This window comes from Corella eumyota, chromosome 7, assembly GCF_963082875.1.
Source record: "Corella eumyota chromosome 7, kaCorEumy4.1, whole genome shotgun sequence".
Lineage (NCBI taxonomy): Eukaryota > Metazoa > Chordata > Ascidiacea > Phlebobranchia > Corellidae > Corella > Corella eumyota.
The window spans coordinates 8696672-8768760 of NC_137496.1; the positions used below are offsets into that span (position 1 = coordinate 8696672).

Genomic DNA, 72089 nt, shown 5'->3' on the forward strand with positions numbered 1-72089 from the left:
ATTAAAATTTAATTTTTAAGTTAACTTTGAAAATTATAAACGGATCCCTTAACTTTCGTTACATTGTGCTTTCGTTAAATAAAGTACGTAAGTACCAAAAATGTCTTAAATATACGTATTGTATGTGGTTTATAAGACGAATTAGTCGTTACAATATAGAAGTTTGTTTAAAACTCGACTTTAATAAGCAGACGGTTTCCCCATTACCTTTTTCCTCGGTTTCCCTATTTTTCTTATTCCTCGGTTTCCCTTTTACCTTATTCCTCCATTTCCCTATTTTTCTTATTCCTCGATTTTCCTATTTTTCTTATTTCTTGGTTTCCATTTTACCTTATTCCTCGATTTTCCCATTACCTTATTCCTCGATTTCTTTATTTTTCTTATTCCTCGGTTTCCCTATTTTCCTTATTCCTCGGTTTTCCCATTATCTTATTCCTCGGTTTCCCTATTTTTCTTATTCCTCAGTTTCCCCATTACCTTATTCCTCGGTTTCCCTATTTTTCTTATTTCTCGGTTTCACTATTTTCATTTTTCCTCGATTTTTTTTTTCTTATTCCTCGGTTTCTCTATTTTCCTTATTTCTTGGTTTTCCCATTACCTTATACTTCGATTTTTCTATCTTCATTATTCCTCGATTTCTTTATTTTCCTTATTCCTCGGTTTCTCTATTTTTCTTATTCCTCGGTTTCTCTTTTTTTCTCATTCCTCGATTTCTCTTTTTTCTCATTCCTCGGTTTTCCCTTTACTTTATACCTCAGTTTCTCTTTTTTCTTATTCCTCGGTTTCCCTATTACTTTCTACCTCGGTTTCTCTATTTTCCTTATTTCTTGGTTTTCCCATTACCTTATACTTCGATTTCTCTATTTTCATTATTCCTCGATTTCTTTATTTTTCTTAACTTGGTTTCTTTAGTTTTCCTATTCCTCGATTTCCTTATTCTTTACCTTGTTTTCTTATTTACTTGTTTTTGTTTTTCTTCTGCTTTTTTAATCTTATATTTAATTTTTAAAACATAAAAAAAAATTATTTCCGCGAAAAAAATTTCCCTCTTTTCCTCACTTTCCCCATTCCTTCTTTTAGTATTGCCATAATTCCTCGATTCCTCATTTTCCTCGATTTCCTCGTTTTAGTGTCAATTCCTCGTTTTCCTCATTTCTTCTTTTAGTGTTACCCTTAAAATTTCTGCACACTTTTTATAACAATAAGCTGTTACACAAAATTAATTTATTGGCTGCAGTGTTTTTAATATACGAAGAAGCCCTTTCTATATAAACACAAAAAAATAAATAGTATTGTAAATACCGATTTAGTTTCCGTAGTTGTAGGCCTACTATTTTGGATTTCTTGTAGCGCATATTTTACCGCTTCAGAAAAAAATACAAACAGCATTAAATCGGTTGATTTAATATTATCTTTAATCGGTCTAAAAATATAATAAATATAAAAATTATGTTTTATACATTCTTTGTATAATTAACGTTGCTTTTAAGTGTTAAACATTTTATTTGAATGTTTAAAAACAAATCTAACCTGGTATAAATTTTTTTAACTAAACCATGCAAATAAAAGTTGACAGTTTCAAATAAATGTTGGTCTTTAAAAAATGTATTCACTTCTTCTAATTTTAGATTGATTATTGTGGGTTTTGGGCTTTTTGTCGGCCACTTTTGCAAAAAAGTATTCATTCTATATAATTAAAATTTTTAAATGCCGGCTTTTTAAAACAAAAATCTTTAATACAAATTAATTAACTTAAAATAATGTTCGTAATTTACACTAATAAAAAAAAAAAAAAATTTTAGCACGTCAATGCTGCTAAAAATTTATCAAAAAATCACCAATTTATTTTACCTACATTTAACTGACGAAGAACGAGAAACTGTTATACGACGTCTAAATTGGCTTTATTTTGATTTTTAAACCATGATGCAAAATAACTATTTATTTCTTTTCGTTAAGATTAAGACAAAATACAAAAACGTTTTTAAATGTAAAAAAAAACATTCATAATACACAATATTTCTGATATGTTGAATTTACTTCTGCATGAAATTAGTAAAATTTAGCACACAGGGTTATGACGTCATTTTCGTCTAAAAACTGATAATCGAAATACGTATTTTCGTCAAATATTGCTCCCGTTGACCCCTTTGTGCCAACTTCTAGTTAGCATCATGCGATTGCAAATTAAATTTATTTAAAGAATGGGGCAATAAAAATGTGGCACAAAGGGGTCATGACGCCATTTACGCTCAAAAACTGATAACCAAATACGTATTTTCGTCAAATGTTGCTCCCGTTGACCCCTTTGTGCCAATTTCTAGTTAGCATCAAGAATGGGGCAATGAAAATGTGGCACAAAGGGGTTATGACGTCATTTCCGCTCAAAAACTGATAACCAAATACGTATTTTTGTTTAGATCAGAGAGGTTCCAGGCTAGCCATTAGATCAGAGAGGTTCCAGGCTAGCCAACCTCTTAGGTCAGTATCAAGGGTCTCACTTTGTCGCGGCGGAACCCAAATAACATCTTTCCGCGACGAAGAGAAGTCCATGGCCGGAGAGGCAGCGGCGGGCATCCACCAGGAAGGCGTGCCTTCTACTTCTACCCCAAGGCCCATTCGGACACCACCTAACAAAAACAATACAATTATTTCGGCCCCAAATACACCCAAACCATATATCCCCCTTCCACCCCTTAAATTTACCCCATGACTTATACTCTTGTTGTTGGTAAAAATTCTACCAAAAACATTTTTTGTGGTTAATGACAAAATACCAACTAATGGAGCTCAGTATTAAACTAAAGTTATACTGCTACTTACGAATAAAAACGAACTTTTAACTTGTTTAACTGTTAAATCTAGCTATTAAAGGGTCTAAAAGCTTTTATTCATTAAAACACGCTATTTTTTTACGCAAATTCCGTAGTAAAATTTCATCGATTTTCGTTGTTACGTAACATTTTCTTGTTTACAAAACAGTTACAAGTGTTACTCAACAGCTAACTATTGTTCGACCTCAGTTTGGAGTTGGCCTTATAGAATCATACACCACAACTAAATTTAACAAAGCGGTTGCTAATATAAAAAAACTCCTATTTTTAAAGACTATTTTGAGACCGTAGCTAATGGATCAATAATAAATGCGAGAGTATAAATATTATTATCAAAATACACATCGACTGGAAACCTCAAACACTACTAGTATTTATTGAAAAGCTTTACAGCATTGCCAAAACGCAAATAATTGATTTGCGAGAAAGTCTACACGGCATGGGAATTTAAATAGTTTGCAAAAATTTAAAAAAAATTGTAAACAGTACAAACGAATGGGTAGAAATGAACAAAGAAAAAATTATTTATTTAAGTTTTTTTTCTGCAAAAAAATAAAACATGTTCAAAATAAACATTTTAACCTGGTAATTCCTGACATAACGGAAACTGCCATTAATCAAGGTCAAAGAAAACGACCAAAATCAAAATCGAGTAAAACCCGGTCGCTAAAAAATGTTTCGTATTTTTAAAAATAAAAAAAGACTACTCGATTTGTAACTATGAATGTTTGTATTCGATTTACTGTTTATATTGTAGATCAACTGTATACGTTTTTATTTGTTTTGCGTTAATTAAAGTATAATCGTTTTTTCAGTGGCCTTGGATATGACGATAATTACCCTGTTGAATATGATGTATAATTTGGTAATTACGTTGTCCTGTGTAGCAAATAGTCACTCTTGTTCTGTGTGGTAATTTATATTGGTAAACTACTAAAAGTGTAATCAACTTATTTTTATATTTTTGACATGATAGCTTTGATATATTTACTGACTGCATAATATACTAATTTATTTAACTTTACAATGGACAAACTTAAAAAGCGAAAACTCTACCAAATATTTTGGATTCGCGCTAAGAGAGATAAAGCAAAACAATTATTAGTACCATTGCTGGAAAATTAAAATAAATCGGACACACTTATAAATGTTAGTATTACCATTAATTCGCCCAGTACCTTTAACATGTTAAAAATGATTCAAATTGAAGTTATTTAAAATTCAATAATACTGCGACTAATGACTTTACCTCGAATGCATTTAAAATTGGATTAAAACACAGGGTTAGTCAGTTTTAAATAAAACAAAATGCCGCGGATCATTTGTTAAAATTACCTAAAAAAATGGTTTTCCAAATCTTACGGGAACTAGTCGAACTTTACTATCTTCACTAAAATAGGTATCAATTCAAGAAAAGTTTGTTTTTTTTTCATTTTGGTTTAACAAAGCATGGAATTCTTATTCATGACAATATGGTAAATGTTAAAATTCATAGTATTGTTTTTGATGCTTCGGCTCGATCATTGGTAAAAGCAACCAGACTTTATTTCGGTTATTACGAATGTGACAAGTGCAAAGATAGGGGTATATGGGCTTGTGTCGTTATTCATTCGCAAAGTAGCACTCAAATTAATAAAATATCAAAAAGACTTACTTATCATAAAACGTCGATACCGAGCTGCTTTGTAAAAAAACCGCGTGCTCTTACCAAAATTGACAAGTGGAAAGCCACAAAACTGCGCTACATTTTACTTTAAACTGGAAAAATTGTATTAAAAAGCATTTTGCCAAAACCTCTTTATATTAAATTTATAAAATTAAGTCGTGCTATTACCATTCTCGTAAATTGCCCTCTGGGGTGTTTTGCCAATGTAGCCCAAAACTTGTTAATTACTTTTGTTTCTGAATGCAGTTCTTTATATGGGAAATAGTTCTTATTTAACATTTGGCTAAATATTTTGAAAACTTGGATAACTGTTTTGCATTTTATTTTAGAAAGAAAGATTGATTCGATCAGGAAAAAGTCCACTTGTTCAGTTAGTAAAACGATTAGAGGAAAATATTGTTTTAATGAATAACAAAACTCCAGCAAAATCAGTTTTTACCACAATGCCAAATAATGTCTACATTATCAACGTCGGAAAATCTAATTTTATGTGCATACAAATTATAGAGCAAAGACATGATAATTAATATGTTGCGTATGTTTTTATTGCCATCTTTTGGTGCATATCAAGTATATTAAAAAGATCGCATGTTAAAATTTAACATTTAGATAATGGACAATACTAAAGTACGGGATGAGGGATGGTGCGGGACCGTATATGTAAACGTTAACGAAAATTCGCGGAATGCGGGACGGAACGGAATTTTTGTACTTTTCTGCGGGATGATTGCTGTTTTTATCTAAAGGGCTAAGGGGTGATGCGGAATTGACTTTAAAGGTCAAGGAATGATGCGAAGTCGACTATATAGCACAAGGGAAGATTAGGGGAGGGTTTAAAAATTACGTTCTTTTCCGCATTCAGCGATTTTTTGTTAACGTTTACATACGGCCTTGGTATTTCCCGCATCCCGTATTTTAGTACTACCCTAGATAATGCCGTCCAGAGCAATTTGTTTTAAATACAGAATAAAATTTATATTTAGGGGTATTCTGCATGATATTTGCATATTGTAAAATTGAAGTTAATTAAATTTATCTTTTTAGAAAAAATTTGTAATTAAAAAATGCAGTTTGTTATTGTTGAATTTAAAATTAAACATAGCGTAGAAGTCGTACATCACAAATGGCTTGTTGATGAAGATGATGTAAGTATTAACTCTTATACTTTGTTATGAACCAATTTAACGGCTAACAAATAGAGCATAAAATGCCAAATTTTTAATTTAGTTGAATCCTAAGTGTTACTGGCCAAGAATGGGAGGAAAAAACAAGGCAAATCGCGCGTTATTGCCAGATCCAGAAACCTGGGGACTTTACGATGTCAGGATATTGGCTCGGGCAGGTACATGTTTGGTTATAGTTATTCAAAAATTTGTTTAAAATTATATATGGTTTCTTTTTAGATGATTTTGCTAGAGCTATTGCAAAGTGTAACAGGGCTATGGAAACTTCCAATGTCGAATCAAGTGACGACACTTTAGAGAGAAAAAGAAAAAAAAACTTTCCGCTATATTGTTGAAGATGATGGCAAGAACTAGTTTAAAATATTTAAAATTAAATTTAAATAAATTTTTCTTTTTTTATACTTTTAGAGGATGAACCAATGTCATCACGTGCGAGTGAAGCTCTACTTGAATTACCCGCGGCATCAAAATCACCGATTATATGTTCAAGTCAACAGGATAGTAAGTTTCCTAATTACGTAAATTTGTATTAGCGCAGCTCTTGTTTTTTAAATTGTGTTTGGGTGACATTGTTTTTGTAAGATTGCCTATTGCTATTTAATGGTTTTATTGCTATATTTTGTTCACTTGTTTTAACGATATTTTTATAAAGTCACATTTTTTTTTTCAGCGCTATCAGAATCTTGTTCAAGCGTGGTCGTCCCTAAAGAAAGGCGTTCTTCTGTCGAGCTATTGGGTAATTTTTAAATAATGTGTTTTACAGCAAACTTTATTATTTTAATGTATATATAAAAAGTTGTAGACGAATTTTTCCTATTGACCTGTTTAGTTCATTTTTTTTACTACATATAGTTTTTGTTGCAGAAAAAGTTATAAAAAATCAAAAAATGATAATAGACATGATAAAGCAGACCTCCTCAATGTCAATTACTAGAGATAAGGAAGTAGAAGCACCTAGCGTTGATTTTTTAGATCAGCCATTAAAAACTATGGATGACTTATTAAATTTTGATATTGAGCTCGGGCAGACAGCTAAGCGCCGTGAAATGGTTTGTTTAGTTATATTAAATCAATTTATGATTAATAATTTAAATTTGTTTATGATTAATAGGGTATTAAACGTCGTTAATTTATCCAATTTTAATGTGTGCATATTTGTTATTTTTAGGTACGATTTTTACTGCCGTTGAAGGGTAGTTCAATCGGCGATACCATTAGGCGCGCGATGCAAGCCAAAGGAACTTATTCGATTTGGTCGAAATACAGTTTCAAAGGTAGAAAAGGAAAACTCCCTTTTGCAAGACCACGATATTCCAGTGTGTCAATAAAAGCTCATCCGAGAATCGAAACAAAATTAATCGAGCATGAGATTAAAGAAACGCTAAAACATGCCCCAAACAGGCCCGGTGGTTCAAACTATAAGGTATGTATTTTTAACTACATAAATTCACATTTAAAACTTATTTACAACTAGTTAAATTTAAAAAACGAGTATTTAAAAACCACGGGACCATGAAGTGTTTATCACGTCATTTCTTTTTATGTGAAGTTTCGACCTCGCAAAAAAATTTAAAAAAAATACGCAACCAACTTAATACAAAAATATTGGGTCAGGTATGTTGTCCGGCTCTAGACAAAACAACAAGCCGTTTACCATAGTAGAGAATTTCTCTATAGGTATTTCTCCATAAGAGAGCCGTAGTGTTATTATGTTTTGTCTAGAACCGGACACATATGTGATCCAAAATATTTTACGTCTGCTAACACATCCGTATGACGTTCCACGTTAATTGAATTCCGAGCGCTAAAAATTCCATTTTTATTTTTGCTTTAAATTCCAAAATCACGAAAACTACCCATCAATCAATTAAAAAGGCGATTCTCGTGTAAATTACAAATTTGCCAATATATTGAAAAATAGCTTCTTAATTAGAAACGATTCCTTAGGTTTCTATCTATTTATTCATTGTGGCTTTTTTATATATATATTGGTCGCTTAGCTCTTATGTTACCAATTGTTACCTTTCTTTTATCTCAACATTTAGTACCATATTTTAAATATTTTTAGAAAACGAAAGATAAATTATCATCAAACACTGTAAGTTCGTCAGAAGCACTAACAGTGCCGTTCCCGTCAGATTGGGAAAATTCTGATTTTAATGATGAGTGAAATAATAAATAAAAAAAATAAAAAATTTGGTGATTATTTTTTGGGTTCACTGAGAAAAATGTTATTAAAAAGTCAGGAAAATACGTTCACGTAACGGATTTAGAAAGAATTATGAAAAGTTTTAAAAACGTAATGTCACGTTATAACAACCTGTAATGCGAAGCGGCTTCTGGCAAAATTGTTATCGAAAGTCGGAAAAATTCGATTTTATAACGACTTAATAACGAATTATAGAATGTTTTAAAAACGTAAAATAACGTTTTGCCGACCTTTTGTGCCTAACGTTGTAATAACGGTATTAGGAGTCGACAAATCAACCGTTATACTAACGATATAAATTGGTTACTGAAAACTTTTATAAAACGTTTTAAAAGCGTTATATTATTAGCTGGGTTCCCATTTTTCTGAGTAAAACGGCCAACGATAGTGAGAAGGTAAATATGGCCGTCTAAGGGCGGAAGTGGTCCTACGATGACAATGTTTAAATCACAAAAACGATTCTGGGTTTCAGGATATTCAACTGGTGAAGCATGAACATGCCTTTGTATCTTGGATTTTTGGAAAAATATTCACTGTCTTGTCCATATTCCAATGTTTTTATTGAGCCAACCAAAACTGAAAGAAGTGATTCAGTTGTCTACTACTCAGCTTTAAAAAACAACGATTCTTTTAAATGTAAGATTACATGGGTTAAAAAGGTATCCTCAAGTAGCCAAGGAAATCGGTATTGTCGGATACAATGGACTTCAGCCTGGTAACATAGCTCATGGTAATTCAAAACGAAAAAAATTTTTACGAGCAAACTCCCAATGAAATTCTTGAGGAGATGCCAAAAGATTAAAGCCAAAGATTAATATGATGCACCAGAAGTGCGATCTTTATCAACTAGATCAAAAAATACAATGATAAACAAAAAAGAATAAAAAAGGAGGAAAACAAAGCACCAATATTTATTCTGGTTAAATTTTAAAAATTATTAACATGCTTGTTACTCATGAATTTGTACGTAGAATAACGAATGGAAAAAATAGGCCACCACTGTACAATTAATTACTGACGAACAAAGTGAGGTTATAAACGGTTTACTTAGCGTGGTAAGATCTATATCAGGCAACCATCATCTAATATTTTTGGGCCCATTATTTTTACATCCAAAACTATTTAAAGACGAGTTTCCAACTGCCGAAATGTATGTCTGTAGTTGAATTTTGCCGCTGCTTAAGCGTGTGGCTTAAAAAGAAGGTTGTCGGCGTGCTAGGGACAAATAAAAATTCCGAGTCTATAAGTTACGTTTTAAAAGCAAAAGCTCAATGAAAAAACAACAAACTTTCTCACTTAGACACCTTGCAGGAAACTACGAAGTGCCTTTGTGCAAATAGGGCTGTTCGAGCCCACTGATAAGTATAATCTATATAATATTTCCATTCCAAATTGGGTTTCAAAAAATGATAGAGACAAGCATATTTTGAACCTTTTTAAAAGCTACCCATAAAGTTTACTTATTATTGCAATATTAATATATCGTTTATAAATAAAACTAAACAAAATACCAAACCAGATAATCATAACAAATGTAGTCGGTAAATGGGGTGAAGTCAAATTAAACAACCAAAATAACTATAACAATAAATTTGGTAACTCTACATTAAAACCTAATTAACCCGAAGATAAACAGCTGTATCAAGGGTTAGCAAAGGAGCACGAGGAAGCATTAAGCTTCACGAGAACACGAATAATGTGTTTATGGACAAACTCTGGAATGTGCTGTCAATCATTTATCGTTTTATATCGCATGACACATCACTTGTTTCCTTAATTTGAGTCATTAGATCGCATATACATAGTTGAATTTATTTTTCTCAATTTTGAGAAGAGATAAAAATTACGTATAAGCTATAGTTATTGTTGTGATTATTCGCGTTTTTGTGTATTTTAACCTAGTACTTCAAATTTATTGCCATTTCGCTAATAAAAAATGTAAACTGTTATTATACAACCCAGTTGTCAATAACATTTTCGAAAACCAACACAATTAAAAATAAATAACAATAAACTTTACAGAAATAAGGCAACATACTTTTCTAGTTTCTTTTCTAATTATGTCGGAATTTTTCCAACTTACACGAGGATACTATTATTTTAAAAGTTAGTTAAGTAGTTTTTGAGATATCGGAATGTGAAGGTAAATAGGAAAGTTCGCTTGCACGTCACGTGACGCACAACGTCATCGTCGTAAGTTCATATGCTGGAAAATAACCTTATTTTGCCCTCTCTTGAGTCGGTTTTTTTAATTGGGTAGGCCGTATTTCAAATTTTTTTACAAATTATGGGTATGCTGTTAATTTTGAAAGTTTACCAGCCAAAAACGCTTACAAACACCTGCAAGAAAGAGGCAGGTCAACTATGTGTTATTGAAGCAGATTTACTGTTTACACAGTCTTAGTTTTGATTAAAATAAAATCATTACGATATTGTCAAATTTTCAAGTTAGCTATATTATATACAGACGATGTATACTTTTATTTTGGTTATATTATAACAATTATTTTGGTTATATTTTTGTAAAGCATAAACTGAAACTAAGAAAAGGAGCAAACACTAATATTTGTTGCCAGGGGTATGTAGCGGTCTCCGTCGGTTTTATTTTTAAGTTAAAGACAGTTAATTGTTTTTCTTAACTAGCTAATTGCTCGTCTGCTGGTTAGGGATTCTTAAATTACCCACGCAGGTGAATTCACTGTATAATTATATTATACGGCAATTTCTTCAAATCTAATTCAAATTTCATTAACAGTAAAGCAAAAAATTAAAATTCCAAAATCCAACTACTTTGTAGAAAGGCATAAGATAACTATTTAAAACAAATTAAGAATAGAATCACATGTCAAAGGGAAACCACAGTTTTTAAAAACAAGTTTAAGATTAAAAGACATATTAAAATAGGAGTTAATATAAGGTTTTGATGAAATCAAGAAACAATAACAAAAATAATTCCCACCAAATGTGAAATAAATAAATTTAATTGTTTTAATGTGAATGAAAGGTTAGCTTATGCACAATAAGCTACATCATCCCAGCTAAAGGAGAACCCGGGGTATTAAAAATAAAAAAATACACACGATATAGGCACAGAGAAAAATACAATCTACTAATTATTTTTTTAAAGTAAGGAAAAATATAGTGTCATATTTTTTATTTGATTTTTAACATTTTTATTTAATTTTTTGGTAGTAAAAACATTACAATAGCAATAACACATACAAATACGAGCGGCATAACATAATACGAAGTAAAGCTTAAGTGGTATTGGCAAGAAATATGTCCCTTATATACCCTCAGATAATTTCGAGCGAATTACCTGATCCCAACATGTTTTGCCCCCCTTTCTGACCGCTTACGCCTCTGGTGTGTGCGATTTTGGGTTTCAAGAAAGGTTTTAGGTTTTAAATTTGGGTTTAATTTTTCATTAATTTTGGTTCGAAAAAGGTTAAGGAGGACCTAGAATAGGTGTGATAAAATAGTCAAACTGTTTAAAAATGAAACAATAATAAGAAAACGGAAAAGATTAGTATGGTGATACGACGGCCTGTCGTCGACATAGTCACAGCAGTGTTGTTGCGGTAAACAAGTAAGTTTGCTTCGGTAACAATATTAAAAGACACGTCATGGGCAATTATTATAAATTGCATTTGTGGACAAATCAGGATTTATGTTTTTTATGAAAGGTTTTTCATTAGAGCTCTCTTCTTTAGGAGAGGTAAGACTCTTGACCTGACTAGAACTAGAAATTTCATATGTATTGTCATTCGCCAAAGACATAATTTCTTCGCTAAGATCTTCTGTTATTTGCATCCTCGGTACTTTGCCGGTGCTTAAATTTTTCACGTCCTTCTCGGTAAGTTTTTCTCCATCATTGGAAGCATTGATCATCTGTTTGCAACCAAAATGACCAGAACATGATGGGTTATTTGATGTTGAGATGTTGGACAAGGGTAAATCAACGCAATGGGGTGTACAGTCCCACTGACGATGTTTGGGGTTTCCCGCGGCTACAAAATTTTTCTTCAAGGTTGTCGAATTTGGTCATCAGGCATAGTTCGTAACATAAAAAAAATGGGAAAAGAATAATTCAAAGTTTCAGAGGTATGGGGTAAACGAAATAAATAGTTAGCAATAACAGAGTTAACAGCATGGGTAGGGTGTAAGTTAGACAAGGTAAAGGTAGATGCCATGGTTGGGTCAAGAGGCTGGTCAGCGGTTAAAACAAATTACCCTTCGATATCGCGTTGCCCCACCGAACATTTTTAGTGCCATTACAACCTAAGTCAACATCATTACCAGAACATTAAAATTAACATTATCACGAAAAGATACAACCCTCTTATCAGACCGATTACGTTTAGAAAATAAAGAGGGTAACATAATCGTTAAATACAATATAATTATACACTACATAAAACATCAAAAATATATACTCATAATATACAAAGATAAAAAGTGTACTTATTGTTCGTTGACGAAGATCTTCTTGTTGGTATGGTCAACACGGGCTTGCTGACTGAAGACAATAAATCCAAACAGTATTGTGTCCAACATTATTGCGATGTTCACAGCTTGAGTCAGGTGCTACAAGTCCTGATTGTCAGAAATCTCACACTTTAATAACAGAAGGCAGTCACCAATTTGTAGCGGTCTCCGTCGACCCAATGGAAAGGTTTTATTTTTAAGTTAAAGACAGTTAATTGTTTTTCTAACTAGCTAATTGCTAGTCTGCTGGTTAGGAATTCTTAAATTAACCACGCAGGTGAATTCACTGTATAATTATAGTATACGGCAATTTCTTCAAATTTCATTGACGGTAAAGCAAAAAATTCCAAAATACAACTACTTTGTAGGAAGGCATAAGATAACTATTTAAAATAAAAATAAAGAATAGAATCACATGTCAAAGGCAAACCATAGTTTTTAAAAACAAGTTTAAGATTAAAAGACATATCAAAATAGGAGTTAATATAAGGTTTTGATGAAATCGAGAACCGACAACAAAAATAATTCCCACCAAATGTGAAATAAATAAATTTAATTGTTTTTAATGTGAACGAAAGGTTAGCTTATGCACAATAAGGTACAAGTACCTACTATTATTGTAGGTTATATTAAAAATTGTTTGGAATTATCAAATAAAAAACACATTAAAAATGTTAAACACAATATTTAGTATTTATAGTTTATTGATGTATAATAAACATACGAGGGTTAACCCATGTAACGTTTAGTGATTAGGACTATTTTTATATGATACCCAACGAAATTATCAGATATATTAAGTTTTAAGCAAAACTTAATGTTCTAACAGGTAAACTTTGCTTTAGTAATACTTGGGCAACCTGTCCGTTTCTTGCAAGTGTTTGTCGGCCAATATCAACCCTTTCTGGCTGGAAAATTTTCGAAATTAATAACACAACCATAATTTGTTAGAATTTTTCAAATACGGCCTACCCAATTAAAAATATTTAAAAAAATATTGCTTTTAGTGCTAAGATTGTTAAATGCTCAGAAAGGGCAAAATAGGAATATTGCTTTATGTCTGATATTTTTTCTATGTCATGCGTCACGTGACCCGCGGCGTAGGGATTTTTTCTATTTACAATATTTACCTTCAAATCCCGATATCCCAAAAAATACTTAACCAATTTTAAAATAATGGTATTCTCGTCCAAGTTCATAATTAAAAAAGTAACTCTCTGACCGAACCATCTTTAAGTAAATTTTGTTTTTAGTTCACCAAATTAAGTTTTTAATAAACCTAATTGTTTTTAATAAACTAACTTATAATAACATAAACCTAATTTATTTCAATAACACTTAAATAATGTCAATTAATTTATTGTTTGGGTTACTTAATTTTTATTTTTTAGCCTAATTGTGGTTTGTACAATTTTCAAAGTTTTAATTTTATTTAAATAAGTTTTTAAAGATAAAGTAAGTTTTTAAAGATTTTCGCTAAAAATGAATTTATTTTTCGGGCTCCGTTTCATTTCTGAGAAAAGCCGCCTCCTCTCTTAACTACTGACGCACAGCTTGTCGGCGAAGTTGCACCGAAAATATGCCTGTTCATCTAATGGTCAAAAACACTCCCACCAGGCTGTTACTAAGGTCAGGACCCTGTAATAAAACATCATTTAAAGAAACACCACGTGTTTCGCAGCACAATCTAACACTATACGAAACTTAGGGCCCGTACAGTGGTGTGGTATATACCACGTTATATCATTTACACAATTTCTATTAGCCAACACAGTGGCATTTTCTTATTTCACATAATCATTAATTTTCTCTCTATATTGCTTAAAAATATCAGGGTTAGCAATAAACTTCTTTAAAGATTGCAGCCTTTTAAGTGCCACTTTCCTATTCTTTGGAAGTTTGATATATTTCTCTTTCCAGTTTCATAGTGTTTGCCGTTCCGCGAAACTGTTGTCCATAATTTTCAGACATTTCGCTCCTTTTTAAAATTTTGTTGCATGAAGCCTATATTTGTTCTTGTTCATGCATAAAGTTAACATTAATTCGTTGCGATCGTTTTTTATATTATGGTCTGACCAGTGGCGGCTCGTGGGCAAAATGACAGGGGGGGCTAATTTTAGAAGGTCACAGCACGACTAGGGGGGTCCAAATTTTTTTGATATTGATGGCCGTAAATCGGCTATTTTAGATACAAAACGATCTTTTTTTATATTACTTAAGAAGATAAAATTTTTATTTTATCTGATAATGAAAACAATTTTAAGGTGTGCCTTTAAAGCTATTAGTAACTGTGGTGTAGGGCATACAACATTTTTAATAACATTTTTTAAATAAACACAATTGTATTTTATTCAATTAACTACTAATGTAGCCTATATCTTGCATAAAATAAAAATGTTTTTTTTTTGTTATTTTTTATTTTTTTCGGCGTCTTCCTTCTAAAAAAAATTTCAAATTCAATAAAAAGCAGTAGAGTACATAATACATTTCTTTCATTAATGGTTAGCAAACTGGATTAAAGTTTAGTTGACCATTTACTAATAACCATTTTTTAGACATAAAAAGCAGTAAAAATACTTTAAGTTAATTAAAACATAAAATCAGCAACATATTTATTTGAGACATTAATGTAATTAGATAGTTTGTGCGAAAAATAATGATATAATTTAAAAAAATTAAAATTACATATCAACAAAAAATCAATATATATAAAACGAACTAATGAAAAAAATTAAAACTTTGATCACCTTTTTCTTTAACTCTTCAGCATTTCTTAAAAGCAACATTACAAATAATTAGTTATATATAATAAGTAAACGAAACAAACTATGAAGGGATATTGAGCTATTTACCTCTCCTGCTCCCTTCTTTCCTCCCTCTCTACTCTCCTCCTCTTTAACTCCACTTTTCTTTTTTAATAAATATTTTTATCAAATTATTTTTAATAAGCTGGTGAAAAATCTTTTAGCTTCGTTAAAGCTAAACTTCTAGATTTTATAATATAAAACCTAAATTCTCATTTAATGATATAATACTAAACTATAAATTCTAAAAAAATAACGCTAAACTTTCAACCCAATAAAAAAACTAAACTTTCTAATTGTAAACTTGTTAATTTAGACCTAAGTTACCTCTCCTCCTCACTTTCTTCTTCTTCTTTCCTTTTCATGTTTTCTTCTCTAAAATTTTTTTATTTAATTGTTAAATTAATGAAATATTTAAATATAATATTTGCAGTTACCCTAATTTTTTCATCTTCTCTCCTCTTTCCTTCCACCCACCCGACCTTCTTCCTCTTTTCCCCCAGCCCTTATCCTCCCATTCCCCCTCCTCTCCTTGCCAAACCCATTTTCCTCTTCCTCCACCACCTTGACCACTATAATTTTTGTAATTTGATTTTAAAAAATGTGTAAAGTAAATAAATTGACTATTCCTTTTTTTAATAAGGTATTTTAACAAGCTATATAAAATATTAAAATTTGTTTCTTACCTCCATTCCCCTCCCCCATATTGGTTGAAAGTAAAATTCATTTATATAATCTTTTTATTTTTTTTTAAAACCTTTTAATTCTTTTCAACCCAAAAATAAATTCTAGTTAATTTATTTTAAATTTTTATAATTGCTTTTATATATATATGCACATAAATTTTTAAATATATCCAATTTGCATGTATCCATTGGTTTTTTTTCCGAACAAATGGTTTTTACACAATCAACCTTTACTGGAGAAACATAATCAACTTTTTCCAGTATAACTCAACACATCAACAGTGGAGGGCAGGCACAATCGATTATTTTCCAGGAAAACTCAACACGTCAACAGTGGAGGGCAGGCATAATCGATTATTTTCCAGGAAAACTCAACACATCAACAGTGGAGGGCAGGCATAATCGATTATTTTCCAGGAAAACTCAACACATCAACAGTGGAGGGCAGGCATAATCGATTATTTTCCAGGAAAACTCAACACATCAACAGTGGAGGGTCGGCATAATCGATTATTTTCCAGGAAAACTCAACACATCAACAGTGGAGGGTCGGCATAATCCTTATCTAAGAAAACATCAACATTACAACACTCATCATCAAAAACACTTTATTTATAATTTAAAAAAGTTCTTCTAATTTTCAACTTGGAAAACAATTCTATGACATTTTTATTAAAATCAGGTGTGGCTGAAATGACATCTTTGTGAATGGATAAGACTGCTAAAGCATTTAACCTATCTTGGCTCAATGGTGTTTCTTGAAAATGTTTTAATTCGTTTTAAAGTACTAAAACACCTCTCAGATTCTGCAGTTGCAATTGGAGTAGTTAAAACTATTCCTATAACCTTGCTAACTTCAGAAAAAGTATTCAAAAGTGAACCTTTTATCGGAAATGAATTCAAACCCACAACTGATTTAATGTTTTCAAAGCTGTTGTTAGTGTACAACACTTTAAGTTCGTTGGCCAGCTTTAAACTATCTATCATGGGGTAACCCAGTACCAACTGTTTAACCAAGTTAACTGGAAATATGTTTTTAAACCTTTTAAACAAACATGGATTAACTAATGAGAACGACTCAAATTGTTTTATGTTGCTAAATCGATTAATAATTTCAACAATTATTATGTCACAGGCTTCTTTTGCATTTGCGCACAGCAATCTTGAAGAAGTAGCAACCCTTTGGCGTTTTGACAACTCTGGACAAAATTCCATACTAGGTTCCACAAGTCTTCCACGAATATCATTAATAACCTTCTGAAATGAATCAATAGCAAAGGCAACAGTCACCCCAGTCGATTCTCTTGACTGCAGAATATTATACAATATATCTGTATGGTGAAAGACATCATTGAAAAACTTCAAAAAGTAAAGAAATGTGGGATCTTTTAAAAGTTGTGTCAATCCAATACATCCTTGTGTTGAAGTTATGTCCCAGTGTGTTTCATTAAGAATCTTTTCAAAAGTTGCTAAAAGATTCTCCTTATTATTTAAAACACTTTGGACAGCTCGAGATTGAAAATTCCATCTTGTTTCACATGGTCTTGGAAGTCGTTTTTCACAAACTGATCGTAACACATCTGAACGTTTCGGAGACATAGAAAAAAAAGGTAGAGAATCCAGACAAGTTGGCAAAAAACAACTTAATGCTTTTAATACCTTGACAGGCATGCTTTAGTATCAGGTTAGTTGGTGAGCATAACAGTGCACAAATTTGGCATGGGGAAAACATTCCTGCATTTTTTTTTGAACACCATTTTTTTTCCCACTCATAACAGATGCACCATCATATGTCTGGGCAATAAGCTTTTCTTTTAGATGAAAAGGTTGAAGTGCATGTTTTAAAAGGGAGGTCATACCATCAGCAGTACGATCATTAGCTTCATAATATGACAGAAACCGTTCAACAGGATAGCCATCCACTACAAATCTAAGAAGTACTGCAAATTGTGATCGATTGGCAATATCAGTTGTCTCATCTGCTTGAACAGCAACAAAATCAGCATTACCTATGTCATTCTCTAATGTATTTCTATATACAGTAAACATGCAATCTAAAAGTTCATTTTGGATTGTCTTGGATGTGTATTTATTTACTGTGGCACTTTCCAAATGCTCTTTTAAAACGTTATCCGATTTTGCTATTTGCTGCAATAAATCCAAAAATATGCCTCGGTTAAAGGAACCTTCTGATTCATCATGTCCTCGCATACCTATTTCATGTACTCCACAAAATTTTAAACAGTCAACAATGAGGTCGAGAATGTGTCTATTCTTTTTAACAATTTCATTGTGCCTCTCAACAGATAAGCTGTGTCCTACACTGATCTGTGACTGAATATCTACTGTTCCTAGTAGGCTATATGAAAGTGCATTGGTAATGTGCATTTTTGAACTCTCATGTCGCTTTATTTTTTCTGAAATATGTTTTATATCTTTAAAACCTTCCTTTGACCAAGTAACTTCTTTTTCTTCACCTTTTCGAAACAAAAGGCAGTAAAAGCAAAATAAACTTTTTTTTTCCTCGCTTACAGTAAGCCATTCCTTTCTCGAAAACCACTGAACATTAAACTTTCGGTTTTGCTTAGGGCCTGTACTTTTTATTTCAATAGATTTTGGCTGATGAGGTCCAAGGCGCTTCAAGTCTAACTTTGCCTCAAAACTCAAAGGAAAACTTTTCAGAATACAATCAACCTGGTTCATGGTTTATGGTATCCACAAAAATAGTCGAAATATTACTAAGAAATCACAAACTTGTTCTTATCAGTCTTATACCAAATTACAACTAAGCAAAATACTTGCTATTTTCTGTTTAAATAATGCTTGCTAAAATGATAAAAAAAATAATAGCCAACAAACTATTTTAGTACACAGTTTGGTTTTTTCAAGTTTTCCACAATTAGATATTTTTTTATATATGGCAAAACTCTAATCTGCTAATCATGGCGTTCGCCGTTTGGGCTGACTGGCTGGATATGGCGTGGGCAGGCAGAATAAACTCTGCACTTTACTTCGACTGCCAATCAATAAATAAATAACATTTGGCTAAAAACACTACCAAAATTCAATTAAAATTAACAAATTTATACATTTTTTTACTAAAAACACGTATGCGGAATTAGCCTAAAATGACTGTTTCCGCAAGACATGTGTACGCCCTTTCTAAAACTTGTGCGACGACCTTACATACAAAAATCCAATTGATTATTTTTATTTGTTAACTTAAAAATATTATTTAGGGACTTATTACCTCCAGAGAAAATCATAAAATACCCAAATTATGTTTTAATTATTTTATATTTTAATTACTAAGTAAATTGAACGTCAAATTTAAAAAAATCACAAAGCTAAAATTGTCAAATTATTTGGCAACTTTATGGTTGGCTTAGCCCCACTTTTTGATTCAAGTTCTCAACTTTTTTTTAAATTTCGGAATCCTGAAGGCAAAAACAGCGTTAAAATATTTTTTATTTGACAGCCCGTGGGGCTAATTTTGGTTTAGCCCTCACATGTTTACGCTACGTTTTTCGAAAATTTTGGCGTATTTCGTGGCCAAAATAGGCGCTAATTTTTAATATTTTTAATAATTTTAGCAAAAAACATTGCCGAAAAAACAAATATTATTCAAAATAAAATAAATTATAATTAAAAAAAAACATGTTAAAAAAGTGGGGGTTTTAGCCCCATTAGCTACATAGACGAGCCGCCACTGGGTCTGACCCAAATAATGTACATCCTATAAAGTACAGACTGACCCTTTTTGCCGTAACGCCAATCAAAAACCCTGAATGCATCGTGAACGTTGTTCCCCAAAAGTAACTCCGCTGATTTTGTTTTAAGTTCAGAAAACTTCAGGTCACGCAAATGTGGATACATGTTTGCAACTTTTTTAATTGGAATGCTGTCACTAACATTAGCGATGTGATCAAGCACCAAAAGCTTTTTTACATTAACAAGTCAACTCTGGCTCCCATGGCTGGTTACCGAATTTTGCCGTATAAAGTTTATGTGTTCTTTTGTCTCCTTTAGGCCCAATTTTTGTAAGACTTGCAATGGGCGTTTAAGCGAGCTCCTTCTCAAGAGAATTTAGCTCGCTTAAAGCGCACTCAGGGAACCCAGTCGTAATGGCTGGGACGCGAGCTAAACTAAACTGTGAATTTGAAAGTTTGGCGCTTCTAATTCGTATATTTTATAAAATTAATTAACTTTATTGGCCCCGCTAGTGGGATAGCTAGCGAAGTGTTAAACCTGTTGGAAATTAATCATTTTATGATCAATCCTTGGTACGAGTTTATCAAGGTCAAGACATTGCAAATGTAAGGTTTATGTGTTCGGACCGGCCAAGCAATCTTAAAGCAATTACAGACGACAAAACAATAAACTGCGCGATTTTATTAATCAACGACCACGTCGTCATTCACAGCATTTTTAAATACTAACCAAAGTAAACAAACACACAATATGGAAAGTAATAGAAAAATCTCCTGCTCAGTGGAGCTTTGAAATGGTGTACAGCATGGACACTATGATTAAAATGAATGTTTTGCAATTGATGGATGGTAGAGGAATGACCAAATTTTAAAGATATTGCTGAGGCAATTAAATCAAACTTTCAGTCTTTTTCCCACACTAGGTAGGAAATGTAATTGTCATAGGTTTATTTATATTAAAAAAGTAAAAACATATTTCAAATTCGACAACACCTTGAACATAATTTTTTTATTGTACTTAGCAACGATTGTCAAAAAAAATAAAAAATTTAAAAAGACAATACTACAACAAAAAGGAGCTAATTTTTATAATATTTTCTTTAAGAAGTTTAAATATCAATTGCTTTTAATTGCAAATGGACACCCTGTTTATGTTTTATTTTGGAGGTCCATCCACCTTCTATATACCAGGCCCCTCTACATCTGATATGCCAGTCCCATCCACCAGCAGAGTTTAGCATAGAAGTCATGAAAGTAGTAATAACTTAGCAATAAAGAATTTTTTTAATTTAAGTTTTTATCCTATTTCTTTAAATATAATTCTTGGAGCAGAGTGAAATGAACAGCATTTTTGAAACTTTAGAACTAAAATAACAGTGAACAGCACTTCTTAATTTTTTTTTTAACTTTACAAAAGCGCCAGCAGATCAAGAACTAAAATTTTTGCCTAAAATTATAAAACAAGAATCTGCAAAGGATGGAGAAATATTTAAACTTTTTTTGGAAACTTTGGTGGACCAATACGAAAAAAGTGTCAGTTTTATGTTTTTTACCAATGCACTGTTTTTTAATTAATTATTTTTTTAAATTATATTATTCAAATGTAATTTCTAAAAAGTTAAAAGTATTCTAAACAAATAATGTTTTATATTTGTTTTAGTGTGTTGAATTGGATTGTGCTGTCATGTTTGTTGTTGTCCCACTCCTGATGCATCACAGCCTGTTACATGGGTGTCTTTTTGGAGTAATTTCATTGGTATGTCCATAAAGTCGTCCCCCAGTTCAACTCTTTTGGTACTGTTGTTGCATAGCAACGGTTCGTCTATAGCTGTTGCCCAGTGAGTTGTCGTTGTTTAATGCCTCCGGGCAAAGCTTTTTCTGTATAATGCGCTGTCTATATCCCAGGCTACATCAAGGGACACTCTGGGTTTTATTGCCCCGTCTGCCGTTATTGGCCATAGTTGAATGTTCCAGTTTTAACTCTGAACATATCATATCCCGACATGTCTGTCAACACATTACTGGTCCCTCCTGTTATGCCATTCCTGATATATCCCCCAGGTGTATAGAATATCCATCTGTTTCCTGTGTGGCTGCTATTGTTTATTCCTATTTCCATTTGTTGGGTTTGTACTGCGCTGCTTAGTATGGCTTTTTGTATGTTGGTTGGTACTGTTTGCCCATTATCGCTAGTATGGGCGCTCCACAATGGGGACCTTACATCTGCTGTGTCTCTTGAATAGCATTATTCCCTTTTTCTTCTTCTGTGTATGGCCATTGTTTTGTTGTACATTGTTGGGGCTCTGACTATTCTTGTAGTTTGACCCGGATGCGCTGCTCTCCCGCCACTTTTGCCGTTGGCTTTCCTTCGGCAGAGTCTGGTTCGTGATTTCGCTTCATTTCCCTGAAAAATTTTTCGTTTGAAGCAACAACTGCTTTAATCCGTCTATATCCAGTCCCACCGACTGTGTGTCGCGTTCAAAGGCAGCCTTCTTGTATTTGTTGACTTGTCTTTTGGCCCCCCAAGATAATTTCGCTCTCTTAGAAAGCTCTTCTCCCTCTTTTGCAATTGACGGAGCAAGTAGGCGTTTTGCCCGAAAGAAAGTATTAACAGCAGCGCTAACAACGCCAGGGATATGATTTGTATTATAAATAAGTTCTGCGGCGTCGTCGTCGCGATAAGTACAAGCTCTCTATAGTACATAAAAGGGTTTTTACATGTACGCTTCAAAGCGGGCAATATGCTAGTACCATTTTAATGACGTCTTATTTATTTTCCTGCGTTTTTTTCGATTTTAGGACTTTACATGTCCTGGCTGGCTGTTTTTTTGGCTTTATTTTGTAGTGTAAACCACTCTTTTTGTTTTATTTCAAGTAAAATGATAAAGTTTAGAACACAAATAAAACAACGTTCATCTACAACATCAAATCCCATTAAACTTGCCACCTCGTAATCTTCACGGAAGCACATATACTGTGCGTCCGTGGCTGGGTACTTTGGGCAACCTCCAGTTATTAAGATCACAAATAACATTTTCCAAAAAGTTCAAATTAGTCGGTTTAGAACTCCCAAAAGCAACAGACATTGAAAAAACCTTAACTTGGTTATCTGATGTTGTAGAACAAAGTACAGGCCAAAAGCATTTTGGGAACTCTTACAAAGGGGCAGTCCATCAATATTAAATGATAAGTAAATTGGATTTGGAATGTTACTAGAATTATTAAAACACATTTGTATTTGATTTACTAATCCAAAATGAAAAAATTCCATTCCAGACTTCTCTTGAATTAAAATGGATTTTGGTGTTGAGAGTAAAGTTCTACATGTAAGAGGAAGGTTTGGAAATCCACAATTTTTATGTATTTTTAAAAGATGATCCACCGCGTTGTGTTTTACTTGATATCCAATTACCCAGTTTTTTTAAATCAATTTTAAAATTAATTGAATCAAGACCATCCAAAGCCTTTAACTCCACACCATATTCATTAAGACTATGTTCTACAGCGTTAAACGTACTGGAACCAGAATATGTCTTTTCATGAACACTTTCTACTGTAACAGTGGCAATATCCATTTGTTTTTTGCCTTTTGATTGATGACGTCATAATTGCTCCCTTTTCTCCTAACTTTATAGCGTGTCTATTTGATAACAGTTGTCATTGACTTGACTTCTACTAATCTTGACTTTATTAACTTAGATATTGTGTTATATTTACAGCTCTAGTGTCATTTTTTAGTTACTTAAAACCGTAGTTTCGGTCAGTAAATTGAAATCATAATTATAACCCTTGCAAAGTTGTAGATTTATTTTCATCACAAAATTGTAATAAGGATCCAAGACCTAACTGTTTTAAAAGTATGCCATTTTATAACGATTATGTTCGAAATACTTTGTTTGATTTTTGCTCCAAAACAAGCAAGGATATAGCACTAAAATATTGTTATTCCAAAGCTAATATTCATTTGGCTGTATTGGACCATAATTTTCTTAAAGAGCCATTTACTAATTATTGGGTTGATAAAGCATTAAAGGTAAAACTTGTAAATTAAAATTCTGTAGAAAAATCCATTTAAACAAAATAATACTTTTTGTACAAGGTAACATCTATCGAAATCGTATAAAAAAATACAGGGAAAAGTTCCTAAAGAAATGGTTTTAATTAAGAGAATGAAGGATGACTGCCTTAAATTTTGGGGAAATAATAAAAAGCCAGTGAACAACGAGACATGCTCAAACTTTCAGTCATTATTCTCTCCTTTACAATTAAATACACCAGCAATCTGTTAACTAAAGGATTAGCACAAAGTGAATGGGAGAATCATTACCAGTAAAATGATTTTTACACAAAACATCCCAATCGTAGTTTGTTTCCAAATTTTGCGTTTACGTGTGTTAAATCTATTTATTGCATGCAATACGCCATTTTAATAAAAGTTTTTTGTTTTTAGAAAATAGATTACCTCCTTTTGACGAATTTCATCCGGGTACACAGCAATATTGCGACATTATTTTATTTAATAGCTAAATTTATTTATTGTGGCCAAAATAATTTTACAGGATTTTTTAGGTGGTGTCCGAATGGGTCTTGGGTTGGAAGTGGAAGGCACGCCTTTCTGGTGAATGGCCCTAACAATTTGTCAAATAAATTTAGCTCCACTAAAATGACTAAAAAATATATGAATATATATATAATTTAAAAATATTTTAACCGTTTTAGATTTTCTGACAAAGATTTGTCAGTGCGAAACCAAATATGACATTCCTTTAAACTTCTATTCTGTCGTTCTACTCCATTATTGGTGTTAATTATAACATCAAGCTTTCCTTTCCTGAACAACCAAGCCCAACGTTACAAATAAACATATATTTGTCATTAACAAAATCCATGTTGATTTGTTATTACAACTTTAACATTTTTCCTTTGTAGGTTCCCAGATATTGTAAAAGTAGTTTTTGAGTTTGTTTTTTCCTTTCCAAATTTCGTTGCAGTGCAGGTCATGAGGGGCATTGCTAAACATTTCCTCTGTATCAGCTGAACCAATGGATCGCAATAAATTTAACACAAGTTGCCGTTTTTCTTTATCTCCAACACCATTCTCACCTTTTTTTACCAATCTCCGCCATGCCTGTTCACGGTGAAAATCACATACGAACCCGGCAGCCTGTTTAAAAATATATATGGGTCAAATCACGAAAAAGTAAAATTGTTGTAAAAATATAACCTTTTATAAATTATTCTTATTTTTTTCACTATGAAGATTAAATTTGTTTATTTATAATGATTAGAAGCAATATTTTAAGCATTTTGACACAAAAACATAAAAAGGGCAATTTTGAATGTTTCTTAAATCGGAAAATATAATTTTTTTTTTTAAATAAAATTTTATGTCTTGTAGTGTCACAAAATTATCCAATTTTTAAGTTATCTTGCGTTTTAATGGCTTTAAATCCTTAATTTTTTGTGGATTGTAATAAAAATTTAATTGGTGGTTTCAATTTTCGAGTTGTTATCAGCTTAGTTTAAACACCAATCCCTTAACACCTCGTATTTGTTTCAGTATAACGTGACTAAAGGCGTAACTTGCTAATTACCCTTATCTTAATTTAATCTTTATCTTAAAACTGTAGTTAAGGTTTTTACTTACTTTTTGTGTTTTGTCATTTGTGTTTAATGTGTTAGTTTGAAAGTTAATCTCTCATATTGTTTGTTTTTCTATATGCAGAGTTATAGTGTATTTTTCAGTTTATCAAACCAATCCTTTGGTAAATATAAAATCAATTGAATTGATTTTTGTAACATGGATATATGTGCTTTGGCACTTTGCATTAAATATATTTGTAATGTTTTTTTAGACTTTGCGATAAAAAGTGCGTTTATTTTATGTTGTGTAGGGTCACAGTTATGCAGTGTCACAGCTGTTTGATTTATTTAAATTAGTTATGATAATGGTGGCTTTTGGTATAAAAAAGTATAATAGAAGTTGAATAGTTATAATTTACCCATGGGTATAATATTAAGTAAAAATGGCATTAACAGCAGCTCAGAGAAATAAATTAAAAGAAGAAAATTCTGAAAAACATAGACTTTAATAAAAAGAAAGAGCTGAGAAAGTATGGGCTTAACAGAAAGCATTAGGTTGGCTTCAGCTTGTGGCTGGCTATTTTAGAGAGTTGAGGAAGCTAATCTGGCCAGATTATGTTGTCCCGAGTGTGGTGATCGGTGTGCCCAAAAAATAGAAATGTGCGGGGGTATCGACCAGCGAAATTAAACCCTGGTAAAAATTGTCTAGATTTCCTAAACTCTTAAGTTATTTAACTTAGTTGTGAATTATCGACCAGCGAAATTATCCCCGACACCTTAAACCCTGGTAAAAATTGTTTGGATTTCTTAAACTCTTAAGTTATTTAACTTAGTTGTTAATTCGGTGGCCGGTCAATTCAACCTGTTGTCCATGGGTTAAGTTATCCACGGGTTGAGTTGTCCGGTGTTAAGTTTTGTCGTCGGGTTGAATTGACATGAAACCGTTAATTTATCGATCTTGTCTCCCAAAAGATCGTTGATTAAGTCCTGGTTTAAGGTCTCCTTAGTGGGTGCGATTCGATTCAGATGTTTCATCGATGGCATCGCGCTATCAGCCGTCTGTGCAAGTTCCTTCAAGGTCTTGTGGGTCTGGCAACGTGGGACATGTGAGATTTGTTGTGGCAACTTCTCCATAAACATCAACCTAACTAAACGTTAAGAAGTTTTGTCTTTTTAAAAGTTAATACACTTAAACATTTGCTTAAGTAATGTGGACGGTTTTTGTCACCAAATTCCATATCATGAAGCAGGGCGTGTAACATTAAGGGTGGTATTCACCAACCTGGATTAAACTCGGATTACGATTAAAATTGGTATTCACCAACCCCGATTAACTTAATCTGGATTAAGTTTAATTCGTTTTCGAGCAAATGGTTAATCCTGGTATTAGGTAGGATTAAATCAGGATTAACCGACGAAAATAGCTCTTTTGTCAAAATTTTACTGTTTACAAATAATTGCGCCACCTATAAACCGCGTGAGTCTTAACCAATGATATATAATAAACACTAGATGGCCGACTCCTGAAAATATAATGTAAACAAGTGAAGCCAACCATGGAGATTGGAGATTAAGCCCAAAAAACCATTACGGTGTATAGCAAAATAGGCACTTGTAAAATTGTTTTTTTTCTGCAATTATTAGTCGATTTTATTTATTAATATAACATATAAATGATTATTATTAAATTGGCATTGATTCATGATTCAGTAATCCTTTTGAATTTGCTTAGGCTTGAAATTTGTAGGCTGGCATATCTCGGCAAAGGCAGTTTAAACTCTCACAAAGTCACGTTAACCTTTTTATTATAATTGATAGCCTGGTGCCTTTCCGTTCTTGGTTAAATTTTTTAAATTATTTATAAAGCGTTTAAAAAGACTTAAAAGTGTGCCTTATATAACGCATGATAACATGTTTAAAAAACATAACAATATATTAACAAGAAACAAACAGTTTTTTTTTATTTAATAACATATATTAGGGTAAGTGAAAGCAATTGAAAATAGCATGAAAAAAAAGATATTGAATGGTAAGCATGTCTGCACTAAATTATTATTTTTGGCTTACTTATTGCTAAATACTAATTTCTAACTCGATACAGCCATGCTTTTTTTATATTCTTAAGTTTTTTTTAGACGTTTTTAAATAAAATCATTTTAGTTGATTGTTGACGAAAACCTTCCTTACTTTTTTGCAGAACACTTTTTGTATATACCTGGCCATACGTCAGCAGTCTAATGTTTAGGTATGTTTTAATAACCTTTTTTATTAACTGTGCTGAGTGCAAATCTGATCCAGGTTCATGTGCTGCCTCATGTTCCATTCCGAAATTAAATAAATCCCTTTTTTGAATTAATAATTGCTTGATGGGTTGCATGGCTTAAAGTTTGCAGAACTTGAAATTTATTTGTTATAGTCGGATTTGATGCACTTATACCACAAACATAAACTCGAAATGCTAAACTTGAAATACCTCATCAGAAGGCATTATTAGACCTCCACGGTCTTTTATTTCAATGAGGCTATTTGAACAGCATTGTGAAACAGAATATGAATGCTCATTTTTATCAGGTTTTGGGGAAGTTAGAGCACTGGCACAAAGCGGGCATGAAATTTGGCAAAGAATTTTTTTTACTACAAACCCAGATATGTATCCTAAAATAGCATTTTTGTATGGTGTTAGTGTATATGATTGAAGGTTTTCTATCAAGTTAATAATTGCAGTATTGTTGGGTGGTAAAATTTCTTTTTTTTGGTTTTTATTCTATTTTAGTGAAAAAATGGAACCTGTTTCCTCTGAAAATGCCAAACAATTGCCATGCTTAGAACCTACAATGGCATTTCTCAATAAAATTTTTTTAATGCTAGATTTTAATTGCAGGGCATCTGGATTGTTGTTATATCCATTTTTTCCTCTTATGCATGCAAAGAGCAATTCAAGATGATCTTGTGACATTTTGTAGGTTAGTAAGTATTTAAATTTATTAGCCTCTCTGTTTAACATAGTATCTGCAATTTTTTCTATGCTGTCAGATGCTATTAATAATCCAATAAGAAATGTTTTTCTTCTACTTTTTATTATTAATTTTCCTTGGTCATCTTTTAGGGCAGAAAGATAATGTGGCCGAAGAAAGAAAAGATCGCCAGTGCTCCTGATTTTGTAGTGTTAAAGGTCTCTTGAAGCCTTTTCCAAAAGGGTTTCTAGAATTTAACATGTCAAACAATTGGTCAACGATTCTCAAAAATTTAATTGTACCTTCAGCGTTTTTATAAAATGGATGGTTGCACTTTTGCAAAAATAAAATAGCATCGGCAACAGAAGCACTAAGGGTCTGTGCCGCAATTTTAACATTCATTTTGTGTCGGTGAAATTTAATGTGACCATTAGCAATTTTGTTGGCGAATTTTAAACCTTCTTTCTGTTGAATATCGTGAAGCCTTACTATATGATTCCAGTCAATCACTTTATTATTTTCATCATAGATTGTTCCAAAATGTGCAAAAGCATTTCTAGCTAATTTTAACATGTGACATACATCAGGAATAAAATATACTGGCTTTTTATTTGATGGGTGCAAAAAACTACCATTTAACTGTGCTGCATTTTACACTAACTACATTTAAGGAAAAAACAAGTTACACTAACTACATTTAAGGAAAAACTGTGTGCAATGATAAGAGCTTCAGATATTAAATTAGCTAAATTAGCTGAAGAAATTTTGTCACATAAAACATAGCCTACTGGATACTTCCAGTGACCTCTAAGCCCAACTAACATGAAAACTAGAGCTTCAGTTGCAATTTTTTGATTATCAACAATAATATTTTTTCCGTAGTCTACAAAACCCTCATATTTCTCTGTTGTTTTGTTATAAAACGTACGTGACATTATGTGCATCCCGTCACAGATCAATGCACAGTCTTTAAAGACATTATTATTGATTGAACTCTTTTGCAAATGTTCAAAAACATCAATAAAAAATCCAGGCTCACAATTTACACTTGATGTCCAATTTTTTAATGAACTTGGGGAAGGAAGAGAAAAAAGTGTACGAAGATATGTATATGCTCTTGGGGAATAAAAATGGAGTGTAAGGGCAAACTTTTTTATTTCTTCAGAATACCGTTTTCCTTTTGCTGAGCGCTGATTATTTTTAATTTCCGAATCAAAAAAAATTTTGTTGAACGTAATATCACTTGAAAATTTTTTAGATATCATATCTTGTAGCTGTGCATCAATGTATTTTTTACTTTTTAAAAGTTTTAAGCAAGATTGTAGTTTTTTTACTCCAACTGAATTTCTTCGAATTTTTTGATTTAAAACTTTAATTTTTTTTTTCATTTTAGTTTTTGTTGGTGAAATCGTGGTAGTCGGTGTACAACTTAATCTATAATATGTGTGATCATGCAAAATTTGAGCTTGAATATAATTTAGGCTTAGATTTTTTTTTCTTATTGTGTGTGGTTTTCGAGATGTGGACTGTTTTTCTTGCAAGTGTTTTGGAAAATTAAATAAAGAAGGAATAGCATTTTTCTTCAAAATTGTTTTTTTGTTTTTTAAAATGATATCGTTTTTTTCAAAATGGTCGCTGCAAAGAAATTGTCTTTGTTTTGGCATTTTCGCCCGCTTTGTTGCTTTAACCCATTTTTCAAAAAGCTCTTTATTAATAGGGAATTTGTGAAAAGAAACTTTGCACCCCTTTTTTGTTCGGTTAGTGCAATTATGAGCTGCACAAGTTACCATTTTTGTATTTTAATGTAAAATAAACCTAAGATATAATACAACTTGATAATATAAAGTTAAAATAACAACAGTTCGAAAAATTTGCAACACTACTCAATATTTATTTTTATTTAATTTTACAACAATACATAAAACATTTACCAGAAATACCACATTTAAAAACATAGGCTTTTTAAAAATTGAAAATATTAGAAAACTTAATTATGATAAATTACACTTTTAAATGCAAGTACAGTTTAATTAAACAAAGTTTTTTTTAAACTGAATATATTAAAATCGTTTTCTCCATGGTGTGGTGAGTTGCTTAAGCTGACAGACAGGGCTTTGTTTCACTGCAACAGTTAGGGCCTTTTTCTGCAAAAAATCCATAAATCAAATCTTTTTTGACTTAAATATTTAGCTTATTACTAATAAATATCCACAACAAACGTTTCTAAAGTTTATTCACCTATTAAAGTGATAATAGTTGGCTGCTTTATTGGCTTTTTTCGAGATGTAGAAGTTGAGCTTCAAAAAACACATGCCTAACCATTAAAAACAGTCTAATTTTTTAACAACAACATGTTGTAATAATTTTTACGCGTGTGTAAATAAAAAATATTTAAAAATTTTGAATCTTGAATAAAAAAATCGACATTTAACTAGAAAAAATGTGTGTTCTCCTATACCCGACAATAGCTTTTTGGGCTTAATCTCCGTTCTCCATGGTAGGCTTCACTTTATTTTGGCAAGTTGGCCATCTAGTGTTTATTATATATCATTGGTCTTAACAATAGAACTCCCGTATTACAGCCTTTCTATCTGTCTGTCTGTTGGCTTCGTATAATAGGTACGTGTTAAATATAACTCAGAAAGTTATTAAGTTACACAGAAATTTGATAAAATATACAAACACATAAGTTTATGTAATATACTTATACGAAACCAAAAAAAGAACTTTCTGTGAGTTTACTGACCATCAGAATTATATGGGGGCGTTAGAAAATTAAAGATTTTAAGGAAAGCTATGCGAAAAAAAATCTGAAAATCGGAAAGTGAAAATTTTGTTTTTGCCTGTAATTAAGTAAAGGGTACAAATTTAGTTATTATTAGTTTTAAATAACAGTACTATTTGTTTTAGGTGAAATATAATATTTGGAACTTCAAATTCATTTTAAATATTGGGAAAACTTGTAATTCATATGGAATATCCCAAGAACAACTCGTTTGGTATGAAAATAATTTAAACAACAAAAATAATATATTAACACAAATTTAAAAAAAAAACACCAAAAACTAAAAACATAGTCTATAGCCAACCAAACAAACTTAATTTAAATTTTGATTGACAAGTTAGACAAAGTTGGTCATTTTTAGCTTTTTTTAATGTTTCTCTATGTATTTTTATTTTATTTTCATGTTCTTCAATTTTATTGTCAATTTCAATTAGGAGTTTTCTTTTTAAATTATGGAGTTCATTTTGTTTGGTGTTTGTTTTTCTGTCTGTGATGGTGCAGACTTCAGTTGCATTTACAAAACCTGAATCTAAGAAAATATTGCGAATGGCTGTTACATTTTGTTCTTTAAACAATAAAAACAATGTTTTATTTAAAAAAAATATATATAACAAAATATGTACCAGTGCTAATTGGAGAAGCTTTTTCTAAAATATTAAAATCATTTTCCTCTTGTTCTTTTGTTAGATCCAATACATTGTCATCGTCGTATTGGTTTGGAAGTGGATCTATTAGGGGAGCTTATTAAATCTATAAAAACAACTGTGGAAATTTTAGGACCAAAAGGTAAGTTAAGACTATATATAATTTTGTTGTTAAAAATGATGAGTATTTTACCTATGACTTTTTGTAGTGTTGAAACATTATTTAAAACTGGTGAAAATTAAAAAAAAAAAAATCCTCGATCAGGTCTAATCTAGGATTAACTAATCCTGACTTAATCCGATCTTCAAAGCGGTATTCACGAACGTGGATTAACTTTAAATTAACTAATCCAGCTTTAATCCTGGATTAAGCCAATTTAGCTGAATCATTAGGAATATTTAAGCAAAAATTTCATATTTATTCGCTTGAGTAATTGCACAATCAGCTGATTATCGTACGATTATTTTACGATTGTCGTGCGATAACTGAGAGAAATTATAACAATACCCTGAAATGTCGAACAGTAGTCACAATGGTAACTGTTTCGTGATAATGCCGATTATTTTGTTACGAAATTTTTTAGGCGCCAAACTTATATAAAAAAACGCCAAGCTTTTCAGCGCGAAATCCGGCATCTATTTTACCAAGTCTAAAAAGTCAGTCATTAGTCGCAGGTATATTGTTAGCGTTTTAAACTATAGCTTAATTCAGCATGAGATGTATAACAAAATGTGATTCTTTTAGGTTTATTTCTGCATTTAGCTATTTTAAACCCCAAATATCTAAAATTAAGACTTTATCTTAATTAGTTTGTATCCAGCAAATCAAAAAGTTCTTTTCAGAGCTACTTTATTTTCAGGGCTATCTTGAGTTATTTTTAGTATATATATTTTAATTTCTTTTTAAAGGCAGGTAATTTGTTAAAAACATTTTGTCTTGATTTTTTACATTGTAGTTAATTAATTAGTCCTATACAGGGCTACTTTTTTAGTATATACCTTAAGTCATTAATTTCTAAATTTGTTTAGAAATATAACAATTTTTCAAGAATATTTTTCAGAACGTACAATCATAGTGATCAACATTTACCAGTTTATACTGTTAGAAAAGGAGCAAAATGTACACCAATGTTGCCAACCAGAATTCTAGGCCAAGGAGCATGTTACGCTGTTATAAATTTTGTTAATTTTATAAAGACCCTCAATGCAATAATATATATTGTTTTAAGTTTGTTCCAACGTTTGCTACAGCTGCTGAAGAAGTTATTCGCTTTGAAACTTTCACGATGACGAAGTTTATAGAGCGAAAAAAGGATGATCATAAATGTGTGGCTTGTTAATTATTATTTTAGGACCTCAACTAGTAGTTATATGTTGAAATATTTAACCACACTCATTAAAGTTTTAACCACTTAAATTGTGTTTTAGTGAGTGATATGGTTTATTGGGATGAAGAAAATATTCCTTTTAAGCGAATAGAAACTATTCGGAGGAAGTGTCAACATTCGAAAGATCGAAATAAAGCGAGAAACCTTCGTACCCAACATGGTTATTTAGTTCCCCAGGTTTGTGGGTTAGAGTTTAATACAACTGTCCTTTATTTAAAATTGCTACCAATGGTGCTTATTAATAAGGTTAAGGCAGGCAGAATTTTGTAATGCTTAAATATAAAGGTTGGGCAAAATCGGGTGCCAGTTTATAGTTGTAAGAGTCAATCAGACAAACTGTAGTAATAGAGTATATTTCTTACTGAATTGATTGGTAGTTTTAATTTTTAGTTAGCAGATCACTTTGAAAAAAAAAGCAACTTATGCCTTCAGGGAACAAAAAAGTTTAACTGTACTGCTAGGCTTACCATATCAAAAATAGTCAGATTTCCAGAATATCAGGTTTTATTAATAATTAAGATAAATTAACTATTTAAAATAATTCTGATGACAATTTAAGCGTTTAAGATAGGGTTTATGATTTAATGTTTTTAAAATATGTATACACTATACATTTGCCATTTTATTTATTTATTAACACTTTTTAAGATCAAATCAAGCTTTAATGAAACTGATTCTAAAAATAAAAGTTACAGAATTACTTTGGCATGGTAGTTTACAAAATTAAGTTTCCACAAGACGAGGATCATAGTGGACATGTTATTGGAAAGTTTATTATTTTGTCTTAATCAATGTATTGTGTAAAACTTTTAAATTAAATATTTAAATTATATATGTATATTTATATATTATTATATTACTTAGTTTTTCCAAATTTAAATAGCACACCCATTTATAACGTCACTCATTCCCTTGCATTATAACTTCTAATTTTTTTACAGGACGCAGGATATATGCAAATGGTGGACAAACAAATTATTGCTAAAATTGGAAAATTGGTTGATGACGGTGTAAGCAATGTTAGAGAATTACAAAGAGCGGTTAATTTATATGTGAAGCATGACCTATTTAAAAATAAAGAAGTTCCCATTTCTACGAATTGCCGATTTTTCCCGACCACAAGAGATTTAGCAAATCATTTTTATAAAGCATTTGTACAAAGAAAGCTCTCAAAATTTGATCAAACAAATGTAAAACTTTTAATTGATGAATGGAAAAAGTCATATGGTACTGATGACAATGTTTTGTATGTTGAACTGGATAAAATCCCTATTATCAAAAGTAGGCAGTCACTACTATTTGTTCACCAATTTTCATGGCAAAAACGACTGCTTGAACGATATGGTCAAGAGATGTGTCTTTTAGATGCTACTTACAAAACTTCAAAGTATGCTCTTTTCTTATTTTTTCTTTGTGTTAAGACTAACTGATTCTAAAAAACTATCAGGTTGTTGGATCATTCATTATACAAAATTAAACAGCTGAAGATATTCAAGAGGCTCTTAAAGTTTTGCAAAAATAGTGTCCCAAGTGGAATCCTTTTTTTTATGACAGATAAGTGCGATGCTGAAATAAATGCAATTGAAGCTACATTTAAAGGTGTATATTTTATAAATAATTAAAATGTTAGATACCAAGAATATTTTGTAAGTTTAAAAAAAAAATTATTTAGTTGTTAGTTTATTTATTTCTTTCATCTATATTTTTAAACAGGCTGCCGGGTTCTTATATGTGATTTTCACCGTGAACAGGCATGGGAGAGATGGGTAAAAAAACGTGAAAATGGTGTTGGAGATAAAGAAAAACGGCAACTTGTGTTAAATTTATTGCGATCCATTGCTTCAGCTGATACAGAGGAAATGTTTAGCAATGCCCTTCATGACCTGCACTGCAGTAAAATTTGGAAAGAAAACAACAACTTCAAAAACTACTTTAATAATATCTGGAAACCTACAAAGAAAGTATGTTTAAGTTGTAATAACAAATTAACATGGATATTGTTAATGACAAATATTAAACTTATGTGTATTTGTAGCGTTGGGCTTGGTTGTTCAGGAAAGGAAAGCTTCATGTTATAATTAACACCAATAATGGAGTAGAACGACAGACAAGAACTTTAAAGGAGTGTCATATTCCGTTCCGCGCTGAAAAATCTTTGTCCAGTGTTATAACAGTATTACAAAAAATACCGTTTAAAATTGTGTTTAATTATAAAATTATTTTTATAATCAATTGCATTGCAAATTTTGTTTAACATTTTAACAGTTTAACAGTTTGTTTAACATTTTAACAGTCAAATTTTGTTTAACATTTTAACAGTTGGGTTCAGAGATTAAGGTAAAATTAAAAATGCTAAACTTCAATTATGGAGAGCTTTCATTATCGGAATGCCTTTAATTATCGGATTATTCATCGTCCAGAAAAAGAAAACATGCCAAATATGGTTTCAAGAGTAAATGATAAGTGCATGCCCAGCTAGGTCATCCTGGAATAACGCGTCTCTATTACTTTATAAAGTTACGAAACAGTGTTTTCTTAAAAAATTTGTACAAAATGAAAATGATCTGTGCATAAGTTGAGCTGTTGGATTAAGTTTTCTGGTGGCCGTGAGTCAACGGTTTGGTTTCTACTCCGGATCTTGCCCCTTGTCCTCTTCCTGCTTTGAAAAATGTTAAATTCTACAAATCTGTCAGTTCACAATTGCTAAAGTTTTAGTTAACAATAAGAATAATAGTCAACAATAAGAATCCAGTCAACAATAAGAATAACAAAGATAGCGACCTTACCAAAGTAGATCCCATTGAGCCAGCTGATAAGTTAGAAGTACGCAGATATTTCTAACAGTCTAGAACAACTGATTATCTAAGACAATCTTATTACGTGTGTTACTAAGCTGTTCATTTCTGTTTGTGTTTATTACTGTAACCTTGTTTTTTTAAGTCATGGTGTAGGGGTTAATTAATTCAGGCTATTGTTTATGTAGTTATATTGGTTAGGTTAATTGTTTATTCGGGGCCACCACAGATTCTACCATAGCCTTCATTACTAAAGTCCTATGATGAATCTGACTATTTGAATTTAGTTATTAATACTTAAAGTTTGTTGGTTCAATCTGGCATTATAATAGATAGTAAACTTAGCGTTTTGTCTGAGTTATAAAAATACGACGCAAGTAATATAATTGTTTCTCATATTATATTTAACGTACTACGAAAGATATAACACGGGCATATACTTGATAGCTACATAACAAACTGAGTTGAAAGGCCAATTCATTAGACTACATTTTTACTAAAGTTAAGTTACAATATTACAACTAACATAATAACGACAACTGTGGTTGTTCGTCTACCAAAAAGGTAGACGAACGCGTCTGACTTAAGGTCTGTTTGCAAGAGTTGCGGTTCTTTTAATAGTAAAAACAATGGACTTTTATACCCAAAAATAAAAATAATTATGTTAACGAAGAAGGGCAATAAAATAGGTACGAGTTTATAAGTATAATCAATGTTTAGGTTTGTTACTTTTGTTGGTCGTTGACATCGTGTTGCAGGCATCATGTAAACTGGTTAGAGGCGTTTTACTGCGGCAAATGACGACGTGGTCGTTGATTAATAAAATCGCGCAGTTTATTGTTTTGTTGTTGGACCGTCTGTAATTGCTTTAAGGTTGCTTGACCGGTCCAAACGCATAAACCTTACATGAATAAAGCAGCTGCTGTATTGCTATGTCTTGACCTTGATAAACCCGAATAAACTCGTACCAAGGATTGATCATGAAATGATTAATCCACAATGGTGAATGTGGTCAAATTATTAAAGTCTTTTAAAAGTATTTGCAAACTCTGATTTTGTTGTTTGACAACACTGTTAATTGGCTTTTTTAATTATTGTTTCTTCGTAATTCACTTTGTTTTACTGAAAATTTTCTGTTTAATGGTAGGCTACTACATGTTTTAATATCACGTACTTAAAAGTTGCACTCAATGCTACATAAGTTTGTCCTAAAAACATAAATTAATTAAAATAGAAAAGTAGATTAACAAGAAAAATTGACTTTAAATTTATTGACATACAAAAATTAAACTAAACTAATAAAATTACCTGCACGATTAATTTTAGCCATGTCAACTACTGCGTTTTTGGTTCGATCAAAAGACAATCTTCACCAACTTCTTTGTAGTATGGTTGTTTTAATCTTCGATTTTTCCCAACCTTAGGGGAATCAAATGTGATTCCGATATATTGGGGATGGCCATATTTCTTTTCACCCTCAATAATGCACTTAACAGTTCCAATAGAACCGTTGCAGATACCATCAGCTACGTCTATGTTCACCAGGATCGACATCCCACGGCAACTTGAATAACCTCATTAAAAATTATAGTTTTTTGATAAGCTGCAGCAGGATAATTAAAATTAACAGGTTTAATATAAGTTTTTCCGCTTAGACTTTTTTTAAATGTGTACAGCTTTCAAATTGTACAGATTGTCCAGTTTTTCAATAATTTTAGAATTGTGCATATTAACTTCACGATTAGTGCCAAAAATGTGCAAGATATTATTACCAAAATTAGAATCCTTGTTAAAAAACTCATCATCCGATTTATTAATGATTGTATCAAATTTGACTCGAAGTCTATTAAGCATTGTCGCAAACTGTTGGTAACCTTTCTGCCTAACAATTTCATCAAGATGGTGAACTTTGAAATATAGCCAGTGTTCAGGAAGGAGGGAGCTAAGATCAACATCATACAGAGCACGAGCTTTGACAGGAGGAAGCTGATGAAAGTCACCTACTGCAATCACACCAACATTTCCAAAAGAAAATTTTTTTAAATTTGGTCGGAGAATTTGGTTGAGACGTTCACTTATAACACCTAACATTTTCTTGCTGACCATAGAAATTTCATCGATGATTAAAAGTTTGAGATTTTGATATTGTGATCGAAATGTGTTTGCAGTTTCTTCAGTAAGACTATTCAAGTGATTTAGCCTCATTCCTGGACTGATGCGAAAAGCAAGGTGAATAGTTTGACCTCCTATGGCAAAAGCAGAAACACCTGTTGAAGTACTATCTGGAGTGTCAACAGCTCGTTGAAAAACACAATGCATTTTAAAATATAAACAGTGAATAATATGGCTTTTTCCAGTTCCAGCACCACCCGTCAGAAAAAGTTTTAAAGGATTATGAGAATCGCACATAGTTAAATATACCATGTTGATTTTTGTTCAAAGTTCATCATATTCATACCTTCAACATATGCTATTGATGGTTGAGCACTCACACATTCGGAAAATTGGGAAGTTGGGAGATTTTTTACAACAGCCAGTTCAGCCGGCAACTCTTCTTCTTCACTATCAACAACAGCAGATTTTTTAAGACCCTTTAATTCCAGTCGCTCAGACTCAGTTTGGGGAGCTAAATTTGCCCAAGCATCTTCCAAATCTTCTGGATCCATCGATTCTGCCGCAGTTTCCCATGCTTCTTCAATGTGGCTTGTGAAGTCTGCCATGTTAGTAATTACGACATCCTTCACATTCAAAACAGAATCACTTGTAAAAATTTCTCCATTCTTCGAAAGTGCTAAAAAAATTCTTCGAAAGTGCTATACCCATCACGCAAGATTTTGTCTGAATGACGATGAGGAAAGTACAATCGCAAGATTCTTGCAAAATATAGATCTCCATCTCGTTCTTTATTGAGCTTACAGTGTTTAATCACTGCAGATTCTTACTTTAAAAGTAGACAAAAGATAATTTTAAAAACATAATTATTTTATATAATTTTTAACTGGAATAGTTATAACATATTGCATTATAAAATAACATGTAACTTACCTTTTCTTAATACGATCCATGTCATTTTTTAATAAAAACACAGAATACTCTGATTCATCTCCATCATCTGCTCAATCTTTGAAATCATCATAGATTACGTTATACTTAGAACAAAATTCTGCCAAACAGAGACTCTGGAATTATTGCAAATCAGGTCGTTTAAGATAACGATCCATTAAACTCGTCATCCACATATTTTCCACGCCATCTTCCGCTTGCAATTGTAACACCGACAATGGTAAAGAAATTCTTAAAAAATAAAAGTAAAGTTTAAACCCAAAGCCCATTTACTTTAATAACCTATAAATAACAATAACATTATTTTTATAGGCCTAAACTAACCTGGTACTGTCAGCATCTACAGGTATAAAAACAACATCTCTAGTACACGATTTCAATGGTTAACCCCCAACACGATAGATCGCTTTTATCACAGACACTTCCTGATGACTAAGATAAGCATTAGAAAGTGACTTTAGTTCTTTCATCGCATCCAAATTTCCTTCACGCGCCCCCTTCTGTGCTTGTTTAATGAACATACCAACCTTCCTCTCTTCTTTAGTGATATAGGATAGAATGTACATAACACAACTGTAAAATTTAAATTAATTATGATTTCTACAACGAATATTGTTTAGACCAAATTTCACTTTATAGCACTTAAAATATTAAAAAACTGTGTTTATTATAATACCTGTATGGATCTAAAACATATTGGATGTCCATATTTGCATTCCATGCCCGAAGTAAATTTGGGTTGTAGGGACTTATCCACATCTCTTTTGAATTGCGTTTTAAAACAACTTGGTTTCGTGTACCTAAAATATTAACAGCATCTTCAAATTCATCTTGGGATATACAAGCAAACTTAAAAACTTCAGATGCAGAAAAAATATTGATAGATTCCAAAATGAGAAGTAATACTTTTTTAGCATTTTCTAATTTGTTTGCTGTGTTTTTGGGTTGAGATATAAAGGTACGATTAGATATTTTACAAAGGAAATTAAAACGAAAAGTTTTGTTTTTCTTTCTACAGGATTGACTGTGTCTCTTGCTATGAGTCTGTGTAGAAGTGACATCTCAGCTTAGCATCGACCTCTGGATCAGGAATCTCACAAGTTATATGTTAATTAATGAACGCACTGATGGTTCCAGGATCATCACGTTTAAACACAGGAGCATCCTTGATTTAGGAGTAAAAGTAGTTAACAAAGGCGTAAAAGTAGTTAACAAAGGCGCCTTATTTTTTCCCATCAGTTAAAGCAATACTCACCCCTTGACCATCAGTTGAAACAATACTTACCACTTGACAATTAGTTGAAGCAATACTTACCACTTCACGATTAGTTATACTAATACTTACCTCTCCACCATCACTTGAAGCAATACTTAACTCACCATCTTTAAAAAGAAGTTTAACGATGATTTTACCCCCGTCCCCACTGTTGCTCACTTTCATACCTACTTGCTCCTCATCTGTAATTTGAATTTAAACACTATAAATAAGATAATATGTAAAGAAATAACAATTAAAAATGTAGCTTTAACTAGCTTGACAGATCATTTTATGTTTTACTATCTATAAACTTTAAAGTACGTAAAAAATTTATTAGGTCAAGTTAAAATTCCAAATAAAATTTACAAGCAAAATATTTTACACCTAAGTTACTTCAAATTTTAAACCTGAAGCTTCGTCTTCATTTAACTTTTCTTGTTCAACCTTGGGATTCCATTTCAATAATTGTGCTTTATCAATTACTATATCCGTAAAAAATTATTGAAAGTCAATTTAAAATTTATTAAGTTGCTTTTAAGCAGTTTTTTTAAGAAGAAACTGACAGTGTCTGCCTGTCATGACTTTCTTGACTGCTTAAAAGAAATTCAATAAGTTTAAGCAACAAAATCTCATACACGCTCAGTTGCTCACGATTTTATTTGTCTTGCGTTTAGGTAATTTTTACCTAATCTCTATGCTTGTTTAGTATATAAACATAAGTTTTACTTAAATATCCTTTTGTTAAAACATGTTCATCTAAAGATATTACAGAACTTTAAAAAGCGAAAAAACTAAGTTAAAACAAAGTTTGTACCATTGTTACGTCATATTTAACTAAAGTGTCGTCATTTTACGTTTAAATAATGATTATTAAACTTAAATTACAGACGCTTTATAGCGACTTAAGATATCACGTATGCTGTGTTTATTAAGCCTAATATTAGTTGGGATTCTTGTAAAGAATGTTAGAATAAACCTCTTATTTTAAATAAATATTAAGCTATACATACACATTATCAAATAAATTAGCTCACACTATAAATTAGCTTACACAAAATACGAATGTTTTGCATGTTGACGTAACGATATAAATGATGACCCTTGTACTCGAGTTTCCGTTTCAGCTTGAGACCCGAATAAAGGTGTCATCATTTAGGAATCGCGGCAAAACTTTGGCGTTTTTTTTGACGTCACTTCGAACGCAAACGACTGGACCATGAACACCTTTTATCATTCCTTTCGGCAACGAAATCACTTTCATGAAAGGAATGACTGGAGATATTAGATGTCTTTCCAAGTCATTTAACGCTGGCAAATCTGATGAAGGGAAAGCAAAATTGTTGACATAAGCTTGAAGAGAAATGGAATCCTTTAGAAGATGCCGCTTGCACGTTGAACAGATCCATTTGCAGCCATCATGTTCCAATTCGGTAATATAGGCGTTGGCTTGGTGTCTTATAACATCAAGTTGAACCACGGAATCCCTCCAGAACACACGATGACAAATATTACATGGATATTTACACATCTTTATTGTTTTAACGCGAAACAAATCAATTGCAGCATCGATGTTCTTGTTTTGCTCGAATTTAGCCTTTTCGTATTATCTTTTTCTTCTTTTTTTGGGTTCATCCGGTCTTAACTTGTTATATTCTGAAACTTTGTTGATCGTGTATAAAGGAATTTTTTTGTACTTTAAACTGGTCTTCTGTTTTGTGTAGGCGGGATTCGTTTTATACTTTTCCTGGGTCATCTTCTTCGTGTACTCCGGATTCGTTCTGTACATTTCCTTGATCATCTTCTTGATATCTTCGGTATTTCTGTTATAACGTAATTTTATTTTGCTGATGGTGTACTGTGGGTTTTTCAAATATGCATCACGGCTCGTCTGTTTCTTTTTCTCGATCTCTTTGTAAATAAAACGACTTGTTGTCTTCATAATATTTCTTTTTGCTTTTAGCCCTAATGAAAGCTTCTTCTGAACTAGCTTAACTAGCTGCTTTTAAAGCTCTCCTTTTTCGTTTTTGATCAATCATAATTTGATTGTGAGATTTTCGCTTTGGCATTTTAATAGTAATTGATAATAATAATAATATATTTGATATAAAACTGTGCTAAAAAATAAATTAAATTTAGTATTCTCTATATATAACAAACAGCTGTAAATTTATTTTAAACGCAATTGACTTTTTAAAGTTGCTTTGTTAGTAAATAATAAACTTATAAAAAAGACGCAGTTAGAAAACTAGCATATAACTAAATAAATATTCTCACTTAAATAAACTGCAACGTTATAATATTGTTATTTAAAGTAACTTAGTATTGATATAGGAAACTAATTAAATAAGAAAAAAATTTATGGGATTTTTTTCTTTTAGACCTAAACAATAGATTCGACTGATTAAATACAAAATAGAGCGTGAATAAGAATTTATATATGGATAAGAAATTATTGAAACGACGCACGGGAAATTGGAGCGCAAAACAATTAAAATCCTGTCTAGCTCCGCGACTTGACAAAATTAACAAAAGACAACGGTAATTAAAAAATGAAAAAAAAATTTAAGACGCCACATTGGAAGTTGAAGCGCAGAACAATGAAAATCTGGTCCAGGCCCGCATTTAAAAAAAAATTAATAGAGATTAAAAATAATTAAACAAATAAAAATAACCAACAGGATAACAATTTTATCTTGTTAATATTATAGTTTGCGATTGACAAAAATTTACTAATATCATGATATGCAATTGATCAAGATTTGAAAAAATTTTAACAACCTTTAAATTTTAATAAAGAAACACCTTTTAATTAGTAATTAGTAATAAAAATTAAAATTTTAATTCATTTTTAAGATATACAATTGACCAAGATTTTAAAAATTAATAACAACCTTTAAATTTTAATAAACAAACACCCTTTAATTAGTAATTAGTGATTATTAAATTTTGTAAATAGGAGGCCTGAAACACGTTATGATATTATACAACATACTAAAATTTCAGACTTTTAAACTCTAAGCAACAAAAGTTATCTTCTTTCAAAATTGGGACTAGTAAAAATAAAAAAAATAATAAATACACTGACAATAACAATATGTTTCGAAATCTAAGATTTCAAACCATAATAACTATATTTATTTGTTAAATAAAATATGATTCGAAATTATTTGATTATTTTTAACATAAATTTTTATAAATAAAAAAGATATACTTAAACATTAACTAAGAATATTACATACCTTTGATTTTTAATAAACAAACAAGCATTTATATATATTATACAAACAAAAACTATTATTTTAATCCAGTTTTAAGTTGGTAATTTTAGGATATAAATTGTAGTAAATTTTAAATTTCTAAAATTGATTTTTAATTTTTATTAAATGAACAAGCATTTAAATATGATAAATAAACGAAAATTATTTTTCAAATATGTTTTTTAACTACCTATATTATAAAATACATTATACCAAATTTTTAATGCTTAATATCGAACTTTAATTTTTAATGAACAAACCAACATTTAAATATAACAAACAAACAAGAATTATTTCTTTAATTCATTTTCGTATTATAAATATTAATAACAATCTTTAAATTTGAATAAACAAACACCTATTAATTAATAATTGGTGAAAAAAATTAAAATTTTATTTCATTTTTGAGTTACTAATATCATGATATACAATTGACCAAGATTTGAAAAATATAACAACAACCTTTAAATTTTAATAAACAAACACCTATTAATTAGTAATTAGTGCTAAAAAATAAAATTTTAATTCATTTTGAGTTCGTAATATCATAATATACAATTGACGAAGATTTAATAAATTAATAACACCTTTATATTTTATTAAACAAACACCTATTAATTAGTAATTGGTAATAAAAAATTTAATTCATTTTGAGTTCGTAATATCATGATATACAGTTGACCAAGATTTAAAAAATTAACAACAACCTTTAAATTTTAATAAACAAACACCTATTAGATAGTAATTATTGATATTTAATAGAAGGTTTGCAATTCGTTGGGATAATAACAAACATACTGAAAATTTAGAACTTGAATACTTAATGTCAAAATTTAAATAAATAAGCAATAATTTAAATATAATAAACAAACAAAAATTAAATTTTTAATCTATTTTTGTGTTATTGCTATCATGATATACAATTGACCAAGATTTAAAAAATTAACAACAACCTTTAAATTTTAATAAACAAACACCTATTAATAAGTAATTAGCAATAAAAATTTATTTTTAAGTTAGTAATATTATGATATACAATTGCCCAAGATTTAAAAAATTGATAACAACCTTTAAATTGTAATAAACAAACACTTATTAATTAGTAAAAAAAAATTAAAATTCGTTTTTGAGTTACCAATATCATGATATACAGAAAAACCAAAATTAAAAAAATAAATAACAATCTTTAAATTTTAATAAATAAACACCTACTAATTAGTAACTAGTGATAAATAAATGTTGTAAATAGAAGAATGAAAACACAATCTCATAATAAACAACATACTAAAATATCATAACTGTAAATGTTCACAAACAAAAGTTATTTTAACTTAAAAATTACAGCTTATAAGACACTGGAAAAGATTAATAATAATAACAATATGTTTCGAAAACTAAGATTTCGAACCATAATAAATACACTGACAATAACAATATGTTTTGAAATCTAAGATTTCGAACCATAATAACTAGATTTATTTAATAAATAAAATATGGTTCGAAATCATTTGATAATTTTTAATATTAATCTTTAATAATAAATAAAATTATGCATGAACATTACTTAACTATGAATGCTTACTAAATAAATAAATCTAATATTACGTAATTAATTATTAGACTAAAAACGTGTTAAATTTTTGGATTAAGAAAATTTCAGAACAAAATTATTTTAAAAGTTTTAAAATATCAATATTTAATTTTTTAATCAACTAAAGTAATTAAATATACTCAACAAACAAAAATTAATTTTTTAACCTAGTTTTAAGTTGTTGATATCAGAATGAACATTACACAAGTTTTAAATGCCTAAAATTAATTTTTGATTTTTAATAAATAAACAAGAATTTAAATATAATAAACAAACAAAAATTATTTTTAAATAGGTATTTTAATTACTTTAAATAGGTATTTTAAATACATATTACTTAATTTTAATTTCTTTATATCAAACTTTAATTTTTAATAAACAAACAAGAATTCAAATATACTAAACAAACAAAAATTAAATTTTTAATCCATTTTTGACTTATTAATATTCATTTTTGACTTATTAATATTCCATTTTTGACTTATTAATATTTTTCTTTTAAAATTCTGACTAGATAACTATTTTAATTCAAGCTTTAAAAATGCAAGTTTTTTTATTTTTAAATCTGCAAATTTTGTTTTTTTAATCGCAAAGTTACCATACTGACAAAAAGGCTTAGAAAAAATAAAAGGTGAAAAAGTGTTAAGAAAACAAAAGTTTACAAAAATAAAAAATGACCACCAACAGGTTTTAAAAAAAATAATTTGTTCAATTCACACCTATTTTATTTTGGCTCCTAAAAGTCTGTTATAAAAACGCTATTGCGAAATAACCTATGTTAAATAATTACTTTGACCTATTTTTAATTTTGTTGAAATTTAGTGCTTGAAAATTATAAAATTGCGTTTGGGATTCTGTTTATAACCCATACAAACTTTGACAATATTACGTTATTTTGTTTAAGCATAATTTTAAAAGGTCCTAATTAAAAAAAAATTTACATTGCTTTACGAATAAAAACGAGAATAATATTTTAACAATTTACCTTTAAACTTAATTTTGTGTAAATTTGATTTTTAGTTCAAAAAAAATAAACAAATTCAAGCCAAATATACGAATTGTTGCAAGAGGACTTTAGCGATATCTAACAAATGTTTTCAATTATTAAATTTTAAAAAAATAAGGATTTTTTTATATATTAACCAGAGGATGATACGCCTAAAATAACATAGTGTAAATTAAGGAACTGTGTCACGCAAAGCTATTAACTAAGATGCTTCATTATGTCTACAGTAGACTTAATTATTATTCACAGTTTTGTAATAATTTTTTTTGATTGGTATTACGATAACATTTGAATACAATATATTAATTGGTAGACTTTATCTTTAAAACAAAAACTCTAATGTAGTAAAGTTGCATTGTTTTAATTGGTAGTAATTAATTTTTTCTATCTTAATGTAGGCTACATATTAATAATATTTTACTTGTTATATTGCATGTACTATCGTAAAATTCATGTTGCTATTTATTTTTAAAGTCGTGCTTTTCGTTAGGTGCGAATTTTGTTAGGCACGATATCTTTCACCTAATATTTGTTAAATATTTGTCAGCTATACGTTATGTTGCGGTTATGAGCTGTTTTAAAGTCGTACGATTTTTCTAAAAAGTTAAACTATTATAAAAACGTTTGTAAAAAAGGTAGTTCTACATTGCACAAATGTTTTTATGGCTATTCAATAACTTGTAAGTTTGTAAACAAACATTCAACCAATATTTACCAAAAAAAAAACAATGCATATTACTAAAATTTCATAAATATATACAAAAACAAAAGTAAACCTGTCAAATAACTTTCTTATTACTATATTATCTGCATTTAAAACATCGCTCCCTTTTTGTCAATTAAGAATAGTGCAGAAATAGGAAACGTTCATCCATAAGAAATGGCCACTACTAGTTAAGTACGTTGATTGCTTTATTGCCATTAATATCTGTGCGTTGTAATGAATAGATTAACGACATGCTGACTTCTACTTATTGTAATTTCGGTCATTACTTAATCTACACAACCGTATTATGGGGTCATTTCTTTCTTAATTTTCCGATGATCTTGTTTGGATTTTTACTATTGCCATGTGAGGATCGAAAATATTCTTATCACCAAACATAACGTAATAAATAAAAAATTTTATCCGTTTTCGATAGTGTGTACAAAAATTTTTCCAGGGGATTTTTTAAATACCCTCTTTTTTATGACACCTGGGCTACCAACAATGCGCTTTCCACCGTTTAACCAGTTAAGAGAATCACAAAGAAAATCTCTAACGCTGTCTTTGTCACATTTAAACAAATATAAATCTCCATTACATGGATTTATTGAGGAATTTTTAATTAAAAAATGGTCCTCAATCTTCTCATTTAAGCAGTCTTTTAAAATTTCATTAACTTTTTTAACTAGGGATATTCTCGGATAGACCATAAACCAATTCTCCAACTAGGTAAGTGATTGGTTTTGCGATAACAAACAAGGAGGTGCCTAGAATAAACATACTTATATTGCATAGTCTGAATAGGGGTTGCGTTGACCGGTTTTGCTACGCTTTGCAATAAAACTTGCAAATGCTTACTAGCAAAATTTATTACCGTCAACATTGTCATTAGACCAAGGAGCACAGTTTCAGTCGATACTTTTTAGGATAATTATTTTTTTGACTTCACTTTCTACAAGAGTCTTTCACAGCGTTTATTTGTTTAAGCAAATGCTCAAATTAACGAAAACATTTTACTTAAGGTGGTAAAGGTTGATGATTTTTACTTTGGGTATAAAATTAGGTATTTTATTGTAAATTATGCTTAAATACTTGCTTGATTAATAAAAAATAAGATCAATTAATTTGCTTTTAAATTTAATTTGGTTATATTTTACGACATCGATGCGTGTTTGTTTGCTGAAATTTAGTCTGGTTATTATAAAGGTTATATTTTAATTAGCTGTGTAATTTTTTTTATAAAAAAAAGATTTAAACGATTTTGAACCAAATGTCTTTTTTAGTAAATAAACGTAAAAGATGCAACAAATATTTGCAGTTGGCCATTTACCCACAACCAGCAATTCGAATTTTTATCACTTTTGACTATTTATTAAACGTATATGTAGTTTCACAAATGTGATCCTACAACTTGAGTCGTAATAAAGAATATCTATTGGCTAACGTTTAAGAAATTAAAAATACGAACAATATGCAATTTTTCTTTTAACTTTATTAATTGTTAGTCCACAATTAAGATTCGTTTGATTAAAATTCGATAAAAAATGTTAAAATTTAACATTCGTTTGATTAAAATTTGACAATCTGTTCAGCAAAATTTTATTAAAATTCTGTTTTTAAAAATTATACAAATAGCATGTATACCTTATTCAAATGGGAACAAAGTTAGTTGTTCGAGTCCAGCCGATAACGCATTTTTATTTCAGTTTTATTACAAAATTAATTTAAATCACGATAGCTGCTTCGAGAATCCAACAAACATTACAGTTTTCGTGGCCGAGTGGTTAAGGCGATAGACTTGAAATCGATTGCGCTCTGCCCCCGCTTGTTCGAATCCTGCCGACAACGCATTATTTTATTTTAAATACAAATTTAAATAACTCCTTAAAATCACGCGAGGTGCTCCGAAAATGGAACATTAGAGTTGTCGTGGCCGAGTGGTGAAGGCTATAGGTTTGAGTTCTTTGAGGCTCTGCCCGCGCAGGTTCGACTTATGCCGACAACGCATTATTTTATGTTTTAATACAACTTTAAATAGTTTGATTAAATCACGCAGGCTTCTCCGAGAAACCAACATAAGAGTTGGCGTGGCCGGGTCGTTAAGGCAATCGAATTGATATCTTTTGCGCTTTGCCGGCGCAGGTTCGAATCCTGTCGACAACGGATTTTTTATTTTAGTTTTAATTTTTTAACTAAAATCACGCTAGCTGCCTTAAAGGGAACGAAGAGTTTTTCCGCATAAAAATAGGTAACATTGTTTGGTGAATATCGTTGGACAGTACTTTCATAAAAAAAAACTTTTACTGGTCGTGCGGTAAATGATTAGGCGCAATGGGGATCCATCCCAGGTCCTCCTTTTTACTAGACAGGCGCTTTAACACTATGCTATAATGCCTTTAAAGAGGGTCAATGCATCAGTTATGTATTTAAAATAAAGTAAAGTATCTTCATATTTAAATTCTTGTTAAAACTCACAAATTGAACGATCTATGCATCATAACGTTAAAACGCACGTCGAAAATAAGAAAACTATTTCTACACCGGAAATCGAAGCCGGACCGTCTGGGTGAAAACCAGAAATCCCAAGCTTGACAAGCATAAACTTTACCACCGATGTTTGATATTGTCTCCAAGATAAGTTTTGTTAAAAATGTAGTCCATTTATTAATTAATAACTGCCATTAGTTGTCGGTTGTTTACAAGAATATAAAATTCTGTCTAATTTCTTTCAAAATTAAACGCTAAATTAAGTAATGTCTAAATCCATGTTTATTGAGTGGCTTCTGTTCAGTAGAACGAAATTGCCCTTCGTCTTTAAAACAAACATTTGTAGCGGTGACTACTATGTTAACAAACAATTATAATGCCGCTTGCTTAAAGGCCTTAATAACGTACATATTTTAATCATGTAAATTGCTAGGGTCCAGACACGCGCTAATGTGTGTTTGTATCTTCTTTCTCGCTATTTAAACTGTTGTTTTAATCGCAATAAAAACATTCTAAAAAGTGATACATACTGTTCGTTTCTGATTCGCTTTATTGGTGACCTCGACGTTTCAAAACGAAATTTTGAAGTAAGAAGTAAATAACAAATATGAAAATTTCAGAAAACAAAAAAACATTTCAGTCGATCGGCTCAAACCAGCTTTCGTTGACATTGCAAAACCAATTCCTCTTGCTGTTCCTCCTCAACGTGGACGACCACCGAAGGTTAACTTTCCAGCAATAAAAAGATCAACACCTAACAATATCAAAAAGCACGATTCCATCCTGCCAACCAGACGATTAACAAGACGAGTTGTACCACCCGAACGATTTGCACCGTAGCAGCGACATTTACTAGTTTTGGGGGGGAGTTGTGTGGTGTTATTATACACTAGTGAGTGTTGTATAGTTGTGATAGGTCTATTAGTGAGCTCCATTTGTGGTGTGTGTTAGACAGCTTGCATCATGGTGAGCCGCTTACTTAAAGGGTGTAAGGATCTTAAAAACAAAGGAAATTCATTTTTGCCCCTGCAATCGGACCCTAGTCCGGTAACTCCCAGTAATACAACGGAGGAAACTTATAGCCGAATTAACGACAAAGTGGATGCACAAAACCAGAAGAAAAATGTTTAAAAAAATCCTTCATTTCGATCAAATCCAATGTATCATATACACCCCTTTGTAAGATTGACGGGAACAAAAAACCGTTCAATTTTTCGTCCACTTCAACTCCAGCAACAGCATCGAAGTTCTTTCATGACAGTCCAGTTGAGAGTAATTACGCTCCTACTTTTCGGGCGCTCACACAAACTATTAGACGTTCCAATATATCGTTGCCCACCTTTATGTCTAATGATGTGCTTTTGTGGTTCAAACTTATTGATCAAATGTTTGATGAAGCAAGCATCGTCGATCAAGAGAGTACGCGATGGTTGTACTCTTGATCAGGCTGTCTTGATTAAAATTTCCAGTATATTACATTGTAAGGATGACCTTATACCTTATTCTCATCTTAAAGACAAGATGATACATTTCTTTTCAAGAAGCAAGGCAGTGCTTTTTGATATATTGCTTAATGAACTCAAACTCGGCGACAAGGAGCCGTCAAAACTTCTCTGCCAAATGATGAATGTGTAAACTTTACACAAGATGAGACAACCTCAAGTCTTGTCAGGCACCTTTTCTTTCAGAAGTTGCCGCCACAGATTACCCTCGTCCTCGTGAGCTCGCGAACACCGCTGACAAAATGATGCCCGCGGGAGGAAAAATGAATAATCTCCAACAGATGGGAAAAAGTTCTCCTCGTCCTAAGAATAATCAGGAGCTTATAAATGAATTATTAGGCGAAAGAATCGCTAACCTGTCTCAACAAATGAATACAATGGCCCGCGCGGAGCCCCAAAATAGCGATGCTATGAAAAACACATACCCATTTAATCCCCGCCGGCAAGAATTTACTCTTAGCTGTCCTAGCGGAAGAAATCTCCGTACTCACGAAAGAAATAATGAAGATAGCACGGTTTAGGCAAACATCGACTTGTAATGGATCTTGTAACACGCATATAAGCGCATTTTCGGGCAATAAGAATCTAAAAATGCCATTAGTGTAGGGGTATGTGCGAGCTTAAATTTTTTACTTGCGGAAAATCGTATTTGATCCTGCTTGTAAAAAAAATGTGTTGTAACAAAACGACTATCGCACATATAATACATTTAATTTAATCGTTTAACGTCAAATTAGCTGCCTGTTCTGAATCTATTGCAAACCCTGATGACCGTATGTACGGGATAGGTAGCTTATATACTTGAATAAGAGATAATACGATTTTTGTTTAGGCGATTAAGCGGCATTGTTTTGATATAAATTAGCGAAATGGCCTTGTTTTGTCATGAGCAAAGCCATATAAACCAAGTTACGCAAACTGTATTGTGTCCGCCATTTTGTGTTCTGGCCCGTCCATTGTCTTATTTTAGACAATGGCTTAGGGCTAGAGGAGTAAATATTTAGACGTTTTACTCAATAGAAAAATGTTCTTTTCAGTTAGTTTTAAATAAAATAATTTTGTATTTGGAAAGAATCATAAATGAAAAAAGAAAATGTACGAGTCTTCTTTAAATTTTGCTAAAATATTCTGGTTAAAGACGTAATTTTTTTCTTTAAAGGTAACTTTAAGTAAAAATATGCACGCACCGGTTGTAAATATTGTATGTTTTGAAAAATAAATTAATAAATAAAACGATAATAATATTAAAGAAAAGCTAAAAACCAAACCAAGCTTTTAACGTTATAACATGAACTACCACAAATTAACTTACTTTTTTATTAAAAATAGTGCACAAATTTTATTTTTTTCCAAATGTTACCTAATTTTTACAAAATGTATACAATAAAAACTTATTCGAAAATTATCCCAGTAATATACTATATTCATTTTAATTTTTAATAAAAATCCATATGTTTGCACTGTGCACTTTAACCCGCTGTTTCAGTCTTGCATGATAAGATTTAGCTCTGTCGTTGGTGGTTATAGCAGAGTCAAACAGCGATGGTTCATTGTGATAAAGCATAATTTTACCTGTATTTTATTAAGCAGTTTTAAAATGTGTCATTACAGTTGTTGGTGATAAAAGGGGTATTAATCGCTAGATTTTTTTTTAAAATAGCATTAAAGTGCTTCTCAGATTAAATTGTCTTTAGGCAAAAAATGCTGAAAAACGTTTGTTTCTCTATTAAAACAAACACAGTAAACAACTGGTAAAATAATATGGAAAACTGTAAACAAGGTGCCATCAAACTAAATGCAAGTTGCATCACTACAAGAATGTTTTATTGTATCACTAAAATATATGGTAACTCCATCATCAACTACAACAGATTTAAAAAAAATTACTCGTAAGTCAGGATGTAATTCTTTGGAATATTTAATGATCTACGTTTCATCATTGTACTTTTTATTTTGTTGTCTTATCAAAAACTTTTAATTAAAAGCTCAATTGACTTTTAGCTGCACACTTAAGTGCATTATTTATTCTAATCTTTTCATTTTTATAAAAATCATACTCTTCCTACCCACATTTTTCACATTTTCCTTCACTAAATCAGGTTAATTTGAGCGGGTAACAGAGAGAAATTTGTAGGGGAAAAAAGAACATGGCTATAGTAAGTGGGTCGGCAACTGGCTATGTCAAAGGACGGGCATTAATTGGCCCAATGTTTTCCCTCAACTCTGTTATTAAACCTAGAAGGTGAGCTGTTTAAAGTAAGTCCACCAAAGAGTTGCCAAATATCTTGGCAAATTTAAACGTTGTATACTTACAAATTTTATCGTTTTTTAGAACTAAATAATGTAAACTGGGTAATTGTATTATTGTTTAAGGGAGTTTTAAGGCTTTTAGTGATATTTTATTTCAAAAAATCGTCGATCGGGATATTTCTTAAATGAAATTGATAATGAAGGGTCAATTTTTATATTTTTTTAAATGAAGGCAAGTTTTCAAGGGTAGTCATATGGGTTTACTGCCTGACAAGTAGTAGACACAAAAATTAGTTTGATTGGACCAGAGATTTTAATTATTGAAATGAACCCACTAAACTCTCTTCAAAGAATCTTAGGTTTAAATCTCCGACCCCCAAGAAATATCGCGAGATACAGCCCCGATAATCTACACAATTGACGCAAAATCTGGTGCCTATACCAAGATTTCGGTTTCGGCGAAATCCCGAGCTGTTGCTTGGCGTTTTACATTTGCTTACATCATCATTATAAAATAAACCCTCCACGACGACAATGTTTGTTGGAATCTAACCCATCGCTTGAAAAAGTGCTTACAAAGGCAACCACTTAACGTAAAACTTTGAAGACTGACCATGTTTTGCAGGGAAAAGACGATGACATTTACGTATGGCAAAACAGCGGAAATTTAAATCATAAATTATGTCAAAATGTTTTGACAACCAAACCAAAGAAGAATGCTGTTTTTCGAAAAACGTCATATGATTTGGAATATGTTTGTCTATTCAAATATACACCTTTTAAAGGCAACGCAATGCGGTTACACTACGTTATACAGCAAATCATGCAACTTTTGCTGATGTGCGATGCTGGGTGTTTTGGTCCTTAAATAAAGGCGTGGGTTTGTTAAAAGTAAGGTTAAGTTTTATTCCAAACAATCCATAACCACACGCGACTAGATGAATTTGATTCATAATTGTAACTTTTTTATTAATTAAAATAATAATTATATTAAACACATTACTAAATTCAACGTGAAAACTCTTTATAATAAGCATTTATTTTGATTAGCAGAGTAACGAATTATAAGTTTGACGTTAATTTACTTTTGTGCAACGAGCAGTACATAAACTTGATAAAATGATTGTGTAACCAACTCAGTAAGGTAAAGTACCATTGTTTGATTCGTAGTAAAGCTAAATTATTTAAGTATATTTAATTAGGTAGACTGTATTTGAAAAATTCTAACAAACTAGTGTTATGTTGTTAATTTTGGAAATTTACAAGCCAGAATCGCCAATCTTGGCTGACAAACACTTACAGGAAACGGACAGGTCAACTGAGTGTTACTGAAGCAAAGTTTACCTGTTAGAACAGTAAGTTTTTCTTAGAACTTCATATATCCGACAATTTTGTTGGGTATCATATAAAAATAGTTCTAATCACTAAACGTCACTCGGGTTAACACACAAAGTATTAACATCTTATGTATTTTTTTTATTAAATAATTCCAAACAATTTTTAATATAACGTACAATATACGTAAGTACTTGTACCCCTGGCAACAAATATTAGTGTTTGCTGCCTTTCTTAACTTTAGTTTGTGCTTTACACTTGTAAAAATATAACCTAAATAATTGTTATAGTATAACCAAAATAAAAGTATATATCGTCTATATACGCCAATTTGACAAAATATATTGGTCAACAACAATAAAGTGATTTTAAATTTGATTCGTTTCGCTTGGTAACCTTTTTGAGAAAAAATTATGTTGTGTAGCGTCAGTAAAGCGCGTAACAGTTCTTTTTTGACAAAAACTCGCTCAGTTCTGTTCCTTTTACTTACTGTTTAAGCGAAAGTTGCAGCAAATTCTAAACAGTAGCCAGACATTTAAGTTTCTGTTACACTAACACTCTACATTTAACAACCCTTTACATTTAAACCACTTGTAAAATAAATAAACATAAACCCAATTAATTTAAAACTTTTTTAGAAAAAAGTAGTTCGCAAAATTAAATCTTCAAATTAAAAACCATAACGTTAAATTGTCCTTTTGAGTACTCGTAATTAAACAAAGCCATTTGGCTTATTTACATTGAAACAATGTCGTTTAATCGCCATGACAAATATCTTATCTCATATTTGAGTATATCAGCTTTTTAGTAAACAAAAAAACAACATTCGAAATAACTTTATCTTTTCGTAAGAAAGATGTTCTTTGTTATAATTTGGTGATTAAAAGATATCAAATAACTTCATCAATTCGTGGTAGAGATGTTTTTTGTTATAAAAAAACATAAATTTAGAAGTCTGTCTTTTTGTACGAGCTTTAAAAGGAAAATGTTGCAAGAGTTTTCGCAAATTTGTCATTTACATAATTTACTTCAGGTAAAGGCAATTATTTTAATTGAATGTAATTTTACATTAAGCATGTCATTGATAAATAATTAAAGATTATTTTGATTATTTAAGTTAGCGATTTTAAATATTTAGAACGTGTGGTGAAAAGTCAAACAAAGTTTACCGGTTTGAAGCTTATTGAAATAAGCTTTTGATTTAGGGTAAAAATAAATTTTACTTTGCACTTTTTATTCAAGGTAGTATACCAAAATATGAAAAACCTTTTAAAATAATCGGACGAAGAACGAAAAGTTCTGGAAATTCTTTCTAGGTGGCTCCAATAAAATAACAGCGTATTTGAATTCTACCATCTACGTCCAAAAACCTAATGTTTTGCTTGTTACAGACAGTAAAAGCAGAAACATTGCGTCTCCTAAGGTATTATACATTTTTATTAATTTTGTTAACTTTTAATATATAATAAAATTCACTTGTTTCCACTAAAATTATATTTTAAAAATCTTCGTCTTACTTTGCACTGCAGATTTTTGTCACATTTTTAATGTCAAATTAAATGATAAAACAAATAAAATTGTACGGTGGAATATATTATAACATATGTAAAATTATTTTCAGAAGCTTAAATAATTTTGCTCTAATTTTTTTGATAGTAAATTAGATCGTATCCCCTACTAACAACGCGGCCTTCAAGTTAAGCGCAATTGAACACGGAAAAGAAAAACCGTTTAAAAATGTTAATTATATCGTTTTGGCCCTTGGTACAAACGATGCTGGACTACGAATTTTAGCCTTCATTTTCCAGTTTAAGTTAAAGACCTAACAAATTTGAATAATGTTTGTTAAAGACAGTATCCTTTAGCCAAGGTAATCAACTATATATTTATTTGTGTAATTTCCTTTAGGTTTAAAGTCATTTTTTTTAGACCTAATAAAACGCATTGATATCAGCAATAATATTATAAATAAATATTGTTATAGAAGTAAATTCATACAAGCTTTATTATGAAAAATTGCGGGGAGCATACAAGCTTTACTATGAAAAATTGCGGGAAGGCCGAGATGGCTTTTTTACTGCAAAAGAAATGTTAAGTGTTGTTTCTACTAGTGCAAGTTGTTAGAAATATTTTATACATTCTACCTATGCGGCTTCTAATACCTGATATTAGGAAGTTTGGCCGCTAAGCATACCTGCACCGCAATTGAAAAAAATGCAAAAAAAAGCTGGATTAAAAATGATACATTAGAGTATTTAGGTTATATGACGGAGTCAATTTTTAATAAAGAAAAACGCAAAGATGCGAAAATTATTGTTTTCACTTTATTTTACACCAACATTAGTGTAAGGAAGCCAATTATATTTGATCTAAAAAATATTCATTTTGGTACTAAAAAATACAAATCTGTTCTTATTTAAGGAATTCATAATAACTATAAAGAATATGTTCCCAATAGGGGACCAGAAGCTTCGGCCTGCAAAAAACGCGAGGGGTCGGTAACGAAATTGCCGCGTAAAATGTCAGTTTAAGACCGACCATATTTTACCGATATTCAAAATAAAAATTTGACAAAAAGTATTATACATAAAAAAAATTTAAAAAGTTGATACGAATAATGTATATGTTAGTTTTTAGAATATTTTTTTTTTTAAATTTTTGTTCCAAAAATGTATTTTTAAAACGGATTAAAGACGGGCGCTTATAGCCCGCCCAATTTTTCATCTAACTGAGGGAAGTCCACGGCGTAAAGCCCGCGTTTGATGTCAACGTAAGGCCGTATTTTCTCGAAACTGAAAATAAAATTTGACAAAAAGTATAGTATATAAAAAAAATTTTAATTGTTTGTTACGATAAATAAATATGTTAGTTTTTAAAATATTTATTTTTTTTAAGATCTTTTTCCAAAAACGTATTTTTAAAATGGATTAAAGACGGGCGCTTATGGCTTGCAAAATTTACTTTCGACGTTCATAATTTTAAAGCCCGCGTTTGATGTCATCATAAGACCGTATTTTATCGAAATTCAAAATAAAATTTGACAAAAAAGAATAATACATACAAAAATTTTAATTATTTGATACGATGAAAATATATGTTAGTTTTTAGAATATTTATTTTTTTAGAATTTTGTCTCAAAAACGTAATCTTAAAATAAGTGCTTTTGGCCTGCAAAATTCACTTGTAAAATCTTTGATCTAACTGCGGGAAGTCCGCGTATACCTTCAACGCAAGACCATATTTTACCAATATTTGAAATAAAATTTGTACAATAGGTAAAAAAGTTTAAAATAAATATATATGTTAATTTTTAGAATATTTTTTTTTTTCGAAAACGTAATTTTGAAACCGATTAAAGACGGACGCTTTTGAGGTAAAAAATTCGTGCTAGCATACATTACATTGATTTTGAACTTATATTATTAATATTTAAAATAAAATTAAAGAAAAGTTTAATTATAATTTCAATCCTACTGGAATAAAACGCATTTATAAAAAATAAAAAAAAAAACACATAAGCATAAAATTTTAGGAAAAAATTGCTTTAAAACAATTATTTAAAAGATAAACTTTATTTTTTTTGTACCCAATCCACTATACAAAAAAATCCAAGTTTATTAAATATACAGCCCAAGATTTAAATACAAAGCAATATTTACCCCCGGATTCAAACTATTGTTTATTAATTACCCTCAGTTTAAAACTTTTGTTTATTATTTAGCCCCAACAACATAAAAAATGTTATCAAATTCCAAGTTTTTTCAATAAACAGCCCCAAATTTAAAATACAATTTATTATTTACCCCGGATTCAAACTTTAGTTTATTAATTAACACCAGCTATAAACTTTAGTTTATTAATAACCACTAGTTTTAAATTTTAGTTTATAATTTAAAATAGACTAAAAATTTAGCTTATACCAGCTTTACTTTTTAAATTTGGTGCCTAATAGCAAACCGAAAACTCCTAATCCATTGAAACGAAAAGCAAACAAAAAATCTTAAATTTGTTTTATATAAACCAAAATTTAATTTAAAAAAAAACAATTACTTAACAAAAAAAAAAAAAACAATTATTAAAAAAAAACTTGTCTTTAATCCGTTTTAAAATTAGTTTTTGAAACATAAGTCTTAAAAAAAATAATTATTCTAAAAAATAACATATGTCATTAACGTAACAACCAGTTAAAATTTTTATATATATTATACTTTATGTCAAATTTTATTTTGAATTTTGATAAAAACGTTGTTACGTTGACATCAAACGCGGGCATTATGTCGTGGATTCCCGCAGATAGATAAAAATTATGCAGGCCGAAAGCGCCCGTCTTTAATCTGTTTTAAAAATACATTTTTAAGACAACAATTTAAAAAAAAATATTCTAAATACTAACATATATATTGATCGTAATAACTTATTAAATTTTTTTTATGTATTATACTTTTTGTCAAATTTTATTTTGAATATCGGTAAAATATGGTCTTAAACTGACATTTTACTCGGCAATTTCGTCACCGACCCCCCGCGTTTTATGCAGGCCGAACCTTCTGGTCCCCGACTGGACATGTCTGCATGTACCCACAAAAAATATACCACTGCAATACAAATACAAAATAGGCGACGTTAAACCTTAAACCCAGTCAGCCGGTGTCAATTTAAGCTAAGAAACGCAAAAGTCGTACTTTTTAAAGTTTAGGTACCCAGCCGGTTTGCTAAATTCGAACACGCATATGCCCGGTTGCGGGATTACAATAAACTTACAAGCTGTTCTGACTGAAAAGCCTTCTTGTTTTGCCCGGCCGACAGACTGGCTAACAAACGAACGGAACAAACGTTAAACTTGCCGTACAAAACAGAGCTAGGCATTCAAACAAAAGCCTACTGGTAAAAAAGCAAACTTTCTGCCAAAAAAACTTTCCAAAAACTAAGAGCAACTACCTTTGCAAACAAAAAGTTAGACTGAAAGCGCAAACCGAAAACTTAGACCGGCAGACCCACGATACAAAAAAAAATTGCAAATTCGAATCGCCGCGCTTGAGTGAACTCGAAGCGCGAAAGCCAATCAGATTGAAAATCTCAATATGTTTCAATAATTCCTAATCTGTAAATTTTCGTTCGCCATGGAGCGCGATGTTCAAATGTTTCCAAATACTTCTGTTGTAAAGTAGCTTCTCTCAACAAAAATTCTCTTTCAGTCAATACACAAAGCAACCCATTACTACCAAAAAAGTCGTTATTCACTTGCTTTACTACATTCATATTTACTCCAATCTTGTTTTGTAAATATCTGTTTAAATTATCTTTTAAATGCTTAGTACATAAATCTTGTTGCACCTCACTGAAACAAGCGGCTAACGCTTTTCTTAGCCCTTTTTCGTCGTCGCTTCCAAAAACAATGTTTTGAAAATGATTTCTGACGTTACCTAGCTTGCACTGCACATGGCTGTAAACAAATTATTAAAACACCTGTGTTTAGTGCGAAAGGTTTAAAGTAATTAATATATTTTCGATTTACCTGAAAAATTTATGATAAGTTTCGATGACCCATCCCAATGTGAAAACAGCGGACCAATAAGAATGGGTGGCGCATTTGTTGCTGTTCTTTCAAGATTTGGATCTTGATAAACCATCACGGTAACGAAAACAGGCCCGAGATAGAACGTTCTATCCACGCCAATAATTAAAGGTTTTCTTGATATTGAAGGAGACTTTATTAGGTTTTGAAGGTCCACTAGTTGTTCATTTTTGTATAATATTATGGTAGGAGGTTGATTTTTAGTTTGAATGATTTCCTGCATATAGTTGCTTTCATGAAAAATTGATAAAATGTGTTGCATGTCGTCCGCAACATTGTATGATTTTTGGCCATCCGGTCTCGCTTGTAGGTTAATTTTATGTTTTATGTTCTGAACTTGTTTTAAATTTCTTGGGGCATGTTCTTTGTTATGCAATACCATGTATTCGTAAATATTTCTAGTTATCTCATTTGATTCCGCCTTTTTTTTATAAGATCCATTACATCTTTGATTTTTGATTACCATGTGGAGTATGGCCAGGGAATAAATCAATATATTCCACTATCGAAACTTCGTTTGCCTCTAATCCATTCGGAAATCGCTCAATATACGATATTCTTCGTTTGTAATTTGCACAATTCTTTAAACAAGAGTAAATTCTGCGCAAACACAAAATTTGATTTTCTGGAGGCTGGGGATCAAGTAGTATACGTTCTCGTATTTTAACAGTATAATAGTGATTTCCCTTTTTTTAATGTACTGGAAATTACTTACCTTTGGACAAGAAATAGTGTTTTTTATTAGAAGATTTTTCATACGCCAATAGTCATTATAAAATCAACAAATTTTACCGAGGCATATTCGATTTTTATTTTTTTAATTGCAAAAAAATAATATATATATTTTCGTTTTCTCCCTTTGGAATATCGTTTAACCTGGAATTAAAGTCTTTTTCTTCGTTAAATACCGCAGTAACTGGTCAGTTTCAAAAATTTTCAAAATAAAAGTTCATTATTCAAATTTGCACATTTCCGAGCTGTATCAATAGAAGTATCCTGGTTTGAAAAGGGGCTATCGGCCTGGTCTAAAGAGGGAATATCAGCTTGGTCTAAGAAGGCTAGGTATAGTTTTATCCAAAGTTTTTTAACAGTGTTGTCCATATCAGGTGCCGTAGAGTTGAATTTATCGCCCTTTTTGTCGCTTATTTCTACATTTAAAATAGGAACAAAGTGGTTTCATCACATAATTATCCTGAAAGTTACATTACACATATACAAAAAACGGTATTACACGTACACACCACAAAATCTGTTTTTTAGGTTACATACATAGCGATAAACATAATTACGAGTACATTACACAAATGAAAACGTCTTTCGTATATCGACTACATCCTTTGTATGATATTTAACTGATTACTAATTCTAAATAAAAACTTGGTGAAATAAAGTAGGTGTGTGTTTTAGGAACCAAAAAATATACTAACTGTCAGAAATAAATTGCACTGCAAAAAAACACAAAAAAAAGGGCAACTGTCAATTAACAATTTTGTATATCCAAGGAACTATTAACCCATATTATTTGAATTTTCAAATAATACAGTATGACTAAACAGGAAATTAATAATTTAACTAAAAATGGGTTAATACATGCCGTTCGCTATTTAATTTAACCAAAAATGAGTTAAAACATACCGGTCGCCAATTAATTTATCTAAAAATGAGTTAAAACTTACCGGTCGCCAATTAATTTAACTAAAAATGAGTTAATACTTACCATTCGCCAATTAATTTAACCAAAAATGAGTTAAAAAAACATACCGGTCGCCAATTAATTTAACTAAAAATGAGTTAAAACATACCGGTCTCCAATTATTTTAACTAAAAACGAATTTAAACACGCCGGTCGCCAAATAATTTAACTAAAAATAAGTGAAAACACATCGGTCGCCAAATAATTTAACTAAAAATGAGTTAAAACATACCGGTCGCCAATTAACTTAACTAAAAATGAGTGAAAACATACCGGTCGCCAATTAATTTATTTAAAAATGAGTTAAAACCTACCGGTCACCAAATAATTTATTTAAAAATGAGTTAAAACCTACCGGTCACCAAATAATTTAACTAAAAATAAGTAAAAAAGTAATGGTCGCCAAATAATTTAACTAAAAATGAGTTATAACATACCGGTCCCCAATTAACTTACCTAAAAATGAGTTAAAACATATCGGTCGCCAATTTCTTTAACTAAAAATGAGTTAAAACATACCGGTCGCCAATTAACTTACCTAAAAATGAGTGAAAACATACCGGTCACCAATTAATTTATTTAAATTAATTTACTTAAACCACCAATTTTTAAATTAATTTACTTAAACCAATTAATTTATTAAATTTATTTAACTAAAAATGAGTTAAAACTTACCAGTAGCTAATTGTTTGAACTTAACACAGGTTTTAAACACACCGGTCGCCACCGAGCTGTTTTTAGTAGGACCCTTAAATTGTCCGGAAAATTTAAAGGGATTTCGCGTAAAGTGACTGGTAAAATTTGTTCGGTTGTTGGTCTGGCGTCTTCGCAAATGTCCAACTTTTTGAGGTCGGTTATGAGTTGTTGGGCTTGGTCGGTGGTTTTTAATGAAAATTCTACAATGTAAATTGGCTTCTGGATAATTTGATTTAGGTTTTGAATAGAAAAAATTATGTATTTAAGCAGTGGCGGCTCGTGGGTTAAATAAATGGGAGGGCTAATTTTAAAAAATCACAACACCGCTAGGGGGGTAAACACGCTATTTTTACATTTAATAGTTAATTATTTAAAGTATAGGCCCTTTTACACGGCGTATGCAACGTAACGTCGTTCACACGTACGAAAGTTACGCAAGTTTTGTGTTAGGAGCAAAATTTACGCAAGATTTCGTAAGCGGTATACTTTTAGTAGATATTGTTTATTAAAATTAAAAAAAAATCCCTAAAAATTGTAAAGTTAACGCAGCGCAACGCAGCGTTACCTGTCGTGTGAACATGCGTTAGATTAAAAATTTTCCCTTACCCAGTGTTGAAAACAATTAAAAAAATTTCTAATAAATATTGAGTTAGCAAGATTTTAATCTTAATTTATTATGGTTCGAAATCTTAGATTTCGAAACATATTGTTATTGTCAGTGTATTTATTATTATTATTATTATGGTTCGAAATCTTAGATTTCGAAACATATTGTTATTGTCATTATATTTATTATTATTATGGTTCGAAATCTTAGATTTCGAAACATATTGTTATTGTCCGTATATTTATTATTTTTATTTTTATTCTTACTAATCCGAATTTTGAAATCGAATAACTTTTGATTTTGTGTATATAAATTTTTAAAATTTTAGTATGTTGTTTATTATCATATATTGTTTCAATCCTCCTATTTTGATAAATTAAATACTATTAATTAATAATTAATAGGTGTTTGTTTATTAAAATTTAGAGATCGTTATTAAGTTTTCAAATTTTGGTCAGTTATATATCATAATATTAATAACTCGAAAATGGATTAAAAATTTAATTTTTGTTTGTTTATTATATTTAAATTCTTGTTTATTTATTAAAAATAAAAGTTTGATATTAGGCATTTAAAATTTAATATAATGTATTTTATAATATTTGTAATAAAATACTTGTTTAAAAAATAATTTTTGGTTGTTTATTTTATTTAAATGCTTGTTTATTTATTAAAAATCAAAAATCAATTTTAGGAATTTAAAATTTAGTATAATGTATATCCTGATATTAACAACATAAAACTGGGTTGAAAAATTAATTTTATTTGTACAATATATTTAAATGCTTGTTTGTTTATTAAAAATCAAAGATATGTAATATTCTTAGTTAAGGTGTATGCATATTTTTTTTTATTTCTAAAAATTTATGCTAAAAATAATCAAATAATTTCGAACCATATTTTATTTATCAAATAAATCTAGTTATTGTTATTATTATTGTTTTTATTCTTATTTGACGAATTTTGAAAGACGATAACTTTTGTTCTTTAAAACTAAAAGTTCTGAATTTTTAGTATGTTTGTTATTATCCCAACGAATTGCAAACCTCCTATTAACGACATTTAATTATCACTAATTACTAATTAATATATTTTATTATTAAAATTTAAAGATTAAATTTGCTGAAATTTTAATATGTTGTTGGTATTATTATTTTGTATGTTGCTATTTAAAATGAAGATTTAACTCTAGCTAAATATCGTTTAATCATTATTTTTGTTTTTTATAAAATAATGAATCAGTGTGAGTTTAACGCTTGAATAATTTAATAGCGTTCTGGTCGCCGTCAAAAATCGTCCTTTTCGCTGTCCATTAAAGTAAAAAATATTGGTTGAAAATTTAAGTAAAATGTTAAAATATAAGTAAAAAATGTGTAAAATTTTTGTTTTAATTGTTTTGTTATTATTATATTTTAATACTTGTTTGATTACTAAAAAATTAAGATCGGTATTTTGCTTTTAAATTTAGTTTACTTTTATATTACAATATCAATAAGTGCGTGTTCGCTTGTTAAAATTAGGTTTAAATATACAAAAGTTTATATTTAAATTTATAATTTAATTAATAAACCTACTAAATAAATTATATTTATAAAAAAGAATCAAATTATTATTATTATTATTATTATTATTATTATTATGATTATGATTATGATTATGATTATGATTATGATTATGATTATGATTATGATTATGATTATGATTATGATTATGATTATGATTATGATTATGATTATGATTATGATTATGATTATGATTATGATTATGATTATGATTATGATTATGATTATGATTATGATTATGATTATGATTATGATTATGATTATGATTATGATTATGATTATGATTATGATTATGATTATGATTATGATTATGATTATGATTATGATTATGATTATGATTATGATTATGATTATGATTATGATTATGATTATGATTATGATTATGATTATGATTATGATTATGATTATGATTATGATTATGATTATGATTATGATTATGATTATGATTATGATTATGATTATGATTATGATTATGATTATGATTATGATTATGATTATGATTATGATTATGATTATGATTATGATTATGATTATGATTATGATTATGATTATGATTATGATTATGATTATGATTATGATTATGATTATGATTATGATTATGATTATGATTATGATTATGATTATGATTATGATTATGATTATGATTATGATTATGATTATGATTATGATTATGATTATGATTATGATTATGATTATGATTATGATTATGATTATGATTATGATTATGATTATGATTATGATTATGATTATGATTATGATTATGATTATGATTATGATTATGATTATGATTATGATTATGATTATGATTATGATTATGATTATGATTATGATTATGATTATGATTATGATTATGATTATGATTATGATTATGATTATGATTATGATTATGATTATGATTATGATTATGATTATGATTATGATTATGATTATGATTATGATTATGATTATGATTATGATTATGATTATGATTATGATTATGATTATGATTATGATTATGATTATGATTATGATTATGATTATGATTATGATTATGATTATGATTATGATTATGATTATGATTATGATTATGATTATGATTATGATTATGATTATGATTATGATTATGATTATGATTATGATTATGATTATGATTATGATTATGATTATGATTATGATTATGATTATGATTATGATTATGATTATGATTATGATTATGATTATGATTATGATTATGATTATGATTATGATTATGATTATGATTATGATTATGATTATGATTATGATTATGATTATGATTATGATTATGATTATGATTATGATTATGATTATGATTATGATTATGATTATGATTATGATTATGATTATGATTATGATTATGATTATGATTATGATTATGATTATGATTATGATTATGATTATGATTATGATTATGATTATGATTATGATTATGATTATGATTATGATTATGATTATGATTATGATTATGATTATGATTATGATTATGATTATGATTATGATTATGATTATGATTATGATTATGATTATGATTATGATTATGATTATGATTATGATTATGATTATGATTATGATTATGATTATGATTATGATTATGATTATGATTATGATTATGATTATGATTATGATTATGATTATGATTATGATTATGATTATGATTATGATTATGATTATGATTATGATTATGATTATGATTATGATTATGATTATGATTATGATTATGATTATGATTATGATTATGATTATGATTATGATTATGATTATGATTATGATTATGATTATGATTATGATTATGATTATGATTATGATTATGATTATGATTATGATTATGATTATGATTATGATTATGATTATGATTATGATTATGATTATGATTATGATTATGATTATGATTATGATTATGATTATGATTATGATTATGATTATGATTATGATTATGATTATGATTATGATTATGATTATGATTATGATTATGATTATGATTATGATTATGATTATGATTATGATTATGATTATGATTATGATTATGATTATGATTATGATTATGATTATGATTATGATTATGATTATGATTATGATTATGATTATGATTATGATTATGATTATGATTATGATTATGATTATGATTATGATTATGATTATGATTATGATTATGATTATGATTATGATTATGATTATGATTATGATTATGATTATGATTATGATTATGATTATGATTATGATTATGATTATGATTATGATTATGATTATGATTATGATTATGATTATGATTATGATTATGATTATGATTATGATTATGATTATGATTATGATTATGATTATGATTATGATTATGATTATGATTATGATTATGATTATGATTATGATTATGATTATGATTATGATTATGATTATGATTATGATTATGATTATGATTATGATTATGATTATGATTATGATTATGATTATGATTATGATTATGATTATGATTATGATTATGATTATGATTATGATTATGATTATGATTATGATTATGATTATGATTATGATTATGATTATGATTATGATTATGATTATGATTATGATTATGATTATGATTATGATTATGATTATGATTATGATTATGATTATGATTATGATTATGATTATGATTATGATTATGATTATGATTATGATTATGATTATGATTATGATTATGATTATGATTATGATTATGATTATGATTATGATTATGATTATGATTATGATTATGATTATGATTATGATTATGATTATGATTATGATTATGATTATGATTATGATTATGATTATGATTATGATTATGATTATGATTATGATTATGATTATGATTATGATTATGATTATGATTATGATTATGATTATGATTATGATTATGATTATGATTATGATTATGATTATGATTATGATTATGATTATGATTATGATTATGATTATGATTATGATTATGATTATGATTATGATTATGATTATGATTATGATTATGATTATGATTATGATTATGATTATGATTATGATTATGATTATGATTATGATTATGATTATGATTATGATTATGATTATGATTATGATTATGATTATGATTATGATTATGATTATGATTATGATTATGATTATGATTATGATTATGATTATGATTATGATTATGATTATGATTATGATTATGATTATGATTATGATTATGATTATGATTATGATTATGATTATGATTATGATTATGATTATGATTATGATTATGATTATGATTATGATTATGATTATGATTATGATTATGATTATGATTATGATTATGATTATGATTATGATTATGATTATGATTATGATTATGATTATGATTATGATTATGATTATGATTATGATTATGATTATGATTATGATTATGATTATGATTATGATTATGATTATGATTATGATTATGATTATGATTATGATTATGATTATGATTATGATTATGATTATGATTATGATTATGATTATGATTATGATTATGATTATGATTATGATTATGATTATGATTATGATTATGATTATGATTATGATTATGATTATGATTATGATTATGATTATGATTATGATTATGATTATGATTATGATTATGATTATGATTATGATTATGATTATGATTATGATTATGATTATGATTATGATTATGATTATGATTATGATTATGATTATGATTATGATTATGATTATGATTATGATTATGATTATGATTATGATTATGATTATGATTATGATTATGATTATGATTATGATTATGATTATGATTATGATTATGATTATGATTATGATTATGATTATGATTATGATTATGATTATGATTATGATTATGATTATGATTATGATTATGATTATGATTATGATTATGATTATGATTATGATTATGATTATGATTATGATTATGATTATGATTATGATTATGATTATGATTATGATTATGATTATGATTATGATTATGATTATGATTATGATTATGATTATGATTATGATTATGATTATGATTATGATTATGATTATGATTATGATTATGATTATGATTATGATTATGATTATGATTATGATTATGATTATGATTATGATTATGATTATGATTATGATTATGTAGTTTTTATTCTTTCTAGTCACAATTTTGAAAGACGATAACTTTTGTTCTTTAAAACAAAAAGTTCTAAAATTTTAGTATGTTTGTTATTATCCCAACGAATCGCAAACCTCCTATTTACGACATTTAATTATCACTAATTACTAATTAATAGGTGTTTGTATATTAAAATTTAAAGATTGTTATTAATTTTTTAAATTTTGGTCAATTGTATATTATGATATGACTAACTCAAAAATAAATTAAAATTTTAATTTTTATCACTAATTACTAATTAATAGGTGTTTATTTATTAAAATTTAAAGATTGTTATTTATTTTTTAAATCTTAGCCATTTGTTTATCATGATATTGGTAACTCAAAAATGAATTAAAATTTTGATTTTTATCACTAATTACTAATTAATAGGTGTTTATTTAATAAAATTTAAAAATTGTTAATTATTTTCTCAATCTTGGCCATTTGTATATCATGATACTAGTAATTCAAAAATGAATTAAAATTTTAATTTTTATCACCAATTAATAAATTATGGGTGTTTAGTGATTAAAATTTAAAGGTTGTTATTAATTTTTAAATTTTTGTCAATTGTATATCATGATATTAGTAACTCAAAAACGAATTTAATTTTTGTCACTAATTACTAATTAATAGGTGTTTGTTTATTTAAATTTAAAGATTGTTATTAGGTTTTTAAATTTTGGTCGGTGTTATCTTATAATATTTATAATTCGAAAAAAAATTAAAAAATAATTCTTGTTTGTTTTTTATATTTAAATGCTGGTTTGTTCATTAAAAATTAAAGTTCGACATTAAGCATTAAAAATTTGGTATGGTGTATTTTATAATATAAGTAATTAAAAAACATATTAGAAAAATAATTTTCGTTTATTTATTATATTTAAATGCTTGTTTATTTAATAAAAATCAATTTTAAGAATTTAAAATTTACTATAATTTATATCCTAATATCACCTACTTAAAACTGGGTTAAATATTAGGTTTTGTTTGTATTATATATATAAATGCTTGTTTGTTTATTAAAAATCAAAGGTTTGTAATATTCTTAGTTAATGTTTATGCATGTCTTTTTTTATTTATAAAAATTTATGTTAAAAACAATCAAATATTTTCGAACCATTTATCAAATAAATCTAGTTATTATTATTATTGTTTTTATTCTTTCTAGTCAGAATTTTGAAAGGCGATAACTTTTGTTCTTTAAATCTAAAAGTTCTAAATTTTTAGTATGTTTGTTATTATCCCAACGAATCGCAAACCTCCTATTTACGACATTTAATTATCACTAATTACTAATTAATATATTTTATTATTAAAATTTAAATGTTAAATTTTCTGAAATTTTAATATGTTGTTGCTATTATTATTATTATTTTGTATGTTGCTGTTTAAAATAAATATTTAACTTTAGCTAATTATCGTTTAATTATTTTGGGTTTATTTATAAAATAATGGATCAGAGTGAGTTTAATGCTTGAATGATTTAATAGCGTTCTGGTCGCCGTCAAATATCGTCTTTTTCGCTGTCTGAGTTGAAGTAAAAAGTATTGGTTGAAAGTATAAGTAAAATATAAAAATCTAAGTTAAATGTGTGTAAAAGTTTCTACTCAAAAACGGTATAAAAATTAATTTTTGGTTGTTTATAATAAATATTAATTGCTTGTTTTTTATTAAAAATCAAATCAATATTTGGTTGTTACATTTTTATTGATTTAAAATCATGATACAAATGATAAATTTTATAAAATCTCCATAATATTGTGTAAAGAACATTTATTCGATAATTATATTATAAAGTTTAATACATAAATTGGAATTTTGTGTTGGTTTAATGAATTTTTATCGCGTTGGTTATGCTCTATTTTTTCTTTGTTTAATAAGTTTTATCTTTTCTTATTTTTAGGGTCGCGGGACTGGACTAGTTTTATTTCTATTGTTCTAGGGTCTAACTTAATTTTAAGGTCGCGGGTCTGGACTAGTTTTATTTCCATTGTTCTAGTTATTGTTTTTATTCTTATTTGACCGAATTTTGAAAGACGATAACTTTTGTTCTTTAAAAGTAAAAGTTCTAAATTTTTAGTATGTTTGTTATTATCCCAACGAATCGCAAACCTCCTATTTACGACATTTAAATGTCACTAATTACTAATTAATATATTTCATTATTAAAATTTAAAGATTAAATTTTCTGAAATTTTAATATGTTGTTGGTATTATTATTTTGTATGTTGCTATTTAAAATGAAGATTTAACTCTAGCTAAATATCGTTTAATCATTATTTTATTTTTTTTTTATAAAATAACGAATCGGTGTAAGTTTAATGCTTGAATAATTTAATAGCGTTCTGGTCGCCGTCAAAAATCGTCCTTTTCGCTGTCTATTAAAGTAAAAAATATTGGTTGAAAATTTAAGTAAAATGTTAAAGTATAAGTCAAAAATGTGTAAAATTTTTTTTTTTAATTGTTTTGTTATTATTATATATTAATGCTCGTTTGATTACTAAAAAATTAAGATCGGTATTTTGCTTTTAAATTTAGTTTACTTTTCTATTACAATATCAATGAATGCGTGTTCGTTTGTTAAAATTAGGTTTAAATATAAAAAAGTTCATATTTAAATTTATAATTTAATTAATAAACCTACTAAATAAATTATATTTATAAAAAAGAATCAAACGATTTCGAACCATATTTTATTTATCAAATAAATCTAGTTGTTTTTATTCTTATTTGACGAATTTTGAAAGACGATAACTTTTGTTCTTTAAAACTAAAAGTTCTAAATTTTTAGTATGTTTGTTATTATCCCAACGAATCGCAAACCTCCTATTCACGACATTTAATTATCACTAATTACTAATTAATATATTTTATTATTAAAATTTAAAGATTAAATTTTCTGAAATTTTAATATGTTGTTGGTATTATTATTTTGTATGTTGCTATTTAAAATGAAGATTTAACTCTAGCTAAATATCGTTTAATCATTATTTTTGTTTTTTTATAAAATAATGAATCAGTGTGAGTTTAACGCTTGAATAATTTAATAGCGTTCTGGTCGCCGTCAAAAATCGTCCTTTTCGCTGTCCATTAAAGTAAAAAATATTGGTTGAAAATTTAAGTAAAATGTTAAAATATAAGTAAAAAATGTGTAAAATTTTTGTTTTAATTGTTTTGTTATTATTATATTTTAATACTTGTTTGTTTACTAAAAAATTAAGATCGGTATTTTGCTTTTAAATTTAGTTTACTTTTATATTACAATATCAATGAGTGCGTGTTCGCTTGTTAAAATTAGGTTTAAATATAAAAAAGTTCATATTTAAATTTATAATTTAATTAATAAACCTACTAAATAAATTATATTTATAAAAAAGAATCAAACAATTTCGAACCATATTTTATTTATCAAATAAATCTAGTTATTGTCTATTTTCTTCATAATATAAAACTTATTTGGTATATTTTTAAATTCCGATTTTAATAGAGCTTGAGATGACACAATAAAAAGCAAAGTAGCATAACAGATTTCTTTTATTATAAGCGTTTTTTAAGTTTAAAACTAAAAACGTGGGAAAAATAATGGTGCAAGTTATGTAACAACTGACAATCCATTAAAAAAAAATATTAAAAACAATTTATTGAACTTCTTGTTCA

The 72089-nt window shown here is 29.2% G+C and overlaps 3 protein-coding genes across 4 annotated transcripts; 1 reads left to right on the plus strand and 2 right to left on the minus strand.

Annotated features, from left to right (window-relative positions):
• Window positions 1-17551: 17551 nt before the first annotated feature.
• On the minus strand, window positions 17552-18574 carry LOC145760293 (zinc finger MYM-type protein 1-like). The gene has a single exon (XM_082574162.1). The coding sequence runs from the start codon at window positions 18572-18574 to the stop codon at window positions 17552-17554; it is 1023 nt and encodes a 340-aa protein (XP_082430288.1).
• Window positions 18575-32094: 13520 nt separating this feature from the next.
• LOC145759457 (uncharacterized) lies at window positions 32095-35370 on the plus strand. 2 transcript variants are annotated; one of them, XM_082573295.1, is made up of 7 exons: window positions 32095-32873; window positions 32976-33112; window positions 33877-34322; window positions 34383-34534; window positions 34649-34896; window positions 34971-35108; window positions 35255-35370. In XM_082573295.1, exons 1-7 carry the CDS (start codon window positions 32834-32836, stop codon window positions 35330-35332), a joined length of 1239 nt encoding a protein of 412 aa, XP_082429421.1. In that variant the 5' UTR covers window positions 32095-32833; the 3' UTR covers window positions 35333-35370. The 2 variants fall into 2 exon arrangements, with proteins under 2 accessions (XP_082429421.1, XP_082429420.1); XM_082573294.1 differs by having other exon boundaries at window positions 34971-35282.
• A 1695-nt stretch (window positions 35371-37065) lies between these two features.
• LOC145760294 (ATP-dependent DNA helicase Pif1-like) lies at window positions 37066-38049 on the minus strand. Its single transcript, XM_082574163.1, has 2 exons — window positions 37421-38049; window positions 37066-37294 (listed from the first exon to the last, which is right to left on the minus strand). The coding sequence occupies exons 1-2, from the start codon at window positions 38047-38049 to the stop codon at window positions 37066-37068; spliced, it is 858 nt and encodes a 285-aa protein (XP_082430289.1).
• Window positions 38050-72089: the final 34040 nt, after the last annotated feature.

Bases quoted from the DNA above. Each gene is read 5' to 3' on its own strand.
- LOC145760293 (XM_082574162.1), bottom strand. From the start codon at position 18,574: ATGAACCAGGTTGATTGTATTCTGAAAAGTTTTCCTTTGAGTTTTGAG.
- LOC145759457 (XM_082573294.1), top strand. From the start codon at position 32,834: ATGACGAAGTTTATAGAGCGAAAAAAGGATGATCATAAAT. The intron at 34,535-34,648 runs GTGTATATTTTA...ATTTTTAAACAG, and splicing joins AATTGAAGCTACATTTAAAG to GCTGCCGGGTTCTTATATGT. The intron at 34,897-34,970 runs GTATGTTTAAGT...GTGTATTTGTAG, and splicing joins TCTGGAAACCTACAAAGAAA to CGTTGGGCTTGGTTGTTCAG.
- LOC145760294 (XM_082574163.1), bottom strand. From the start codon at position 38,049: ATGCATTGTGTTTTTCAACGAGCTGTTGACACTCCAGATAGTACTTCA. The intron at 37,295-37,420 runs GTACAATTTGAA...AGGTTATTCAAG, and splicing joins ATTGAAAAACTGGACAATCT to TTGCCGTGGGATGTCGATCC.